Raw genomic sequence first — 58,247 nt, 5'->3', positions numbered from 1 at the left:
TCTTGAGATTGTCAAATCATATTTCCTGATCCTTTTCTGGCAATAAAAGTCCTCCACAAATGGGGCAAAGTGTTCCAAGCATCATTTTAAAATGAACTGGGAATGTTTGAGGTGAACTAGCATTAGTATTGCATAATTTTGTATAATATGTAGAATTTAAAGATTGATTCATTTTAAAATTGTTCTTGCACTATAGCATTGAATTGTTGCCCCTTTGGTAAATTTGGGAACACAAGTATTTAATGGGTAATGCTAGGTTACAGGTTTCACTTGTATGCTTGTAGGGGACACTATTGTACTTGTAAATGCATATTCTTTTGACGTACTAGATTAAAGGTTGTAGACATGCTCTTTGAAATTGGAAATGCTAGTTACAAAGGAAGTAATTATCAAAAGGTGCCGGGGAGACTACTAGTTTCAAACAAAGCCTGGCACCACATTAGTTCTTGAAAGTGGTTGCTTTATTTACCTTTAATAATAAGTTTATGAAACGACTTATTTTGGCTATGGTTAAGAGCACTATAAAGTATTCCCATCGAAACAAGATGTATAATTTACAATTATGTAGTTGGCCTGGAGACTTTTCTCCTTTGTGATGTACAGGTTGTGATCGATGATGCATTTTGGGCTACCAGTTATGGTTTAGCTTTTCACTAAAACTTTTGCTTTGATGCTAAAAATACATGTTTTGGAGTGTCTTTACCAAGAATTCAGTTAGGGGTAATTTCTCCAGAATTCTTGTTCTTTCTAAAGGCCTATGGCTGCCCAGCATATTCCTTGGCCCTTCCGTTTTTGTATCGTACAGGACTGCACCATGCCTCGGGTACATTCAGTTCAGAACTTAGTGCTTTAATTTACCCCTCTGGTAGGGTCCATTTCCACTCATCCCTTAGTTTTACTGTAAGGTTGACCGATTTACAGAATTCTCTCAGTTCACATCTGTTTTCCCTCGTTTCCTATCTTGCTCCAGCCATGGAAGGTTCTCCTCGTAAAATTTTGTAAGGTTCTTGACATTCACAGTTAGGGCTTATACCCCTTCTGCTGTTAAGAAGTTACTTTACCTTTATTATTTTTCCTGCCATTCAAATGCTTTTGCTATATTCATGAATGGGTTGAAGTCTGCTGATGGTGTTTGCTGATGTTGCTTTTCCTGATCACACTTGTGTACCACCTTTTCCCAGAAAGACAAAATACAATACTGGCAGTTTCTCATCAGCTGATTTACGACTTGAATTTTGCTGGGTGCTCGGCAATGTTGGTTTAACCCTTGGACCACGCAATACATACATATATAATTTGACAAAATAATTTAACAAGTTTTTGAAACTTGCACAATCACTTTCCAATTTTTTTTTGCATAATCAACTAGGCAAATGCTCCAACTTTGTCTAAATGATCACAGCGTAACATGAAAAATGAGAATCGAAATTAATTTTAAAATTTAATATTGAAAACTTTGGATTTTCAATTCAAAATAAAAAATAGGAACTATCATAAATTGTTCCTTTAATGTTGTTATTCACTCAGAACAGCATATGATCTTCATTTTCATCAAATTAGAATATAGGTTTTCAGTCTAGTTTACTGTAAAAAAAAAAATCGTCAAGAGGGCATTTGAAAAATGTGGCAAATTTCGACCCCAAAAAATTATAACTCGAAATGTATAAAGTTTATGAAAAATCCATGCTGAAGGGATTGTAGAACAGACAGCTGAGCACACAATGTCAAAATAGTGAGACTGTCAAAAACTGGCATTTTAGAAGCCACTCAGATAATTGAAGTTGAAGTTATCAACAATAAATATAGTTTTAAATTCGTTAATTTAATTGTATGCTTTAATAAACATTGTTTGGCATTCATACTCGAATAAGTGAAAGTTGTAGGTCAATATGTTTTGAAATGAAGTCAAGAAAAATAACCTAAAAACCAATATAGGGATAATTATAATAATTGTAATGATTTAGGGTATACTTTATATAAGTGAAAAAGCCCTAATATGGTCCTTAATTATCAAAACAACCTAAAGATACAAAGAAAATAGAGTTTGAAATCAGAGAAAAAATTTAAAGTCCCAAGTTTTGTGAGTTGTGACTGATTTATTTGTTGATCAATTTCATTCTGTCTTCACGTAGTTAGGGAAACGTATGCATTCTCCAGGATGTAAAGGTTACAGCAAAATCAGATAATAAACAAAGGAGAAAAAACTATAATCTAAAAAAAAATATTTTTGGGACATTGATGAATGTAACATATATTAACATTGGACAATGTATTTATATGATACATAACAAAATAGAGCATATTAACATAGTTATTCATTATTATTTGTGTTATTATGTATTACTCAGCAATGATATAATGGCACCAACTTCATATCCACTTTGTGGACACTTACTACTATTTTTCTTTGAGCGTCGGACAGGTGCTTGCATCTCCTTATTACTGCATAATCCTTCAGTTCCAGTTATTAGAAGCTATTCTCCTTATCAACAAAATGTTCTTATTTTGTAAAAATTTGTCAAAAATCAATTTCTGAAAATATTTTGATGAAAGTTTCACGACACTGAAGCCAATAAGTTTGAGATTTGTTTAACATTTTTAAGTTATTTTTACATAATTTAAATACTTTTTGCTACCAGATCCCCAATATGCGTGGTAATATGCACAGTCTAAGGGTTAAACTCTCCTCCATCTGGCAAAATGAATCTTCATGGTTCACTTGAACTCCCTAATGAATTTAAAGATCCTGCTGCTGAAGAACGATACATGCTTGTTCCATTTCCCAAAGCGAATCCTTTTTTTAAATTTATATCCGGTCATAATGCACTCCATGCCAGATGGCTAGATTATACCAGGATAGGGTTCTGGGAGTTGTTCTTCAAAACCAAGCCAGGCTTGACTTAAGAGCGCTTGGGCCCACAGGCCCACATATCCACAGCCTGGATGGTCGGGCACTTCTCGAAGAAACCTATCTAGTTCTCTTCTTTTAACCCTTAAGCTGCTAAGGGGTCCTGATGACTTTAACACCGTGTGCACAAGAAAAAAATATTCTAAATTTTTTTCGTCTTCTAAAAATGTTAATTTGTGTTCCCTGAGCACGGGGAAAAAAAAAAATTGTAGGGGACATATTTTGGCTGCAATAGGGCGAGGAAATCTGGCAAAATGCAGGCGTTGACAGAGCGTCAGAGGCGGTCCGCCACAGCTGTCAGGCGGGAGTTGCCACAAAGATATCTAATTACTTCAATGTCTGATTTTTTCTTTGTTTTTTTGCAGTAATATTATTCAATAGTGTGTAGTGTGATATATTTATATAATAAAAGGGGTGAATCATCGATATACTCAAAATTATGGTGTGCATATTAGTGATTCAATTATTATGTTCATAAAACAAATAGTTTTATATATATATATATATATATATATATATATATATATATATATATATATATATATATATATATATATATATATATATATATACATACATATATATATATATATATATATATATATATATATATATATATATATATATATATATATATATATATATATATGTGTGTCGTACCTAGTAGCCAGAACGCACTTCTCAGCCTACTATGCAAGGCCCGTTTTGCCTAATAAGCCAAGTTTTCGTGAATTAATTGTTTTTCGACTACCTAACCTACCTAACCTAACTTTTTCGGCTACCTAACCTAACCTAACCTATAAAGATAGGTTAGGTTAGGTTAGGTAGGGTTGGTTAGGTTCGGTCATATATCTACCTTAATTTTAACTCCAATAAAATAAAACTGACCTCATACATAATGAAATGGGTAGCTTTATCATTTCATAAGGAAAAAATTAGGGAAAATATATTAATTCATGAAAACTTGGCTTATTAGGCAAAACGGGCCTTGCATAGTAGGCTGAGAAGTGCGTTCTGGCTACTAGGTACGACATATATATATATATATGTCGTACCTAATAGCCAGAACGCACTTCTCAGCCTACTATACAAGGCCCGATTTGCCTAATAAGCCAAGTTTTCATGAATTAATTGTTTTTCGACTACCTAACCTACCTAACCTAACCTAACCTAACTTTTTCGGCTACCTAACCAAACCTAACCTATAAAGATAGGTTAGGTTAGGTTAGGTAGGGTTGGTTAGGTTCGGTCATATATCTACGTTAATTTTAACTCCAATAAAAAAAAAATGACCTCATACATAATGAAATGGGTAGCTTTATCATTTCATAAGAAAAAAATTAGAAAAAATATATTAATTCAGGAAAACTTGGCTTATTAGGCAAATCGGGCCTTGAATAGTAGGCCAAAAAGTGAGTTCTGGCTACTAGGTACGACATATATATATCTATGTCGTACCTAGTAGCCAGAACGTACTTTTCGGCCTACTATGCAAGGCCCGATTTGCCTAATAAGCCAAGTTTTCCTGCATTAATATATTTTCTCAAATTTTTTTCTAATGAAATGATAAAGCTACCCATTTCATTATGTATGAGGTCAATTTTATTTTATTGGAGTTAAAATTAACGTAGATATATGACCGAACCTAACCTAACCTATCTTTATAGGTTAGGTTAGGTAGCCGAAAATGTTAGGTTAGGTTAGGTAGTCGAAAAAACATTAATTCATGAAAACTTGGTTTATTAGGCAAATCGGGCCTTGCATAGTAGGCTGAGAAGTGCATTCTGGCTACTAGGTACGACATACATACATACATACATACATACATATATATATGTCGTACCTAATAGCCAGAACGCACTTCTCAGCCTACTATTCAAGGCCCGATTTGCCTAATAAGCCAAGTTTTCATGAATTAATGTTTTTTCGTCTACCTAACCTACCTAACCTAACCTAACCTAGCTTTTTTTGGCTACCTAACCTAACCTTACCTATAAATATAGGTTAGGTTAGGTTAGGTAGAGTTGGTTAGGTTCGGTCATATATCTACGTTAATTTTAACTCCAATAAAAAAAAATTGACCTCATACATAGAGAAAAGGGTTGCTTTATCATTTCATAAGAAAAAAATTATAGTAAATATATTAATTCAGGAAAACTTGGCTTATTAGGCAAATCGGGCCTTGAATAGTAGGCTGAGAAGTGAGTTCTGGCTACTAGGTACGACATATATATATATATATATATATATATATATATATATATATATATATATGTCGTACCTAGTAGCCAGAACGCACTTCTCAGCCTACTATGCAAGGCCCGATTTGCCTAATAAGCCAAGTTTTCATGAATTAATGTTTTTTCGACTACCTAACCTACCTAACCTAACCTAACCTAACTTTTTCGGCTACCTAACCTAACCTAACCTTTAAAGATAGGTTAGGTTAGGTTAGGTAGGGTTGGTTAGGTTCGGTCATATATCTACGTTAATTTTAACTCCAATAAAAAAAAATTGACCTCATACATAATGAAATTGGTAGCTTTATCATTTCATAAGAAAAATATTAGAGAAAATATATTAATTCAGGAAAACTTGGCTTATTAGGCAAATCGGGCCTTGCATAGTAGGCCGAGAAGGGCGTTCTGGCTACTAGGTACGACATATATATATATATATATATATATATATATATATAATATATATATATATATATATATATATATATATATATATAATATATATATATATATATATGTCGTACCTAGTAGCCAGAACGCACTTCTCGGCCTACTATGCAAGGCCCAATTTGCCTAATAAGCCAAGTTTTCCTGAATTAATTGTTTTTCGACTACCTAACCTACCTAACCTAACCTAACCTAACTTTTTCGGCTACCTAACCTAACCTAACCTAAACAGATAGGTTAGGTTAGGTTAGGTAGGGTTGGTTAGGTTCGTTCATATATCTACGTTAATTTTAACTCCAATAAAGAAAAATTGACCTCATACATAATGATATGGGTAGCTTTATCATTTCATAAGAAAAAAATAAGAGAAAATATATTAATTCAGGAAAACTTGGCTTATTAGGCTAATTTGGCCTTGCATAGTAGGCTGAGAAGTGCGTTTTGGCTACTAGGTACGACATATATATATATATATATATTATATATATATATATATATATATATATATATATATTATATATATATATATATATATATATATATATATATATATATATATATAATTATATATATATATATATATATATATATATATTATATATATATATATATATATATATATATATATATATATATATGTCGTACCTAGTAGCCAGAACTCACTTCTCAGCCTACTATGCATGGCCCAATTTGCCTAATAAGCCAAGTTTTCCTCAATTAATATATTTTCTCTAAATTTTTTCTTATGGAATCATAAAGCTACCCATTTCATTATATATGAGGTCAATTTTTTTTCATTGGAGTTAAAATTAACGTAGATATATGACCGAACCTAACCAACCCTACCTAACCTAACCTAACCTATCTCTACAGGTTAGGTTGGGTTATGTAGCCGAAAAAGTTAGGTTAGGTTAGGTTAGGTAGGTTAGGTAGTCGAAAAACAATTAATTCATAAAAACTTCGCTTATTAGGCAAATCGGGCCTTGCATAGTAGGCTGAGAAGTGAGTTCTGGCTACTAGGTACGACATATATATATATATATATATATGTCGTACCTAGTAGCCAGAACTCACTTCTCAGCCTACTATTCAAGGCCCGATTTGCCTAATAAGCCAAGTTTTCCTGAATTAATATATTTACTATAATTTTTTTCTTATGAAATGATAAAGCAACCCTTTTCTCTATGTATGAGGTCAATTTTTTTTTATTGGAGTTAAAATTAACGTAGATATATGACCGAACCTAACCAACCCTACCTAACCTAACCTAACCTATATTTATAGGTAAGGTTAGGTTAGGTAGCCAAAAAAAGCTAGGTTAGGTTAGGTTAGGTCGGTTAGGTAGACGAAAAAACATTAATTCATGAAAACTTGGCTTATTAGGCAAATCGGGCCTTGAATAGTAGGCTGAGAAGTGCGTTCTGGCTATTAGGTACGACATATATATATATATAACGTACCTAGTAGCCAGAACGCACTTCTCAGCCTACTATGCAAGGCCCGATTTGCCTAATAAGCCAAGTTTTCCTGAATTAATATATTTTCTCTATTTTTTTTCTTATGAAATGATAAAGCTACCCATTTCATTATGTATGAGGTAATTTTTTTTTATTAGAGTTAAAATTAACGTAGATATATGACCGAACCTAACCAACCCTCCCTAACCTAACCTAACCTATCTTTATAGGTTAGGTTAGGTTAGGTAGCTGAAAAAGTTAGGTTAGGTTAGGTTAGGTAGGTTAGGTAGTCGAAAAAACATTAATTCATGAAAACTTGGCTTATTAGGCAAATCGGGCCTTGCATAGTAGGCTGAGAAGTGCGTTCTGGCTACTAGGTACGACATATATATATATATATATATATATATATATATATATATAAATATATATATATATATATATATATATATATATATATATATATATATATATATATATATTTTTCTTGCATTTGTTGGGAGTATGTTAAACAACCATGGATCTCTGATTGTGCCTATTGCACCTCTGCCCTTCACTGATTCTATTCTGCATTTTCTTACATATCGTTTCACTCTTAGAATGTTGTTATTTTACGTTGTAGATTTGGGACCTGGCCCATGTGTATATTATTTGATACCTCTCTCATCTCCTTTCTAGGCAGTACATTTGGAGAGCTTTGAGATGATCTCAATAGTTTAGGTGCTTTATCGTGTCTATGTATGCTGAATATGTTCTCTGCATTTCCTCTTATTTCAGCAACCTCTCCTGCTCTGAAGAGGGAAATGGAGTATCGACCAGTACTCAAGACGGGACAGCACAAGTGATTTGAATAGTACAATCATTGTGATGGGATCCCTGGATTTGACGGTTCTCATAATCCATCTTATCATATTTCTGGCCGATGCAATATTTGCTTAGTTATGCTCCCTGAACGTTAGGTCTCAGACATAATTATTTCCAGATACTTTATATGCCACTTTTCTACTATGGGGAGATTTGATTGTGTTTTGTTCACTGTACTGTATTTTGTTCAAGGTCCTCATTTTTACCGTACCAGAGTACCTGTAATTGTTCACTGTTAAACATCATGTTATTTTCTGCTGCCCAATCGAAAGCTTTAGTAATACTGTATCTGCTTGTAGTTTTTCAATGTCTTCAGCAGAGGTAATTTTCATGCTGATTTTTGTGTCTGCAAATTATGATACAAAGCTGTAACTTGTATTTTTGTCTATATCTGATATGAGAATAAGGAAAAGCAGTGGTTCAAGAACTGTACCCTGAGATACAGAGCTTTAACTGCACTTGGACTATTTTATTTGGTTGACTGCTACTCTTTGTGTTCTGTTTGGCAGAAAATTGAATATCCACTGTCCTACTTTAACTGTTATTCCCATGGACTTCATTTTGTGTGCTATCACTCCATGGTTACAATTATCAAATGCCTTTTCAAAGTCTGTGTATTCCACATCTGTATTTTGTTTTTCTTCTAATGCCTCAGTGATTTTGACGTAGTGGTCAAATAGCTGTGTGAGGCATGATCTTCCCGTTTTAAATCCATGTTGGCCTGGGTTGTGGAGGTCATTGGTCTCCATGAAACTAGTGATAGTTAGATATAGTTGGTTATTACAGATAACCCGTATACAATTAAATGTAGCCACTTGCTGTCACTGTAATAAGCAGTAGGAAACTGTTCTAGCCTTGCAGCATATGTCATGCCCTGTGCTCTGTTGCCCAGCTTAGTTGTGCAGCTCATAAAATTTAGTTTTGATTTTTAAATCTTTAGTTAGCACTTTCTCCAGATAATTACCTTATCTTAGGTTTTGCTTTCCCAATGTCCCTTAGTCATTTGCCCCTTGGTGAACCAGATACCGTTAATGCTGCTAGTCTTGTACAATTTTACTGTATTACAAGTATTGGTATACTAAATGATGTTTGGGACCTTTTGAATATCCTACAACTAGAAGCCTTTACAAAGAGCAACAAGTTAACAATAAATGTTTAATGATATTTTTTATACTAAATTGTCCTGGGTAACTTACTTTTAAACCAGTGTGTTGAGGTGATTATGTTAACTAGGCTAGAACATTTCCGGGGGCCAGATTTTACAATCAGTTATGCAAATACTGTCCTTACAAACCTGTTACATCTTTTCTTAATCTTTGGTGGCTCTGTTTATATACATTAAACAGTTTGAGCTCTGAAGGATTAGGAAGCTGTTTATAACATTTGATTAGTAAACAGTTTACAAGTATGGAAACTTACTAATGTAAACAAAGCTGCCAAAGACTGAGAAGATGTACAGGTTCGCAAGATGATGCACAACTGCTAGTTGAATCTGGCCCCAGATCCCTTGATGCTTTTACTGATGGTTCAAAATCTGTAGCTGGTGGATTTTTCAATTTTGTTTCTAGCAATATGTTTTTTGTTGAGTGCTTTAAAAGCTTAATTATATTCAATTTGATGTGTTCTTTACAACAATGTTTAGAGTAAAACTATCTTTGTAGTGCTCTACTGCCTCTAATTCTTTTCTCTTATATATTTGTTATTGAAATGCAATATTTATCTAATTTTTAGTAAACAAACAAGTGGAATTATCCTGGCTACCTTGTCATGTGTGTGTGTAGTCGCTGATGAAATGACAAAATATCTGCCAGTCAAACATGTCTCCCACCTCCCTCTCAAAACCTATTTTTATCACAGATTTCTACCCAATCATACATGTGTAACATAATTGCCAGATGGAAAGAAGTGGGAGAGTTTAAATGCGGTGCCATCGAACATGAAACATTCCCTTAGCCTTTGTTTCGTCAAAATTAGGAAACCACCTTAACCGGCTTGTGTATTGGCCATACAGTACCAACTAGACTTGTGTTTATTTAATGGAAAGGAATCCTGCCCTTTACTGTCCCAGCTGTGATGTCCACTTGCTATATTATATTTTAGTTTGATGAATGCTCTTTGCAGGATGATTGAAAACTGTGCTTTCCAGTTATTTCTTTACAAGTGTTGTTGCTTAATACTCTGCATATAGGAGTAAAACCCTTGAAAGAAGAGACCAGGCAAGTTATAACTCCCTATAAAAGGGTAGTTGACTGAGATTACTATTCACAAGAGAATAATTAAACCACAACCTCCAAAAAGATTTTTATAGCAGGAGACTGAATGTTATAACTGTATCAACAATTTCAATGAATCAAAAGCTCTAGGTCTGGATGGAATTCACTCTAAAATTGTAAAGAAATTGGCCAATGAACTTTGTTACTGAAACTCCAATAAGAAATTTTGACCAAGGTCAAGATTTCATTTTAAGATTTCAAGATTTCTGTTTGACTGAGGCAGACATGCAAGAATGTCTCTTGGAGACATTCAAGGGAGACTGAAAATATGCAAATGTCACCCCTTGTCTTCAAGGAAGGCAGTTTGTAGCACAAACAACAGGAGATGATTTTTCATCCATAAGTTAATCTTAACCCATGGAATTAATTAATTGCCTACCTGTTAAAGGTGTAAATGCCAAAGCTAGTAGACTACTGCAGTTCAAAATCCAAATGGAAAAAATCCTCAGGAATAACAGGAGAAACAAGAGCCTTTAATAAGCCACTGGCTTCCTGTCCCTATTGAGCCCACTAGATATAGTATCTCTCAGGTAAATAACTTTTAATGTTCAAATGGTCTCTTATCAATATCTTTAATATTTGATTCCTTAGATTGAACTAACATCAAAATGCTACTGTATATACTGCAGTTATACTTGGTTATTTGGATTACACAAACCACACTTCAAGTCCTGTCTGGGTTGTCAGAGTACACACCACCTTGGTTTCTTGTTATTCAGTACATAACAGTACTGTAGTGAGCATGTCACTTGTGTGATAACAAACCCAACAAGGAGTATACAGTATATGGAGTAAAGCTCCATACGTCTTAACACTTGAAAGTAAGTAATCTTCAAAAGAAGGAGCCAAGATGGGGAGGCTTGTGTACTGTAGCACCATCAAAGTTGCAAGATATTCAAAAGGCGCTAAATTTCCCTAAAGATGCCAATATGAGAACAAAACTGCATAAGGAGAGCGATATCGAGGGGTATCTGATTCACCAAGGATTATTGAACAGACTTGGAAGGGAGGGTTGAAACACCAGGAAGTGAACAGCGAGGAAAATTTTCACGGTCATAATAGAGACGAGCAGAAGACGGGGAGCTGGTGGACGTACAGTATCAGGGTCGCATGGAAACAGTTGTGGAATTAAGAAAGGGGTGAAGAGTGTGGAGGAGAAGTGGATGCAACACACAAGCATAAGTTATGTTGGAGAAAGAGTTAAGGCAACGAACACAACATCTTGCCTCAGGCAAAGAAATCTGATCACAATGTTTTAAATTAAAAATGGCTTCCTCAAATTTGTCGTGTATGCACAAGCAGGAGAAGGCAGGGTGGGCATCATCTAAATTGATGCAGCGAGGCTGGGAAAGAAGAGGACTCTTGTCTTAGAATGACCTGGGACTCCATACAAGGGTCCCAGGGACATCTCACTAGTGCATCGCAAGAGACCATGTCCAAATTTCCAACGCCTATTGGAGAGACGAGGAGAGGGATGTATTCCTGAACGGAGCATCTGGCACCTGCAAGAATAACGAAAGACAGAAAGGACCTACCATCAAAAGTGATTTTGACTACCCAAAAAGGCTGATGACAATGACCACGAGGGGGTTGAGTGAATGTATCAATCTGGAGGATAGAATAGCTTTGGGCCTCGAGAATATATTTAATATCCTCGTAACAGTCTTTTTAGCTTTATCTCCAGTTGCAACATGGTGCAGGAGAATGATTATGCCAATGCTGGCATTTAACCCGGCATTTTGGGAGACCCAAGCTGGGGTCTCACCAATGCAGGACAGCAATGCCAGGAAGGCTGCTGCCTACTGAGAAGGGGTTGCAATTATACATGTGCCAATGGTGGGGTTAAGTGACATGGGTATCAAATGAATCAACCAAGTATTTATGGATGAGCAAATCATCAGGACGTGTACGATCAATATGAGAAATGTCAAAATATTTAGTCCACTTGACAGGACCAAACAAATCTTGGAACATTGATGAGTTGGGAGGAATCATGCACATTTGAGTGTGGGAGGTACAGCACCAAGCTCCCACAGTATGAGGAAGGAGGGAGGGGGGGGGGGGCTTAAAAGGCACCGTCATCACAACAGATGCAGCCACTCCAGACAACGAGGTCACCACTGGAGGGATTGGGGCTGAACCCTGCCATGGAAGTGGGAGTGGAGTAGAGAGCGTCAGTTAGGACAGTGAACAAAAAAGCCTGGTCTGGGCCCAACGTAGCCAGGGCCATGGAGCCTTGTCTTCCTTCACCGGCCGACTCGGGGGGTCTGGTCGTACACCCCATAAGCCTGTGTATGTGAAGTCAGTTTGGTATCCATACAGCATTAATTTCAAAGGTTTGGGTCTTGGAGCCAAGGAATACCACTTACTTGGGCAGCCAAGTACTGGCCAGTTCAGGAAGGGGTGCGTTGTCCCTAGAGGTACTCTTTTTAACATGAAGTCCCACTGCCTTATACATTATTCCACACTGGTGCAAAGACCTTTTTCTCCCTTTCACTTCAGCCTGGACACCCAACCATCCACCAAGGGCAGCCCCTCCAGCAGGAGGTATATTGACATGAACAAGCTCCCTACAGGTGTGTACCTTAGCACGTACAACATCCAGAGAGAGAGGTATAGTCTCTCTATACACAGAGAGACTTCCTAGGTATACGACACCCAGGAAGTCATATATTAACCCCCTCACAACGACAAGGTGACACTTTGGAGGGGGCTAAACACTTGAAAGCTGTCAAAATATTTTGAGATTTCACATGGACAATCTCTTAAAGGAAAATTTTGAGAATGAGGCATTAAAGATTGAAAACAATGGATATACAGTATTTTTAAATATTTAATCAGTTTTAACATTTAAGGTTAAATCATACCCACTCATCCACACCAACTTACATTCCAATAAATACACACACACACACACACACACACACAGATGGAGTTTCACCATGGGTCCTGAGAGAATGTGCATCTGAGCTCAGCACCTGATCTTTCAGGCATCCCTGTGTACAGGAGTCGTAGCAGACGTGTGGAAAAAGACTAACATAGTTCCAATCTACAAGAGTGGCAGCAGGGAAGACCCCCTTCAATTGTAGACCTATATCACTGACAAGTGTAATAGTGAAAATATTGGAAAAAAACAAATAATAAAAACTAAATGGGTGGAACACCTTGAGAGAAATGATATAATATCAGACAGACAGTATGGTTTTCGATCTGGAAGATCCTGTGTATCGAATTTACTCAGTTTCTATGATCCAGCCACAGAGATTTTACAGGAGAGAGATGGTTGGGTTGCCTGCATCTATCTGGACCTAAAAGAGGCTTTTGACAGAGTTCCACTTAAGAGGTTGATCTGGAAACTGGAAAATATTGGAGGGGTGACAGGTAAGCTTCTAACATGGATGAAAAATTTTCTGACTGATAGAAAAATGAGGGCAGTAATCGAAGGTAATGTATCTGACTGGAGAAATGTCACAAGTGGAGTACCACAGGGCTCGGTTCTTGCACCCGTGATGTTCATTGTCTACATAAATGATCTACCAGTTGGAATACAGAATTATATGAACATGTTTGCTGATGATGCTAAGATAATAGGAAGGATAAGAAACTTAGATGATTGTCATGCCCTTCAAGAAGACCTGGACAAAATAAATATATGGAGCACCACTTGACAAATGGAATTTAATGTGAATAAATGCCATGTTATGGAATGTGGAATAGGAGAACATAGATCCCACACAACCTATAAATTATGTGAGAAATCTTTAATAATTCTGATAAAGAAAGAGATCTAGGGGTGGTTCTAGATAGAAAACTATTACCTGAGGACTACATAAAGAATGTTGTGCGAGGAGCCTATGCCACGCTTTCTAACTTCAGAATTGTTTTTAAATACATGGATGGCAAAATACTAAAGAAATTGTTCATGACTTTTGTTAGGCCAAAGCTAGAATATGCAGTGGTTGTAGTGTGCCCATATCTTAAGAAGCACATCAACAAACTGGAAAAGGTGCAAAGACATGCTACTAAGTGGCTCCCAGAACTGAAGGGCAGGAGCTACGAGGAGAGGTTAGAGGCCTTAAATATACCAAAACTAGAAGACAGAAGAAAAAGAGGTGATATGATCACTATGTAAAAAATAGTAACAGGAATTGATAAAATCGATAGGGGAGATTTCCCGAGACGTGGAACTTCAAGAACAAGAGGTCATATATTTAAACTAACTAAACAAAGATGCCGAAGAAATATAAAAAAATTCACTTTTGCAAACAGAGTGGTAGATGGTTGGAACAAGTTAAGTGAGAAGGTGGTGGAGGCCAAAACCGTCAGTAGTTTCAAAACGTTATATGACAAAGAGTGCTGGGTTGACGGGACACCACGAGCGTAGCTCTCATCCTGTAACTACACTTAGGTAATTACACACACACACACACACACACACACACACACACACACACACACACACACACACACACAATGAAAGGTGCAGACATTTGCAAAAAGAGAGATTCGTCCCAAAGCTGCGAGGGATGAGGGACAAAGAGAGACTGAAGGAACTAAACCTGACAACATTAGAAAGGAGGAGGGAGAGGGGTGACATGATACAGATGTATAAAATACTTAGAGGGATTGACAGGGTGGAAACAGAGTAAATGTTTACAATGAATATCAACAAAACAAGTTGGCACAGATGGAAGCTTGAGACACAGATGTATCATAGAAATGTTAGAAATTTTTGTTTAGCATAAGGGTAGTGAGTAAATAGAATGACCTAAAGGAGCAGGTTGTAGAAGCAAATTCTATTCATGACTTTAAAAGCAGGTATGATAGGGAAATGGGCTAGGAGTCACTGCATTAGACAACCAACAGCTAGAAAAGCGGGGCCGAATGGCTAGAGCTTGATCCTGCAGGCACAAATAGGCGAGTACACACACAAAGAACTGCCTTTAGACATTTGTTTATGGAATCATTCAGAACATTGTATATAACATACGTCATATCAAGCCTGGAGTATGTGGTTCATCAAGCACAAGATGAATTTGGAGAAGGTTCAAAGGCAAGCCACCAGACTAGTCCCTAAATTATGAGGTATGAGTTAAAAGGAAAGGTTGCATGAATTTAACCTCACATCACTGGAAAACCAAAGCATAAGGGGGTGACATAATTATCACATAAACTCTCAGGGGAACTGACAGGGTAGATTAAGACAGACTATTTAACACAGGTGCACTGACACATAGGGACAGGTGGAAACTGAGTACCCAAATGAGCCACAGAGATATTAGAAACAAGTTTTTCAGTGTCAGAGTAGTTAACAGATGGAATGCACTAGGCAGTGATGTGATGCAGGCAGACTCCATACACAGTTTCAAATGTAGATATACTAGAGCTCAACTGGCTCAGAAACCTGTATGTTGGAAATAACCAACAGTTTCATACATCCTTTGTATTTTTATACAACCTTTGTATTAACCACAAGTAGTTACTAAAATCACTAACTTGTAGATTTAATCATCATCATGATTTATAATAACCACATTACCAGATTCTTCCTAGTCAGAGTGATGACGCGAGGAACGACAGGTAGAAACATGAATTCTTTCCACATTTAGTTGGATTTATAACAGTTCAATTTATTAATTCCTTTACTAAAAATAGTTATTTACTTATAAGTTTATTTTCGTAGCATACTACTGCTTACTGGAACTCCTTTATTTAGTCGATATTAAACATTCTAGAGGAAATTATTTAATGTAAACGATTTCACTTTAATTTCCTCGATTAGCTGCGTGACTTTAATAAACCCAATTTATGTTACGCGAAGTTATATTTTAACACGGAAGAACTAAATGTGACATCAATACTCGTCACCATCTCCTCTTAGTTAATTCCGATATATATTAATCCATATACGCTCAAGATGTCTATCGAGAGCCGCACATGCGCAATCGGGAAGAGGAAGAAGACGCTAGAATGTCGCCATCCACCACGCGACTCAGACGCCATTAGCAATGAGCACAGAGATCTACATTTCGATCTTGCTAACAGTTTGTATTTTGCTTCCACAACTAGCAGAGCGGTGCCACGTTACTTGACACATCACGGCAGTGTCCTAGGAACTAATAATTACTCCAACCCACAAATAACGTCTTATCATGGCAGCTGAGGACAAGGGATCTGGAATCGTTCCTACATCAATGGACACTCGTCCTGGCAACTAATAATTTTCTAAACTATAATATTGTGCATATGTTTATATTTAGACTAGTTGTCATTAGGCTGTGTGATTAACAACAAAATCCAGTACTGTACGTTGAATCTCCAAATTTATTCCGCCTTTTGTTGGAATATAAATTGCATAGTTATTTACTCAAGATTTCTGCAGTAATAATTACATTCTGTAGGAAGATATTTCATAATTCAAGATGTACTTTTAGTTACCAATTAGTGGAATTCTACAGTGTAATTGCCTTCCAGCTCCGGGTCCATGACAACCGAGGTATTAGGCTCCTCTACCTCCACGTGCAACAATTTGCTTGAGGCAACACGTCGTCGGTGGATCGTGACAACAAATTAGGCCTTTCTAGTATTTACAGCTAAGCTGACTTGATTTCTAGTAGTGTAGTATTAAATACACTAATATTTTGTTACATGAATGATTTCCTCTTAAATCACCATTTACCTGCCATTTAGGAAATCATATTATTTACCAACAATTTCCTATTTGATTTATATATGAACTATGATATAAATTTATGCATATACATTTCTTTCTGACGAATGAACCAGCATCGGATTATAGGTGCTAGAACTTAATTGTATCTTAGCACTTGAACCCCCCATTTTTTTGCAAGTTAATTTGACTCCCTTTACATAAGAAATACAGTTTCACTAAGATCCATAGGACACTAGTTCTTGGTATCAGTTTAATCCATTGTCTCATTTTGTTTTCCACTTTTTCTCAAAAAGTGGTGGTCCTTCACAGCGCTCAAATTATTCATTTTAATTACAAATTATTGGAGTCAAATTTTCCCACACTGTACACCAGTTGACAGATGAGAGGTGGGACCAAAGAGCTGAGGTTCAACCCTCACAAACACAATTAAGTGAGTGTACAAACATTTATTTGACAAATAGAGAAGAACTTAAAATAAACCTTATACTAAATATCACACTATGTGAAACCAAATAGACATGTATGCTTCACTTAGTCCATGACACTTTAGGGATATCAAAGTGTTCTGTGAGGGAGTCCAAGTGACGATTGAAGTCTTCTACCTTTTCTTTGTGAGTCTTGCTTGCCTTTTTCAAAATCCGATCAGCTTCCTATAAAGAAATTGTTTTTTAAGTAATATACTGCTTTAAAATATAGTGTCACAAATATGACAGTAAAAATAAAACTTAGACGTTATAGACATGCCAATGTAAGTTTAAAAAGCACGAGAGCATCTATTCTAACTTTAAATAGCCTGGCCTAATACAAACAGACAAGTGAACATCCACTAAAAATACATTTGTATGGAAATATTTACAACCACTAGTGCATGCATTGCTCACACCAAATAACATAATTAAATATATCTAATAAGATAGAAGAACCTATGCCTTGTGACCACTTCTCCCCTTTAATGTCTAACCGTTGTCAGCTTGAGGGGGCTTGGTGGGTGGCTACCAGAGTGTAATCCTCGATAGGATGGCAATTTATCTGTCCTTTTAGAGCTTTGAGCTCCTGCAGCCTTCTTTGTTAATTTTGTCTTTTTCTCTTCCTCATGTTTCTTTCTTCTCTCTCCACTTCTACTTTCTGGATGAAGCTTCCTGATGACTCGGTTCCAATCTCGAATATTCTTCCATTTATTGACTGCTTGTGTTCTGATGGAGGGTGTTGCAGAATCTATTCTCAGATGGCTTCCTTGCCCACATTGAGGACTCCATTCAAGCCACACTTTCCCCTATGTCGCATAAAGACCACAGGGCTTCTAGCATGTTCCCCGAGGACTACCAGAGCCACTCACTGCCCTTGGAGGGTGGCAGAGTAGAGTGAGAAGTGTGATGGGGCATGTATAACTGTGGATGCCTCGCAGCAGATTATGCCTCTAGTACTTCTCTGATGAGGCACACACCACCTCACCCAGTGTTACAGAATAGACTCACTAGCTGCCCTCAAAGCAACTGCCAAACAAACTAGAGAGGCTAGGCTACCCCAAAATCACTTGACCTCACGTCTCTTTTGGTAACACTGTCAACACTGTAGACTGTAGACTGCAATTGTAGACCAGGGACCGTTGCTGGTTCCTGGTCTACAACTTGGCCTGCGTACGGAACTGAGACTACCTGAAAGAATGTTGCCTCGACGACCACCTCCGTCCTTATTATTAGCCTAGTCCCCCCTCACTCTTGTCAACTCGTACGTATATAATCTCTCAGCAGTGTTCTAATACAGTGGCACCTCGACTTACGATAAATTTGAGTAACAATGTAAATTTGATCGAAAAATGTGACTCGACTTATGATATTTGTTGGTACACATTTGGGTCGACCGAGCTTGTGGTTCCTGGTCACGCAGGCTGACCTGCCTTAGTTTACTAGAGCTGCCCGCTTAGTGATGATCACTCCAATAAGAAATTTAGTTTTTGTGGTGATTTTTTTGTTTTGAACATAAAACTGATTATTATATATTATGCCATGGGTCCCTAGAAAGTCAGTGGTAAGGTTCAACATATGAAAAGACAAGTAAGAATGACCATAGAGGAAAAACAAGAGGTCATATGTAAACATGAAAATGGTACTAGAGTTGTTGAACTAGCTAGGCAGTACAATAAATCTTCAGAGGCGGCGGCGGCAGCATTAGAGGTTGTCCTTTCCTCATTAATTAAGAAAATGTGTGCAGTATGGGAAGGACAGCAAAGTTTTGCTGAAAAGAATCATCCAGATAAAGCTGTAACAGCCCGTTGCATTGACCTTTTTAATGACAATGTGATGCATCACTACAGACAAGTGTTGGAAAGAAGGGTGTGACGATAATCTCTTTCAAGAGAGATTGAGCCTGCTCTTCCCTACACAATTTACGTCATTCAAGTACAAGATACTATATTGAAGATACGTCCACCAGTATCGCCAAACGTTTTTCCCAGGAAGCAAAGCGTACCTTGCACCACCAGACACACTGGCTCCCGCCCGCCGTCAAACCAGCAAACTACCCATTCTCCGCCTGCCTGTTCCTGATTGGCTGGTGTGTCGCCGCACCTGCACACACGCCACTACCCGAGTCGACGTCTGGGCCAGCAGCACGCAGTACTCCTCAGAATATCCCTGTGCTCCTTGGAGTTGACATCTCTCTATAGTAGACAAAGCTCTGGCTGTCGTGTACTAAGGGAGGTGGCAGCTTGAAGCCAGTATTCTCAGCACCTGATTTGATTTATATTACTATCACTATTACCTGCACTTTATTGTCTTAGAGTAAATTTTTACTGCCATTAATTATTCATGTTGTTTTGTTTGTTGACTTGTTATGAATTTTACGTAAGCCAAGAGATTGTCTTTATTCATATCTTGTTTTCTAGAGTAATTAAAATTTCATTTTTATACTTTGTGTTTTGTGTGTCTTTCCATTACCTTACCACAGACAAAAGGGCAAACGATCTTCTTTTTTTTTTTTGTTATGTGACGAGGCCCTGCCCCTAGCTATTGAAACAGCCGAACACCAAAGCTTTACCTTCACAAGGGAAAAACAATCTTCAATGGAACGATTTCTAGTGAGAAAATCAAGCAGAGAGCCAGAAGCAGGTCCTAGTGGTATGCAGGCAAAACGTGCCAGAGCGTGTACCCCAGAGAAGTCCTCACTGCCTGATGTTATAATGGAAGGGGACTCCTCTTCCAAACAGTAACACCTCTCCTCCCCCCCTTCTCACCATCTTCCATACGCATCATGAGTCCCCCATAAAGGTAAGATAAACATATGTACTGTATTGTAGTTAGAGAAAAAAATTGTATTCAGTATAAAATGTATTTGTAAGTTAATATTTTGGAGGGTGGGGGAACGGATTAATTCAATTCCCTTTATTTCTTATGGGAAAATTGCTTCGACTTACGATATTTCGACTTATGATCCGTCTCTGGGAACGGATTACCATCGTAAATCGAGCCCCCACTGTATTTCCAATTTGGCTCAGTATTCAGTAAATGCTATGCACATTAGTGGCTTTAGGCACAGTATATACTTGCTCTATCTAGAAATCCAACGTTCTTCTTGTAACTCATTTTATATGTACAGTATGTACTTTCCATAAATACACAGTGCATATAATTATTATTGTTAAATGCCTTGATTTACTTAACCTGTGTATGAGGTAGCATGGCGGGTAGTATAAGGTACACAGTATAAAATAATTAAATTTACTAAACCAAAATGAATAAACATATGTAAAGCATTGACAACACTAGCCTCGTACACTAATTATTATGAATATGCCACTCTTGGCTTCAATTAATTCAGTCTACATTACTATGGAGTATCCCTGTATACACCACTATAACACATAATCGTTAATCTTTATGGAAATCACGAGGCCTTGAATCTAAGTTATGTTGTTGTTGATTTAGGGGTGATGATGATCGAAGGATCGGATGCGCCAAGCGTACCTTTAACCCTTAACATGCTAGAAGTATAATATCCTTTGTTCCCCACAGGCGCATGTAATTTTGAAAAAAACAACAAAAAAAAAAAAACTTGCTAATCTGTTAATTTGTGTTCACTGATCATGGGAAAAATAATACAAAAATCGTAAGTGGCATATATTCCCTGCTATAGGGCAGGAAAGTCTGGCAAAAAACAGGCGCTGACTCAGCGTGCGTCCCAGGCGGTCTGTTGCTCGCCAGCTGTCAGGCCGGAGTTCCCACAAAGAGATAATTACCTAATTATTTCAATGTCTCTGATTGATTTTTCATAGTTTTTTTGCTGTAATATTATTCAATAGTGTGTAGTTTGATATATTTATATAATAAAATGAGTGAATCATCGCTGTACTCAAAAATATGGTGTGCATATTGTTGTTTCAAGTATGTTCATCAATCAGTGAACAAATACTTTGTCGGTTATTACACTATATACACAGGTTATATATAAGTATCTGCATGTTTTGTTCACCATAACGAACCACTAAGTTGCTATTATGAGTCAAAAAGTAACGAGGAGTGACCGCCGTGTACCAGCCAGCCACTCACGCCCTCCCTCAAGTCACCTGACTCACCCACATTCTCCTCCCACAATACTGTTTTTGTTTTTATTCACTATATACAGACGCTATATATAAGTATCTACATTCGTGTTCACCATAACGAGCCACTAAGTTGGTATGCTGAGTGGCAGTGGCAGTGGCAGGCAGTGGCAGCCCGCCACTGGCTGCCACTCCCTCCCTCCCTCACCTCACCTGACTTGCCACCATTCTCCACCCACCATACTGTTTTTCCTTTTAAATACAGACGTTATATATAAGTATTTACATGTTTTGTTCACCATAACTGTACATCTAAGCTTGTATGGTGAGTAAAGGCACAAAGACGTAGGACCTCACACAGTCAGCTGATGGCTGCCGCCCTCAAGACCAGACGCACTAATATTTCTCCTCCAACAATACTGTTTGTGGTGTTATTACGCTATATACACACATTATATATAAATATCTACCTGTTTTATTCACCATACTTGTACAAGTAAACTGGTATGGTGCCCAAAGACCATCGTGGTAACCAGTAAACAACACCGTCATCTGCACGGTGGCGTCGTGCAGACGACGCCACCGCTCTCATCAAAATGGCGGCTCCCAACCTACTCCTCTTGCTGTTTATACCCTCTATACACACGTTATATATAAGTATCTACATTTGTGTTCACCATAGCGAACCACTAAGCTGGTATGGTGAGTGCAGTCAATAAAAGGTGGCCACACACAGTCAGAAGACATCGCCACCACCCTCCCTCCCACAGCATTACTCCTTCCCTCCATGGCGCACAGCGATAAATATCACCACAATCCTGCTATTATCAGAACCCTGGTCAGTTTTATCAGTCAGAGGTCTTCTGTAATAATATCATCGCTACATAATAGCATGAACAAGTATATTATGGCATTTTTAGGCGATGCTGTGGTCACAAGCTGAACAGCAGTGCTGTTAGCTCATGCTGTGTGCATCAGGCTTGGTAGCTCACTCAATACTGAGGCCCCTAACACCCGGGAGTTTGGCCCACAGTTTTTTTTAAAATGGCGTCTGTTTACAAGAGCCCTGATGAAGGTGTGGTGAACCCCGTGTATCCGCAGGCAGTTTAAATGTTGTGTAGTACTCCAACACGTCATATGACGTGATGCACACTTTTTCGGTAAGTTACTCAACACGTCATATGCGCAGTTTAAGGGTTAAGGGTAAATTGCAAACATTATAGCTAAATGAATAACGCATGTTGGCTGAAACAAATGCACCGTGTGAGAAATAAACACTGATGCACAGATGATTGGGGAGTCTCAAGAGTCTCTCAGGGAGGCAAGCACCGGCCCCACCCCATACAGAGAACACTGGGTTATCTTGAGGTTATCTCAAGATGATTTTGGGGCTTAGCATCCCCGTGGCCCGGTCCTTGACCAGGCCACCTTTTTGTTACACACCCCCAGGAAGCAGCCCATAGAAGCTGTCTAACCCCAAGGTACCTAATTTACTGCTAGGTAACAGGGGGCATCAGGGTGAAAGAAACTTTTTGCCCATTTGTCTCCGCCTCCACTCGGGGATCGAACCCAGAACCTCAGGACTACGAATCCGAAGTGCTGTCCACTCAGCTGTCAGGCGCCTTTTAACCCTTAAGCTGTTAAGGAGTCCTGAGGAGATTTACACCGCTGTGTGCAATAAAAAAAAATTCTAAAAAATTACTTTGTCTTTAAAAAATGTTAATTTGTGTTCCCTGAGCACAGGAAAAATAACAAATAGAAATTGTAGGCGACATATTTTGGACACAATAGACAGAGGAAGTCTGGCAAAATGTGGATGTTGACAGAGCGGTCGTCAGAGCCGGTCAGCGTCACCCAAGCTGACAGGTGAGTTGCCACAAAGATATTATCACCTAATTATTTCAATGTCTTTGATTAATTTTTTCTTAAGTTATTTTTTGCAGTAATATTATTCAGTAGTGTGTAGTGTGATATATTTATATAATAAAAGGGGTGAATCATCGCTATACACAAAAGTATGGTGTGCATATTAGCGATTCTTTTATTATGTTCATAAAACAATAAACAAATACTTTTGCTGTTATTACACTCTATATACAGGTTATATATAAGTATCTGCATGTTTTGTTCACCATAACAAACCACTAAGTTGGTATTGTGAGTCGAAAAGCAATGAGGAGTGACTGCCACACACCAGCCAGCCACTTGTTGCCACTCCCTCAACAATGCCTCACTCGCCCACTTTCTCCTCCCACCATCCTGTTTTATACTTTATTCACAATATACAGACGTTATATATAAGTATCTACATGTTTTGTTCAACACAAGTGTACAACTAAGCTGATATAGCTAGTTCAGGCATGAAGAGTTGACGCTACACACAGTCAGCTGGCGGCTCCCTCACACATTCAAGGTCACACGCACTAAACTTTCTCCCCCAACAATACTGTTTGCAGTGTTATTACACTATATACACATATTATATATAAGTATCTACATGTTGTATGCACTGTAATTGTACACCTAAGCTTGCAGAGTGCCCAAAGAGCATAGTGGCCACCTTCTACACAGCCAGACAAGTCATGCAGACGACGCCATCTCCGTCACCCAAATGGCGCCTCCCAAAATAATCCTTTTGCTGTTATAATTAATGTGTGTATTAGTGTAATAAGTATCTATATTTGTGTTCACCATAGAGAACCACTGAGCTGGTATGGTGAATGCAGACAATAACAGGTGGGCACACAGTAAACTATGCTGTCTCCCTCCGTCCCTCAGCATCACTCCTCTCACAGCGCTAATTATCACAATCCTGGTCATTTTTATCACAGTCAGGGGTCCTCTGTAATATTGTCATCGCTAAATACTAGCAGTTATATATTTATTTTTACATATTTCGGCGGTGCTGTGGTCACAAGCTGAACAGCAATGCTGTTCGCTCATGCTGCGTGCGCCAGCCTTGGTTGCTCCAACAATACTGTGGCTCTCACACCGGAGAATATTGCCCACGATTTAAAAAAAAAAATTGCGTCTGTTTACAAGAGCCCTGAGGAAGCTAATGTGAACCCCGTGTAGCCGTGGGCCATTTGAATCGTGCCTGGCACCCTATGGTGTATATATACACCATGCGCACCTTGGGACATGTTACTCATGGCGTATATATACGCCATGCGCAGTTTAAGGGTTAAGGTCAGGCGGTAGCAAAGCAAAAACTCAGCCCCCTACTAAAACACAAAAAATCTTCCAGTGCCCTCTGGCACAGCAGAAGCCACCACATTTGAGGGCACTCCAGGAGTCCGACAAGATCCGCTAATTCCCGGCACCTCTCAACCAAACCGGCGCCGGACAGCATCACCCTGCCCAAAGAACCAGCCAGAAAATTTTCCAAATCTATCAATTTTCCTGTGATCCCCAGGCAATATGTGAGCCAAGCGTTGTAACAATCCAGACTGTTGAATAGGAATACCAGATGGCAGTATCAAAAACCTAAGGGTAAAATCTTGAAACGGAATGTGATCCTCCAGACGTCAGCTCGTCATCATGGTTGAACCAGGAGTCTGAATCTGAATTACTACCTTAAATTCTTTAAGAAACAGTCAGCACAATTTATAATTGTCACTGCTACAACACCAATTTGAATATTGTCATAATATCGGTAAACCACACACATTAGCATTAATCAATCAGAGTGCATCCTAATACCAATACAAATAATAATGAATCCTACTAGTTCCCTAAGGAATGTCTAACCTCAAGGGAAATTGGGATGGATTTTTACTAAGCTAAGACAGCTGACTGCCAGCTGAGGCATAGAGTTTCTCGTTGCTCTGGCCGTCACTATGTTTCAGCTTCTGTCTCCGTCGACGTCACTCCCTCACTGGATGAATTATAATGTCATAAGCACCCACCTACCTTCTAGTAATAGGCTAGCTCGGTGAACCTTAATTAACTTCTCCACCCAAGATACCTTCCAATGAGATTCCTCTGCACTGGGCTCCCTCGTTAGGGGTCAAGGGTGAATGAGATCCAGGAATCCCTAGGACCGTCTCGTTAGCTGAGCTGTCTCTGGACGGGCTGCCGCTGTGGCCAACTTGACTCTGTGCAGCTTTGCGGCAGTGCTTCACCACTGCTAGACTGACACCACGAGAGAGAGCCTTCATTACCACTGTCACTGGGCACTGGTTGATATTTCAGCTCTTGCACTGTCCTTACTCTCACCACAGTTTTTCAGTTCAACAGGTAACTTTCACTTTCTGGTTACCTGGTTGATACCTGGTTGATGGGGTTCTGGGAGTTCTTCTACTCCCCAAGCCCGGCCCGAGGCCAGGCTTGACTTGTGAGAGTTTGGTCCACTAGGCTGTTGCTTGGAGCGGCATGCAGGCCCACATATCCATCACAGCCCGGTTGGTCATGCACTCTTTGGAGGAAACAATCTAGTTTCCTCTTGAAGATGTCCACGGTTGTTCCAGCAATATTTCTTATGCTCGCTGGGAGGGTGTTGAACAACCATGACCTCTGATGTTTATACAGTTCTCTCTGATTGTGCCTATGGCACCCCTGCTCTTCTCTGGTTCTATTTTGCATTTTCTTCCATATCGTTCACTCCAGTACGTTGTTATTTTACTGTGTAGATTTGGTACTTGGCCCTCCAGTATCTTCCACGTGTATATTATTTGATATCTCTCTCGTCTTCTTTCTAGCGAGTTCATTTGGAGGGCTTCGAGACGATCCCAATAATTTAGGTGCTTTATCACATCTATGTGTGCTGTATATGTTCTCTGTATTCCCTCTATTTCAGTGACCTTCACTGACCTTCGGTGCAAAATCGTCACTGGTTGCCTCTTCCGCTGGGTTATGATGCTCAACATCACTAGTCACAATGCCTTGACTTTATGTCATAATGTGCTCAGCCGCCTGCACGTTAGCACTAGGTACAAAATGTCATTGGTCACCGATCCCTTCATCGAGATTGGGACTGATTTGACGACAGGAGGTTGACTATAACAATCATTACCTTCTTGTGCTTATGGATGTTGTCTTCTTGGGTCACTACGCGAGGCTGTGGAGCAAATCACTGAATCCTCCTGCACATGTTGCAATTGCACAGCCTTCTCTGACTTAATTTCCTCTTCCACTGAGGTCATTGCCCTCTTCTCATGTAAGCAGAGAAAATGGTACAGACTCTGTTTCATTTATCTTCCCCCACATACCTTGTGGTAACCTTGTGTAGCTTTCTGGGATCAACAGCCCCACAGCCAGGTCTTCTGGAGACCAGGCCTCCCCATTAGTCGTCTGGTCAACCAGGCTGTTTGACACGGCTGCACACAGCCTGATGTATGAATCACAGCCTGGTTGATCAGGTATTCCTTCGAGGTGTTTGTCGAGTTCTCTCTTGTACACTGTGAGAGGCCGGCCAGTTTGCTCCTTATGTATAGCGGGAGATTGTTGGAAAGTCTCGGGGCCCCTGATGTTGATAGAGTTCTCCCTTAGCGTACCTATTGCACCTCTGCTTTTCAATGGGGGGGTATTTTGCACATGCCTACTGGTCTCTTGTGATGTTATTTCTGTGTTAGATTTGGAACCAGTCCTTCTAATATCTTCCACGTGTAGATTATTATGTATCTCTCTCACCTGTGCTTTAGGGAATACAGATTTAGAATGCTTAGTCGGTCCCAATAAATAAGAAATCCACTTATAGAGTGGATTCTAGCAGTAAAGGATCTATATACGCTTTATAGGTCATCAATTTCTCCGGCTTTGGAATGGGGCTGTTAGAGTGCAACAATATTCCACCCTAGAGAGCTCTAGTGTCTTAAATAGTACCATCATTGGTATGGCATCCCGTGTTTGGAAGGTCCTTGTTATCCAGCCTGTCATTTTTCTTGCAGTCGTGACAGCTACTGTATGGTGTTCTGTAAAGGTAAGGTCTTCTGACATGATTACTACTAGATCCTTTACATTGCTTTTTCATCCTATACTGTGATTTGATTCCATTTTATATGGTTTCCATTTTTTTAATTTTTATCTCTTCCTGATCTTAACCACTGTGATGCGCCGAGTTTATTGTGAAATTCCCCCTGTGCACATGAAATCAAGTTCCCCCCAAATTTTTTTTCTTCGTAAAATGATAAATTCCCTTCCCTGAACATGTTTATGGAAATATAAATACCAAATTCCACTTACTTTGGCTGTGGGGATGTGGACAAGAAGTGCTGTGATGTCATCAGGGGCTGGTCGCCCGTGCGTGACATGCCCAGACACAGTCGCGCGGCCCATTCAAGCACCGGGTGTTGCCACAAATATATTTTCAATTATTTGTTCTATGTATTTCTAATGCAGTTTTATTTGTTTTTTTTTATCATATATGATGCATATTTGTGTCCTCTACAATATGTATACAGTAGAACGTTCGTAATGTTCCATGAAACTGATACATGTGTCAGTAATGTGTCCACAATAAATGTTTATTGTCACAATATTACTTGTTAAAAATTCACTAAAATTACAATATGTACAGTTTCACACACAATTTACACAGTAACACACTGTATTACACACTCAGTACTTCGGAAGTGAGTAATAATCAACGAAGTAGTCCATGGTACACAGCGCGACTTCGCTCTCGTTGCACCAGGTACAGATAGATTTTCGCTTCCTGTTTCTTCGTTCTGTATGCTTGCAAATAACGCACTCACGTACACCCTTGACTTTGGTACCTGTAGGTGGTATGTAGCCAAGCTTATAAAGTGCAAAGTAGTCTTGAAAAGATTATAGGAAAAGATCAATTTGTAAGGTGTCTTGAAAAGATCGCTTTGTAAGATCCCACACAGGAAGAGATTCTGGCATTCTGAAAGAGATTCAGCCAGCCTCAAAGAGTGTAAGTCAGTCAAGAAGAGATTCAGCTATTCTTGAAAATATCTATGGAAAACACCACCATGGAAGCTGGTAACACTGTTCATCTATGCTACTTGTATCAGATGCATCATCACTGATTGCAGAAAATGATTCATCTATGTATCATCTATATAAATTGGAGATAGCATAGGTGGGCAAGGGTGGCGCTCAGAGCTACAACTGGATACGCTCGCTGTATCGTCCTCATAAGTGCTGTATCACTTGCATTCGACCTTCGTGTTAGGTCCTTATTGTGTCTAGCTTCACTAATAGTATGACCCTTATGTTCTTCAAACAATAAGGTTTGAATTTCACCGACAGAGCGCGATCTTTCAACACTGCATCGGACAGGTGTTTGGGAACCAGGGGACTCGTGCGCCACCCATGGTTGCTCACTCAGTACTAACCCAGCCAGCAGCCCTAGGGCATTCTGGGAATTTTTTCCAAGATGGCTGCCTCTCACTGGAGGCACTAAGAGTCCATTTCGTACACAACCAACCTCTCACACATTTAGAATGTGTACGAAAAAATCAGAGTGTTTTCTCGGTTGGCGCAGTTTCCCACCGACCAAAAATACTCGGTTGGCGCAATTCAGTGGTTAAACACCTGTTGGACTCATTACCATAGCCTGTGCTTCTCTTGGGTGATTTTAACTGTCGGCATGCCCTTTGGGAAGATGATCTGACAAATACCAGAGGCTGTTTTCTCAAACCTTTCATCCTCTCTTCGTTGTTATATCTCCTGAATTTTGGTGAAACTAGTCATATTGACTTGCACACTTTCCTATCTTGATCTTTCTGTGCTCCTCTTCTACTTGTACAGACCTGACATGGAGGGTCCTTGATGACCTCCACAACAGTGACCATTTCCCCATCCTCGTAACCTTGTTTTCTTTCAGCCCTCTTCTTTCATTTCTTTGGTGGTAGTTTGAAAAGGCTGACTGGAGTCTATTCAATCTATACGAAACACTTTCTGACCTGCCTTTCCCTCAGGCCCTCCGCCTTTTCATGACACACTATTTGACATTGGCCTTCGCTCTATTCTTTTCCTTGCTATTCCTCTTTGGGCATGTTCCCTGGTTGAATTTGGGCAGTGCTTGGGCTGTATGCTGCAAGCTAGCACTCTGGAAAAGACACTGATGCTAACAAACCCCGGATTCATTTATTTTGTTTCAGAAAGCTAAGCTTCTGAACAATAGGACCATCTGTACGGCTAAGTGTGAGACTTGCAAAGCTTCTGGTGCCACCATTACGGCTGACACCCCTCTCACTCAGACGGAAGAAAATTCATAAAATTGTGGGTAAATATGTTCCAGACATCTCACCTGCCCTTCACCTCCATTGTTCTGTTGTGGCAGGTCCGGTGTGGGTCGCAAATGAACTGGGTTCATACTTTTCAACAGGTAGTGCCAGTACTCATCTTCCTTGTACTTTTCTTACTTGTAAACCCCTTCTTGAATCCTGTCCCTTAGACTTTAGCACCCATCTACAGCACCCCTATAATGATCTTTTCTCTTTTTCTGAGCTCTTAATCTGCTCTAACCCTCTGCATGCTATGGTGGTTATCTAGAGATGATTTCAAGGCTTAGTGTCCCCGTGGCCCGGTCCTTGACCTGGCCTTCCTTTTGTTACACATCCCCAGGAAGCAGCCCGTAGTAATTGTCTAAACTTCCAGGTACCTGTTTACTGCTAGGTGAACAGGCACATCAGGGTGAAAGAAACTGCCCATTTATTTCTGCCTCCGCCAGGGATTGAACCCGGAATCTTAGGACTATGAATCCCGAGCACTGTCCACTTAGCCATCAGGCCTGAGTAGTGGAGTCAGACTGCATTCATTGCGAGACACTCCGTAATCTTCCCAGAGCATTTTACAGTACTGTACAGTGCAACCTCGTTTCAGTGAATCTCCGGCTAGGTTGCACACTTTTCAGGTCAGCTTTATTCACCCTTTTTGACGAACTCTGGTTCACTGAAGCGGGGGATGTGCGGATTTGTTTACGATATTGGGACAGAGTTCACAGACTGGTGGAGAGCTTTCCCATTACTTGTATATCACAAGTTACTATTAATAATTCCTTCATAAGACATGTTGGATCACACAAGTGGACCAAATTAACCAAACACCAGCCAGAGTGGTCCATACAACAAGTGATGACTGAGTTTCCATGATTTTTGTTCACTGATTTATGGCACCCCTACTTTTGTAAATTAATTTAAAGGCTGAAGCATGAGAAGGTAGCTACATGTGGTGAAATCTTCTTATAGACCTTTTCTGTGATGAAACAACATGAGTGAGGGTGGACAGATATAGGGAGTACTGTACTGTAAACCTCAGTTGGTTTTCCTTCATCTGAGACGTCATAGTTCAGTGATCCATGATTTTGAAAGTTTCAGATTAATAAATCATTTCTAAAACAGGTGTTTTAATAGCTTTTTATTATCCTAACTAGCTGTACCCGGGCCACTCGTTGCTGTGGCTCAGCAATGCACGTGCATTGCTGAGTCACAATGAGCCACAACGCACAATGCATGTGCGTTACTGGCTTTGTGCTCTGGAGAGGCCACTCCAGACTGACAACCAGAGCACAACTCCATAATCTCCTGAGAGTGATAGAAGCCTACTACTACTAATTCATGTCAGTTTGCAGGAGGTGACTTTTAAGTCTGGTTGACCTGACCACCAACCAGGAGGCCCAGTAAGAGACGGGGCTGCGAGGACATCAATCATCACATCTGCTTCAAGGTATCAAGACTATTTATTTCTGTCTAGCAGAGAAAAAATGTCTCATTAAAGAACAGCTCAAAAGTAATACAATATTTAATCTTACCATTTTTCTCCGTCGTTCCATAAATCTATGCTCAGCTTGAGTCATTGTGCGTGTTGAAGATGTGGGCTCACTGGGAGTCTCTGTCTCTCGCCGAATGCTTGCCTCCATCTGCTTTTCAATATCCTTCTTCTTTTTCTTTTTCTTTCTGAAATATAAATAATTTATCAGTGTGACAACACTTGGTGATAAAAAATTTATTGAAGTGCTTATCAGGTGAGGGGTAGACCAAGTTTTAATAATCCCATCTGACCCAATTTGAGTGCAATTTTATTCATGGTATGTTTTAAAGTGTCATATACAATGTTCTTAAGATTTCAGGACTGAGATGGGAAGACATATTTGCTAAAATCAGTAAAGGTTTTGAATTTTTTTGGGGAGTCAAACTAGAACTCATCATTACCACTACATTTCATATTTACCCAATGTCAAAAACAATTATAGAAACATGCAGTTTCTAGTTTCACAAAATGTTCATACTGTAAATGTGAAACAACTAAATACAGTAACCCTTCTAATCATTTAAATTGCAGATTATCAGTCATTTGCTATTAACCCAATGGCTATTAGGCTACAGTGGGCGGCATGGTCACGATTTGTGTTTATGTTCTCTACTGCGTGTTGAACAGGTTTGCTGCTCACTGCTAATGTACAAGTTTATGGGGCCATTTCTTGATTCAGCACTTTTATTGCATTTTATCTAAATTGTGATTCCTTCTCATCCTTAACCCATAACCCTTTAACCCTTAAAGTGCGCATCACGTCATATGACGTGTTGGAGTACTACGCAAGATTTAAACGGCCTGTGGATACACGGGGTTCACCACACCTTCATCAGGGTTCTTGTAAACAAACGCCATTTTTTAAGAAAATCGTGGACCAAACTCCCGGGTGTTAAGGGCCTCAGTATTGAGTGAGCAACCAAGCCTGACACACGCAGCATGAGCTAACAGCACTGCTGTTCAGCTTGTGACCATAGTATCGCCTAAAAATGCCATAATATACTTGTTCATGCTATTATGTAGCGATGATGATATTACAGCCCATGGAACGAGTGATGCAAATGCGAAAGAGTTTAAGGCAAGCAGGGGATGGTTTGAGAAATTTAGAAATAGGAGCGGCATTCATAATGTTCTGAGTGTTGTGAGCTGGTGGAGGAACACAGAAGAACTGACTACTGAAGAACTTTACAAGGAGCAGCAACAAGAGACTGCTGAGGAAATTTTTTCAAGGGAGGAGGAGACAGTACAGAATGTCCCTTCTCATTAATTAAGAATATGTGTGCAGCATGGGAAGAATTGCAAACTTTTGCTGAAATGACTCGCCCAAATGACGATGCAGTAGGCCGTTGCCTTAACCTTTTTAATGACACTGTGATACCTCACTACAGACAAAAATTAAAACATATGGAAAAACAAAAATCTATGGAAAGGTGAGTGAGACAAACAAGCAGTGAATCACAACCAGGTCCTAATGGTATGCAGGCAAAACATAGAAGAGAGTGTACCCCAGAGAAGTCATCACTGCCTGATGTTATAATGGAAGGGCACTTCCCTTCCAAACAGTAACACCTCTCCTCCCCCCTCCTCACCATTTTCCATACGCATCAAGAGTCCTCCATAAAGGTAAGATAAACATATGTACTGTATTGTAGTTAGAGAAAAAAATTGTATTCAGTATAAAATGTATTTTTATGTTAATATTTTTGGGGGTGTGGAACGGATTAATCCAATTCCCTTTATTTCTCATGGGAAAAATCGCTTCGACTTACGATATGTCTCTGGGAACGGATTACCATCGTAAATCGAGGCCCCACTGTACATACTTTTTAATGAGTTCGTGAGCCAACTGCTTTATCCACTGAATGTCTCAAATTGATTTTTTTTGTATATAGAGTATATACAGCTTTGTATATACAGTACATACAGTTTTGTATATACAGTATATATAGTTTTGTATATACAAAAGTTCTTACATTCTTGTAAAGCCACTACCAAATTTTTTCCCTGGAATACGACTTGCCAAATCGTTTAACAACCAGGTACCCATTCACTGTTGGGTGAATAGAGGCTACAGTTAAGGATTGACACCCAGTCAATTCTCCTTGGCCAGGATACGAACCCAGGCCAAAGTGCTCACAAAGCGCCGAGCTAGTGTTTTACCACTACGCCACAGGGACTGCTTGCAGATAAAGATGTTTTCAAGCAGCCACCTTCACAACTCCCTCCAATATAATCTTATTTAACAAATATTGATAATCGCCCAGAAATTTCAGTAAGCGTGATTGCTAAGTGTGGAGCTTAAGTTCCATCCCTAAAACAAACTGATGTAACACCAGTGACAATAACACAATACATGAATAATAATAAATAGGCTTGAAATTTACACTACAAATGCAAACCAAGAGCATTCTCTTACCTAACTAAAGTATTGTCAGTCCACCAGATACAGGCAGATTGCCCAAAATGCTGCAAGTGGCTTTGCCAGAATTAAACCATTTAATCACCAATATTTATAACAACTAAATCCATTGTAATGTCATGTAAATAAATAGTGTGGACACAGGCCCAAAGGCTACTGCATAATTATATTTTCAAAACCATATACTGTACATCGATCATTAGACTAGGCTGTATTAGGCAAGGACAGTTTGGGCTAGTAAACTCGAGGCAGGTCAAGTGTTCTACCACTTACTAGTAGAAAATAGGGACCTGGGAGTTAGGCATCTATTGTAGGTTATATCCTGTCAAGCTTATTAGTCTTAATAGGCTTCCTGTTCCTGACAACAGGAAAAGAAACTTGCAAGTTGACCTGAGACGTGGTTTGCGCCTGGTTTGAGGCTCGTCTTATAACTTAATTACAACGGAGAGCCGCCACTGAAGGAAAGACAGGTTCCGATAACACTATGATAATCAAGACAGTTACAGTTAACTTACTTTTTAATCCCTGAATCTTCGACACCCTTAATTTTCAGAGAACCTTTAGCGCAGAAGTACTCGTCCGCGGACATCTTGTTTGTTTACACACCGCCTGAGGCAGGGTTGCCACATCTGAATTGCTGAAAGTAGCGAGCTGAAGGACTAAGAGTAGCGAATTTGTAATAAAAGAAGCCAAATATTTTTTTAGTGATTAATGCGGGTTTCAAAGCAATATATGTTATTTATTGATTGATTTATTTATAAACAAGAAGGTGCAGTACATTGGATTCATTAGAGTACAGAGGTTTACATTCTTGTAAAGCCACTAGCATGCATAGCGTTTCGGGCACCGCTCGAAACTTTAAGATATACAATTTATACAATACAATTTTATACAATACAATACAACAATACAATTTTATTTAGGTAAGGTACATACATACAATAAATATTTACAAGGATTGTTTAACTTATAGGTATAGCTAGTACATACAATGCCTAAAGCCACTATTACGCAAAGCGTTTCGGGCATATACTTTTAAGAAGGTAATTTCTAGCAAAATTAAAAAAAAAAGGTTTACAGGTACATTGCAAGAAAGTATAAAAATACATTGTAAGAAAGTACAGAAAAGAACATTGTATAAGAAATTAGACAGGAAAAAAGTTGGTACATAAAACACTTTAGCGCTCTCCACCAACAGGACCAAAACTTGCTCCGAGTGGAATTGTTCCAAACCATAATGGAAACAGACCCAAGTATAGGATGGGTTAGCCCAAGTATCGCGTTTTCAAAAGGGTCGCCCGTGTTGGAAAAGACGAACGTTGAAAGAATATTGTTGAAAACATCTTGATAACTGATTAAACCAAAATTATTTATTAGTCAGAAGAAAGACAGAAACGCGATCTATATGTAAAACCTCTACCAGACAAATATTTTAAGTAAAACCGAAGATATTTGTAGTTGTATAAAAGTGGCAGTTTTCATCGCTCGTCGAGCTCGAAAACCGCAGCATTCATCTCAGAACCATACCTATTTCACGCAGATTCCTTAATAAACATAAGAGTTTTATATGTCACAAGAAAGACAGATATATAAGCTTCGTTCTAAATACCTTAACATGAGCATATTTAAATTTAAAGCGAAGATACGTGTACTTTTATAATAGCCGAGCTCCGACTCCCGGTCCATAGAATTACCCAAATCGGCCCAAAACTACACAAATCCTCCTAGCATTACGTAAGTAATGAAGAAATATGGTATATTTACTTACTATAATGTTGGTGCTACACGTAGAACATGATCAAACCTATTTTTACTCTGAAATAATCTAATTACATAACGAAATGAGACGTAAATATGTGAGAGGTGACGCCATAGGAAGTCGACGGTCCAAGCGACAATTGTGTGGAGCGACTTATCCAAGATATATGGTCGCCTGGAGAGTGTTTCCTGCCATATCAGCCTCCTGTACAAGATCCAGTCGTCGCATTTCATGGCTCAAATTGTCGCAAATTTAATTGGTGATATTAAGAAGTAGAATGTGTATTTATATAATATCTTTCATAAACAGCCATTAAATCTTTAATATTTATTAAACAAAACGTGTCTGGAAGTTAAATCAACTCCACAGGACAAAAAATTTGTTATATAGAAATAGCCTAAGCTACTCTATCCCTTTGAGATGTATTTATTGCTTATCTCAATAAACATACTTGAACTTGTTATATAGATACTAGCGTTATTCGTTGGTATGCGTTCGCAATTTTAACTGCTCATGTCCTTTTCGTTCATTGAACACCGAACCCTAGGGGACTGGTCAAGTCGTATACTGCAATTTCGGATACCGGGCTAGAAACAACTTCGTTCACTGAGAAGTTTGTACATACAAACCATTCCGTTCGTATATGCGCTGGTTTGTGTTCGCTGTTGTTCTCGTCTGAATAAATACATGGCATTTGTTCATATAATTAGCGCTTCTATTATTAGAATTATTTATCCATTATTAGAATAACAAGGTGCAAACCATATCCCCTTACAGTTGAAATCTATTTATTTATATACAAGAAGGTACATTGGGTTGCGAGAGTACATAACATTTATTAAGAGGTACATTGTAGCAAGATTTGAGATTAAAGGATTTAAGACTAACACGTTTAGAAACAAGGCGCCCCCGAAGGAGGCTATTATTTGTTATGCACCCCATACTCAACCAGTAAGTAGTGGAGCAAAACATAGATTACATGGTCATAAAGTCTTAATCAGACCAATTCAATTCAATTTCTTTCTTTATTATGCACCCCATACCCATCCCGTGGGCGGTGGTGTAAAGGATTACAGAGGCACATAATCGGTTCAGGAACTGAACCGTCTAGTTCGTTTAGCTAAGCAAATATCAATATGTGACGCTAGTTACAAAATTATTAATATTTTATATACATGTACACACTCTCATACATACATGTACATATATATATATACGTATACATATATACATACACATACATATCTAATCACCTACACAAATACACACATCAATAATCTTTGTGTCACAAGTGATCAACAAGAGGCTCACAACAGTCACTATACAAGGCACTTTACATCTGTGGTGAGTCACACAGTTACTAGTCTTGCTGCACACCCACCCAACTGGGCGGCAGTTTTACAGTCATGTGCATGCATTACCTACAGTAAGCAAATTTTGGATACTTCGCTAAGATTTCGAGCAGCACATCATTATGAATGAAGTACTTACACATTTCTTGGACACTGTTGATGGTGTTATCTCTAAATTCCGCGATTTTTCACATTCCATTATATAATGACGCAAAGGATGCGAATAGTTCTGCTGACAGAGTTTACATTTAGTCAAATCTACATCAGCAGATGTTACAAACTCCCAGAGGTACTTGTAGCCGAGCCTAAGCCTAGCAGTGGTAACATCTAGAAGTCTACTAACATTATTGGATGACCCATAGACGTGCGGTTCTTCCTGCATAATAGAATGATGATAGATAGAGTAACTGGTTTGAACTTCACTTTGCCTCAAGTCTCCGAAATTTAGTTGATGTTCCTGGAATATTGCTGCCCTCAGGCTGCTCAAAGGCAGTCCAAGTTTGTAATCAATTCCCTCTTTACGAGCAAAAGTCTTGGGCAACTCATCAGTTCTCAGTGGCTATTTTTACATTATCATTTACAACTAACTTAAGTTAAATAACAACCAGTAAACAGACTGCTGTTTTCTAATTCTAGTTCAGGCACTTCCTGGGATAAAACGCGAACATTCCTTGGGGAACTGTGAGGTGCTTATCTGTTTTTCCTCGTAACGGTCCCAAAGCTTCCACAAATGTTCCTGTTTCTCTTTATTGCCCTTGCGGCGACTGGACTTTAGCTTTTGATCAGAAACCAGTTGGTATTGCAAGGTTACCAGGGACGCCTCACGGTATAGTAAGGGGATTAAAATATATAAAGCCAAGTTGTCCCTCACTGCCCTTTGATTCAGACGCTAGTGCCATCCTTCTACGTCATTGTTATCTTGAGGTTATCTTGAGATGATTTCGGGGCTTTTAGTGTCCCCGCGGCCCGGTCCTCGACCAGGCCTCCACCCCCAGGAAGCAGCCCGTGACAGCTGACTAACACCCAGGTACCTATTTTACTGCTAGGTAACAGGGGCATAGGGTGAAAGAAACTCTGCGCATTGTTTCTCGCCGGCGCCTGGGATCGAACCCAGGACCACAGGATCACAAGTCCAGCGTGCTGTCTGCTCGGCCGACCGGATCCCCCAGTCCTCACCAGTCGTCTAAATGCACACCAGTTCCCCAATTCCCACACACTGTTGCGCAGCCACGTATTTTTTTATGTAATGAGTTAATTGTGTCGTTAAGGGTGGACTGCTAGCCGACTTTTCTAATTCAGCAAACGCCTTACAATTATGTAGTACATACGTACCACATAAGTACGTGTGTGTTACACACGTACACACACACACACACACACCTTGTCAAGCACAGGACGAAGCTTGAAAAAGTTTAGTGGTATGCCAATAGACTAGTCCCAGGACTAAGAGGCATGAGTTACGAGGACAGGCTGCGAGAAATGCACCTCATGACACTGGAAGACAGAAGAGTAAGGGGAGACATGATCACTACCTACAAAATTCTCAGAGCAATTGATAGGGTACATAAAGATAAACTGTTTAACACGGGTGGTAGGCGAACAAGGGGACACAGGTGGAAACTTAGTACCCAAATGAGCCACTGGGATGTTAGAAAGAACTTTTTCAGTGTCAGAGTAGTTAATAGATGGAATGCATTAGGCAGTGATGTGGTGGAGGCTGACTCCATACACAGTTTCAAATGCAGATATGATAGAGCCCAGTAGGCTCAGGAATCTGTACATCAGTTGATTGCCAGTTGAGAGGTGGGACCAAAGAGCCAGAGCTCAACCCCCCGCAACCACAACTAGGTGAGTATACACACAAACACACACACGTACACACGTACACACACACACACAGACACAAACATACACACACTAATGCCTTTATTCACCTTGCAGTAAATAGGAACCTGAAAGTCAGGAAGCTGCTAAAGGCTGCATCTTGGGGATGTGTGTGTGTGTTAGATAAAAATATATGTTGTTTAGATATGATGGAGGAAAAGAGGCCGAGAGTCGGTACATTAGACAACCGACGCTTAGAAAGGCGGGGTCCAAGAGCTAACAGCTAAATCTTGGAAATAATAAATTAAAATATTTAATACACCCACATACATGTTTCACATTATTTTGGCTGAGGGCACACTGAGGGCTGATGGCCCCGTCGACGGGGCAGGAAGTCGGCGGTTGATCAAAGGCCTCCCACATCCTCCACATACCTGAAGATTATTCCGGCTTAATTTTAAACGGAAGTAATGTCTTGGCATTTACGGCTTCAGCGGGTGGGTGGGTCCGTGGGTTTATTACACTATGAGTGAAAACAATCGCCTATTCTCTATTATTGCCGCTTGTAGAGCTAGAAGCTGTTGCCTCTTGTGTGCGTTGCACAAGGGGATTAATATCTGGATTAATATCTTTCAATATTTCCAGTATTTTTTAAGGTATCGCTTAAATACCGAAGATACTGCTATTGGACACCGCTTAATTGACAATGTCTCAACAACGCAGGCTAAAGATGTGCGTGGCTCCTGCTATTGCAATGCTGCTCATTTGTTTTTCAATGATGGGCCTTAGTTGCCCGCTCTCTAACTTACCGTTCTAAATACCCCTTCTCCATCTTCCGCAAACATTTCCCCTCATGCATCTCCCCCCTTTCCTCCTGTCCCCCCTGTCCATCTTTGTCCCCCTGTCCATCTTTGTCCCCTGTCCCGCACTTTGTCCCCTTGCCCACATTTTCTGTCCTCTGTCCCAGATCCCTTTCCCCCTCTCTGTCCCCTGTCCCCCTCTGTCCCCCTGTCCCCCCTTTCCATCTCTCTGTCCCCCTGTCCCTCTCTATCCCATTGTCCCTCTCTCTGTCCCCCCTGTCTCTCTCTGTCCCCCTGTTCTTCTCTGTCCTCCTGTTCCTCTCTCTGTCCCCCTGTCACTCTCTGTCCCCCTGTTCCTCTATGTCCCCCTGTCCATCTCTCTGTCCCCTGTACCTCTGTCCCCCTGCCCACTCTTTCTGTCCGCTGTCCATCATCTGTCCCCCCTCCATTTCCTCCAGTCCCCCTATCCATCTCTGTCCCCTTGTCCCTGTCTCTCTTCCCCTGTCCCTATCTCTGCCCCCTGTCCCTCTCTCTGTCACCCTTTCTGTCCCCCTGTCCGCCCTTTCTGTCCCTCTGTTCCTGTCCTTCTCTGTCTGTCCCTGTCCCTCCCTCTGTCCCCCTGCCCACTCTTTCAATCCCCTGTCTCTCCTCTGTCCCCTCTCTCTTGGTCTCCTGCCCCCCTCTCCTCCCTCTGTCCCCCGGTCCCCCTATCTGACCCTGTCCCTCTGTCTCTGTCCCTGTGTTCCTGTCCCTCTGTCTCTGTCCATGTCCCCCTCTCTGTCCCTGTCTCCCTCCCTGTCCCACTGCTTCCCCTCTGTTCCCCCGTCCCTCCTCTGGCCCTGTCCGTCTGTCCCTGTCCCTCTGTCTCTGCCTTTCCTCGTTTCTGACATTCTCTGTGTCAGCCTATCTCTCTGTCTCTTTCCTCGCTGTATCTGTCATTCTCTCACTGACTTTGCATATCCTTATCTATACGTCTCTGTGTCTAACATTCTCTCCCTGACTCTGTCTATATCTATTTCTCTGTCTCGATCTTCATCTCTTTCTCTCTCTCTCCTTCTCTCTCTCTCTCTCTCTCTCTCTCTCTCTCTCTCTCTCTCTCTCTCTCTCTCTCTCTCTCTCTCTCTCTCTCTCTCTCTCTCTCTTTCTCCTTACATACATACATACATACTTATTATATATATATAATTATATATATATATATATATATATATATATATATATATATATATATATATATATATATGTATGAGTGTGTGTGTACATGTGTATACAACATTAATAATTTTGTAACTAGCGTCTGTAATGTAACTAGCGTTTGTAATGTAACTTGTTATTTGCTTAGCTAAACGAACTAGAGGGTTCAGTTCCTGAACCGATTATGTGCCTCTGTAATCCTTTACACCACGGCCCACGGGATGGGTATTGGGTGCATAATAAAGAAAGAAATAGAAGAAATTGAAATTGCATAATACGGTTATTGACATTCAATAATAGTAAGATAAAGCAATGAGGACCAAATGGGAGACCAGTGATCAGATGAATATTACAGACTCAAGGGTAGCCTTCTCTTCTTGTATATAAATGAAAAAATAAATTTGTTTGTTTAATTCTAATGCTTGTAGGCGAGAACATTTGTGAACGCCAGCTAGCGCACAAGTACATGAGCGCCCAAAATACTTTTACACAAAAGACATGTACAGACAGGCGTGTGGCTTCTGACTTCTTTTTTATTGATTAATATTAAATATTAGGCGCTTACCTATAATAGCTATCATTTTATACAAGTATAACTCTCACATAATAAATATAAAAGGAGTTTATCTAAAAACTGACAGAAGTGTTGTGTTTTGTGCGTTGTATCGTGTTTGTGGGCATTCGGGTGTGTGTGTTTACGCTGGCGGGCGGCGTCCTTACCAACTCTGGATTATGTCTATTACATCACTAAACTTCACTTAATAACTATATGCCTGTTAAATAGAAGATTTTAATTGTTAATAGCATTATATTGTCGTTTTAATGTGGAACACGTACACATATGCGAAACATCGAAAGCTGGTGTCCGAAGTGGTAAAAATATTAGTGTGCGATGTTGTCAATGTAAGGAGTGTCTTGTATCCGAACCCTACACAACCATGCACAACTCAAAGTCCAACAAGTCACACCCCCAGAGTAATGCAATCGGAACCTGACAAGTTGTGTAACCGGAGCCCGACCAGTTGTCTAACTGCAAGCCTAACATGAACGAACCAAACAAACAACCTCTGGATCACAACCATGCACGAACGGAAGCCCGACCATGCACAACCCAAAACTCAGGTGACACCCCCAGAGCACGACCAGTTACTTAACCGGAGCCCGACCAGTTATTTAACCGGAGCCCGACCAGTTGTGTAACCTGAGCCCCACTAGTTGTGTAACCGGAGCCCGACCAGTTGTGTAACCTTAAGCCTAGCAAGTATACATCTCATCCAACCCCCACAAAGCTAAACAGTCCCAGCTGAACACAACCAAACTCCATTCCTAGCTCGACCAAACAAAAATCTGCTTAGCCCTACCAAATATCCTCGACTTGCCCTGGACACCAACTATTGACCCATAGCAAACAATTGAACTATATACAAAAGAAGGAAACCCGGATTTCTAGCAAACATATAAACAGAGCCTTAGCAAACAAACCTGGAGCACTAGTGCACAAACAACCTCTGGATCACAACCATGCACGGACGGAAGCCCGACCATGCACAACCCATAGCCCAAGGGACACCCCCGGAGCCCGACCAGTTATTTAACCGGAGCCCGACCAGTTATTTAACCGGAGCCCGACCAGTTGTGTAACCGGAGCCCGACCAGTTATTTAACCGGAGCCCGACCAGTTATTAACCGGAGCCCGACCAGTTGTGTAACCTGAGCCCCACCAGTTGTGTAACCGGACCCCGACCAGTTGTGTAACCTTAAGCCTAGCAAGTATACATCTCATCCAACCCCCACCATTAAGCTAAACAGTCCCAGAGCACAACCAAACTCCATTCCTAGCTCGACCAAACAAAAATCTGCTTAGAGCTACCTAAAACCCTCCACTTGCCCTGGACACCAACTATGGAGCCATATCAAACAATTGAACTATATACAAAAAAGAAACCCGAATTTCTAGGAAACATATAAACAGAGCCCTAGCAAACAAACCTGAAGCACTAGTACACAAACAACCACTGAAGCACAACCATGTACGAACCGGAGCACAACCATGTACGAACCGGAGCACAACCATGTACGAACCGGAGCACAACCATGTACGAACCGGAGCACAACCATGTACGAACCGGAGCACAACCATGTACGAACCGGAGCACAACCATGTACGAACCGGAGCACAACCATGTGCAACCCAAAGCCCAACAAGTCACACCCCTGGAGTTATGTAATCGGAACCCGACAAGTTATGAAACCGGAGCCCGACCAGTTGTCTAACCACAAGCCTAGCATGAACGAACCAAACAAACAACCTCTGGATCACAACCATGCACGAACGGAAGCCCGACCATGCACAACCCATAGCCCAAGTGACACCCCCGGAGCCCGACCAGTTATTTAACCGGAGCCCGACCAGTTATTTAACCGGAGCCCGACCAGTTGTGTAACCGAAGCTTGACCAGTTGTGTAACCAGACCCCGACCAGTTGTGTAACCGTAAGCCTAGCACGTATACATCTCATCCAACCCCCATAAAGCTAAACAGTCCCAGAGCACAACCAAACTCCATTCCTAGCTCGACCAAACAAAAATCTGCTTAGAGCTACCTAAAACCCTCCACTTGTCCTAGAAACACACTATGGAGCCATATCAAACAATTGAACTATACACAAAAAAAGAAACCCCAATTTCTCGCAAACAAACATAAAGCCCTTGCAAAGAAACAGAGCCCTAGCAAACAAACCTGGAGCACTAGTACACAAACAACCACTGGAGCACAACCATGTACGAACAGGAGCACAACCATGTACGAACTGGAGCACAACCATGCACAACTCAAAGCCCAACAAGTCACACCCCCGGAGTAATGCAATCGGAACCCGACAAGTTGTGTAACCGGAGCCCAACCAGTTGTCTAACTGCAAGCCTAACATGAACGAACCAAACATACAGCCTCTGGATCACAACCATGCACGAACGGAAGCCCGACCATGCACAACCCAAAACTCAGGTGACACCCCCGGAGCCCGACCAGTTACTTAACCGGAGCCCGACCAGTTATTTAACCGGAGCCCCACCAGTTGTGTAACCGGACCCCGACCAGTTGTGTAACCTTAAGCCTAGCAAGTATACATCTCATCCAACCCCCACCATTAAGCTAAACAGTCCCAGAGCACAACCAAACTCCATTCCTAGCTCGACCAAACAAAAATCTGCTTAGAGCTACCTAAAACCCTCCACTTGCCCTGGACACCAACTATGGAGCCATATCAAACAATTGAACTATATACAAAAAAGAAACTCAAATTTCTAGGAAACATATAAACAGAGCCCTAGCAAACAAACCTGAAGCACTAGTACACAAACAACCACTGAAGCACAACCATGTACGAACCGGAGCACAACCATGTACGAACCGGAGCACAACCATGCACAACGCAAAGCCCAACAAGTCACACCCCTGGAGTTATGTAATCGGAACCTGACCAGTTGTGTATCCAGAGCCCGACCAGTTGTGAATCCAGAGCCCTGGAATACATCTGGAAAGGATCATCAGGTCAAATAGGGGGACCTTTGACAAGCCGCGGGCTTACTGCCCTCATCGAGGCCACTAGTGTTAGTGGCCCTCAGGTAAATTCAGTTCCCGGAGGGGTGTCCCCGCTCCTTCCTGTTGGGAAGTTGTTCCTCTATTGCAGTATCATACTATCATGCAAGAGGAGCCACACATCTATGGTTCATCCAGTAATATCAGCGGACTAGCTTCTAGATGTTACTATACTGCTCGGCTTAGACTCGGTTACAAGTATCTCTGGGAATTCTCATTATCTGCTGATGTAGATCTGACCAAATGTAAACTGTATCAAGATTGTAACTTGCTTACCTTCAGTCCCTGAGCCCATTATGTGCCTCTGTAACCCTTTCTACTACCACCCACAAGATGGGTATGGGGTGCATAATAAATAAACTAAACTAAACTATTGCAGTATTTGTACATTGAACTGTCGCTTGTCAGTAAATTTAGTTGTTAACTATTAACTTCATGAAATAATATTACCTTATACGCGAGAATAATTCTGAATACACAGCGAGAAAATTGATGAATGAGGCTTTGGGTCAGGCGGCGGCGTAGGGGAGCCTGACCTGAGGACAGGCAACTGTAAATGCTTCACCCTCCACATACTTCAAGTGAAAATTATTGCCAACAGAACCTAAATACCGAACCTACTATACGCCTAATTAATTATAGAATATAAAATTAATTTATACACGATAAAAACTTTTTAATACATAGTACATGAAAGTCGATAATAAATGCGTCTTGGGATGTGGGGGAGACGACCGCCGCGTTAACGAGCCTAGCCTGACGACGGGGTAGTTTAACACTGGGAAGTGTATTCTACATAATATTCTACCCATATAATGTTGGCAAATCATGATCCTCAAAAATCTTCCACAATATCCGAGAGACGACAGACTATTTAGCATTAGTGGAATACAAACATTTGAATACTACACAACCCGGATGAAAAAAAATAGGGAAACAATGACCCTCCTTACCTTGAGGTTACCTTGAGGTGCTTCCGGGGCTTAGTGTCCCCGCGGCCCGGTCGTCGACCAGGCCTCCTGGTTGCTGGACTGATCAACCAGGCTGTTAGACGCGGCTGCTCGCAGCCTGACGTATGAGTCACAGCCTGGTTGATCAGCTATCCGTCGGAGACATTACAAAACTCAATGCTATAATAGCGAACAAATGTATAATGCATTAAGCATTGTAGGTGGAGGTAGACTATATATTTGCAAAAAAAAAAAAAAAAAAATGATCAGCCTTACCTACACTGGACCGACGATGCTCACGCCACGGCTGCTTCCTGACGACTGACCGGGTCGGCGTCGATGACCCCGTAGCGACCAACCGACCCAGAGACTCCCTGCCTAAAATTATTTGAACAACGTATTGAAATTCCTAGCGTATAGCGCCAGGAATGTGTAAATTAATATTTATATGTATTATAGGCCTTTCTAAAGTAATTTATAGATCTGAATATCATATATTGTCTAACAAACGAATTATTTAAGTTAAGATTTTAATTATGCCAGATACAATTAAGTCTCATCGCACACAAAACGATTCGTCGGCGGATTTTTTTTATTTATATATAAAAAAGGAGTTTTTAAATTCTTGTAAAGCCACTATAGCATGCATAGCGTTTCGGGTAGGTCCTTAATCCTAATGTTTATCCCGGAGTATGACCCGCCAAATCGTTTAACAACCTATTCTCTGTCGGGTGAACAGTTAAGGATTGCAGTCCGGTCAGTCCTTCCCGGCCAGGATCAAAGGGCTGGCGAAGAGCCGGGCACGTGCTTTACCACTGCGCCACAGAGACTGCTCCGTGGCGTAGTGGAATTTTGAATTTTGAAACCTGACTAACATAGCTCAACCCAACCTAACGTAACCCACATCAAACCAATCTAATCCAACCGAGCCCAATGAAGCCTAACTTTAATAACATAGCCTAATACAGCCTAGCATAACAATACATCCAGATTTAAAACAGAAAATGAGTTTAGTCGAATCGCCTCGTGTCCGCGTGTAATCAGAACCCGACCAGTTGTGTACCTATACTGACCTAGCAAACAAACACCTGCAGACGAGGAGTCACAATAACGTGGCTGAAATATGTTGACCAAACCACACACTAGAAAGTGAAGGGACGACGACGTTTCGGTCCGTTCTGGACCATTCTCAAGTCGATTGTGAGAATGTACAATTGACTCGAGAATGGTCCAGGACGGACCGAAACGTCGTCGTCCCTTCACTTTCTAGTGTGTGGTTTGGTCAACAAATACCTCACATAACCAGACAAACACCCTCCTAACTCTATCAAGCACACTGAGAGCCGTACCAAAGTAGGGAGGGTCCACAGACGAGAACGTGGTTGTAAGTATAGGTCCACAGACATGGGAACCAGTGCCCATCATCTGGGTTGGAGGGCAACAGTGCATTACTTTGCTAAGAGAGTATAATGCTGCTAACACAGCCCTGCCTTCAATATGCAAACTTTTCAGGATTATTTAATTAGCTAAGATTTACCTGAATTTACAATAGGCTGACTGAGTATACTAAGATTCAGGTTTACAGAGCCTGTGTCCTGAGCAATCTCCTTTATGGCAGTGAGTCTTGGACACTCCGCGCCCGTCAGGAAAGACAGCTGAATGCCTACCACATGCGCTGCCTTCGACACATCTTGGACATCACCTGGCAGGACAAGGTGACAAACAACATCTTGGGGAGAGCAAGAATCAACAGCATGTACACAATGCTGAAACAGAGACGAATGCGCTGGCTCGGGCACGTTGTGTGAATGGGCGACGGCAGGATCCCCAAGGATCTCCTGTACGGAGAGCTGATGCAGGGAAAGCGTCCAACAGGCAAGCCCCAGCTGCGGTACAAAGACGTATGCAAGAGGGACCTGAAAGCCATGGACGTAGATAAGATATATATATATATATATATATATATATATATATATATATATATATATATATATATATATATATATATATATATATATATATATATATATATATATATATATATATATATATATAACTGAAAACTCACACCCCAGAAGTGACTCGAACCCATACTCCCAGGAGCAACGCAACTGGTATGTACAAGACGCCTTAATCCACTTGACTATATATATATAACGATTTGGCGGGTCATACTCCGGGATAATATATATATATATATATATATATATATATATATATATATATATATATATATATATATATATATATATATATATATATATATATATATATATATATATATATATATATATATATATATATAAACAATCCTTGTAAATATTTATTGTATGTATGTACCTTACCTAAATAAAATTGTATTGTATTGTATTGTATTGTATTGTATATATATATATATATATATATATATATATTATTAAATATGGCCGAAAAAGTAAGATTAATAATTCTAATTCTAAGTCGTCACATCAACAATGGGATCGACCTCAAGTACAGGTTCTAAATTAAGCAACTGACATATGTGGAGAGCTAGTGTCAAAATTTATATGTCGTCCTGCACACCGCCCCCCATCCAGTGGGCAGCGGTGGATAGGTTACAATCACTCAGTTACTACCTACAGTTAGCAAACTGGGGATATTTGGCTAAAATTTCTGGTAGCAGATCATTTTGAATGAAATATTTACACATCGCTGGAACATTGGTTATAGAATTTGTAACGGTTCTATTGTTACGTAAAGTATGGTGACAAATAAACACAGACACTAAGATACTATATATATATTTGGTCGAATATACAGAAGTACACAGGTGATACTTTGGTGTGAGTTGAGCGCACTGAGCGTCGGTACAGTATCTCGCAAGTGTCTGCTCTAGACCACACTTGAAAGTAGACTCTGGTTAATGTTTGCTATCCTGCTGCTTATATGCCCGGGCAACTCCTCACCGTATTGCCCGGGCAACGCCTCACCTCATTCATCTCCAAAGGTTGACAGGAATATTAACAATGCATTTGGAGCGAGTATATTATTGGATAATCTACTCGCTACAGAACTCCCCCTCCCAGGGGATGAAAGGAAAAATACTTGATCAAGGAACTTAGCTGGTCAGTGAATTGTACGCCCTGCTCGCGTTACATAACCATCAAAGTTAACTTCCTCCTCTTCGCTGATGTCATCTAACTGGGGTCGTAGGGTGGGAGGTCGCACAGGATCGTCCGTCGTCGTAGGATCAGGTTGTGGTGCGGCTGGTAACTGGGGTCGAAAAGTGAACTGCGTAGTCGGCGGATGTGTCTCTGGATTTAGCAGTGTCGCAGACGTTGAGACGAAGCCTGGAGCAGAGCAGAGAGCTGAGTGAGGCCGGAGTCGTGGAGCTCTATGTGGGAGAGCGTGGCGGCTCGATTGAGATTTGTGAGTGTCTAAACTCGGGGAGCGAGAGCGTGGCGGCTCGATGCGGTCGTAGTCTGCTGTCTGCTCTGTGTCGAAGCTGTAGCGTCTTGGGTTGATTAGGACTGTACACGCCGAGTACTACATTGTTGACTGTGGAAATTGTAGTTTGGTACCAAAAGATGTAGGCAGTGTGTGGACAAGCTCGGTGTAGCAGGAGAGAAGAATGTGCATAATTGTAGCGTCCTTGGGTCGCTGGTGGAGCATTTAGATCCGGGGCGGATGGGCTCGGGCACCAGGACATTAGGAGGTAATGTAGGCACGTAGTTAGGACAACGAGGTAATCACTGCTAGAGCTGAATTGTCCTGGAGGCGACGAAGAGTCGGAAACGCAAGCTGTAAGTCCTGTACTGCGCAAAGTGATTGAGTCGGCAGAGTATCAGAATGCAGTGAACGTGTAGATGAATCTGACGAAAGAGCAGCTTTCGTGGGCGCCCCTGTAGAACAAGCAGTGCCCTGGCAGCGACGGAGAGTCGGCAGGACAGGCTGTAGATCACACATTATGTAGTTACTGATGAAGCTGCCAGATGAGTGAGTAGTGATCGTGGAGCAGCAAGCCGTAGTAGATGAAAATGCAGAGACGATCGCGATGAAAATCATAGCTATGGCAAGGGTGTTGGCAACGTTCCATGACAGGTGGCTGCGGTCCACAGCAAGCAGCAACTGTGGAGGTCCAGTGAGAGTCCATGTTGTAGTCCATCGTCGAAACTCTCCGGGGTCACCAATGTAACGGTTCTATTGTTACGTAAAGTATGGTGACAAATAAACACAGACACTAAGATACTATATATATATTTGGTCGAATATACAGAAGTACACAGGTGATACTTTGGTGTGAGTTGAGCGCACTGAGCGTCGGTACAGTATCTCGCAAGTGTCTGTTCTAGACCACACTTGAAAGTAGACTCTGGTTAATGTTTGCTATCCTGCTGCTTATATGCCCGGGCAACTCCTCAACGTATTGCCCGGGCAACGCCTCACCTCATTCATCTCCAAAGGTTGACAGGAATATTAACAATGCATTTGGAGCGAGTATATTATTGGATAATCTACTCGCTACAAATTGTCTCTAAATTCACGTATCTTTTCGCACTCCATCACATAGTGACGGAGGGTGTGCGAATAATTTTGTTGACACAATTTACATTTGGTCAGGTCTACACCAGCAGATAATGAGAATTCCCAGAGATACTTGTAACCGAGTCTAAGCCGAGCGAAGAGACATGGGAGATTTTACATAAGTACAGTACATGGTAGTTTAAGTAGCGAACGCATATCAACGAATAACAAGTATATATTTAACAAAACTATTGTCCTATGAAGTCAGATTCAGATTCAGATTCAGATGTTTATTCAGGTAAGGTATATACATACAAGTGATGTTACATTAATGGATTGATATATAGATAGAGCTAGTACATACAATGCCTAAAGCCACTATTACGCAATGCGTTTCGGGCAAGAAAAAACATTAATATCTAGAACTTAATACTAATTGAGCATAAAGAATAAAAGATGTTGAGAACAAATACAAATAAAGATAAAAAAAAAAGGGGGAACATGACTGAAAAAGCAGCACAAATACAATAGGTTGACAAACAGTGTTGATTAAAAAAAAGAAAAAAAAAAAGAAAATAACAGACATGGATTGACAATAGAGGAGTGAGGTAGATTACAGGGAATTTATTAGGTAGTGTTTAGTTTTTATCTTAAACTGGTTGAGAGAGGTACAGTCTTTAACATGGTTGGGAAGGTCATTCCACATTCTGGGCCCCTTGATTTGCAGAGCATTTCTAGTTTGATTAAGACGTACTCTAGGAATATCAAAACTGTATTTATTTCTGGTGTGGTGCTCATGGGTTCTGTTACAACCTTCTATGAAGCTTTTAAGATCAGGATTGGCATTATAGTTTAGCGTTTTATATATGTATAATACACATGAGAGAATGTGCAGTGACTTAATATCTAACATATTAAGAGATTTGAGTAGGGGTACCGAGTGATGTCTGGGGCCAGAGTTGGATATTGTTCTAATAGCGGCTTTGTGTTGGGTAATTAGAGGACGTAAGTGATTTTGGGTAGTAGAACCCCAAGCACAAATACCATAGTTGAGATAAGGATAGATAAGGGAGTAATAGAGAGTCACCAGAGCAGGGCGTGGTACATAATATCTGATCTTAGAAAGAATGCCCACAGTTTTTGAAACTTTTTTTGATATATTTAGAATGTGTCCCTGGAAATTCAGCTTGTGGTCAATGAAAATGCCAAGGAATTTGCCATCTAATTTGTTACAAATTTGGGTATTGTTTATTTTGAGATTTATAAGACTAGAGGATTTATTGCCAAACAGAATATAGAAGGTTTTGTCAATGTTAAGGGTGAGTTTGTTGGCAGTTAGCCAAAGATGGACTTTATTTAGCTCAGTATTTACTGTGGCATTTAGAGCAAGAGGGTCAGGACTGGAGTAAATGAAGGTTGTGTCGTCAGCAAATAGAATTGGTTTGAGGTGTTGGGAGGCATTTAAGGCATTTAAGTCGATTTAACTTCCAAAACAAAATTTTTTTAATAAATGTTAAATGTTTTCTGGCTAGTTATGTTAGATTTTATTAAAAATACGTATTCTACTTGTTAACATTATTATTTAAATTTGTGATAATTTGTGCAGAGAAGTGCGACAACTGGCTATGCCAACAAACACTTTCCAAACAACGATATTTCTTGGATAAGTCGCTCCACAACATTGACGCTTGGACCGTCGACTTCCTTTGATGCCACTTATTTACTTATTTCATAATGAAATTATATTAGTTTGGAGTAAATATATGTTTTCTCATGTTCTGCATTCAGCACCCACATTATAGTGAGTAAATATACCATATTACTTCATTACTTAAATAATACTAAGAGGGTTTGAGTAGCTTTGGGTCTTTAGTGGACAGACTCTCCAATAGACGGGGCGAGAGTCGCCTCATCTCTCTCGCCCGGGCGGGAGTCGAAACTTAATTTAAAATTGATATATCTTTGTCCTCCAACATGATATATTTCATTTGGTGCAATCATAATAATGTTCATATCTGGGTCTTTCTGGAGGCATATAAGATTTTAGGTTTTATTAGCGTATCTTTGTTAAGTATACAATATATCGGCAAGTGCGTAGGCGTCTGCACTCCATGCCCGACAAGCTACTGAACGCCACTATAAAAACATATGTATCTTCACTTGAGCTATAAATTTGTCTATTGTAATGTATTTAAAATGAAGCTCATATTTCTATCTTGCTTAAGACATATAAAACATTTGTGTTTATTAACGAATTTACGTGAAATAAACATTGATCTGAGAGAGAGTTGCTCTGTCGTTCAGTCTGTACGGGGTCGGAGCTCCGTAATTTTTAAAATACATGAATCTTCATTAGAACTTTAAATATGTGTATGGTAAGGTGTTTAAAGTGAAGCTTATATCTCTGCCTTTCTTGGGACATATATGTTTATTAACGAATTCACGTGAAATAAACATTGTTCTGAGAGAGAGTTGCTCCGTCGATCGATCTGTCCGGAGTCGGAGCTCGGCTATTATAAAAGTACACGTATCTTCGCTTTAAATTTAAATATGCTCATGGTAAGGTATTTAGAACGAAGCTTATATATCTGTCTTTCTTGTGACATATAAAACTCTTACGTTTATTAAGGAATCTGCGTGAAATAGGTATGGTTCTGAGATGAATGCTGCGGTTTTCGAGCTCGACGAGCGATGAAAACTGCCACTTTTATACAACTACAAATATCTTCGGTTTTACTTAAAATATTTGTCTGGTAGAGGTTTTACATATAGATCGCGTTTCTGTCTTTCTTCTGACTAATAAATAATTTTGGTTTAATCAGTTATCAAGATGTTTTCAACAATATTCTTTCAGCGTTCGTCTTTTCCAACACGGGCGACCCTTTTGAAAACGCGATACTTGGGCTAACCCATCCTATACTTGGGTCTGTTTCCATTATGGTTCGGCAGGTTCGGAACAGAATCACCGTTTCGGGCAATCGAGCGGCAACACGTTAAAGTGTATACTCTTTTCACTGTACTGACCTTAATTTTCGATGTACATATTTCATTTCTGTACCAATGTGTTCGCAATAGAATGTTCTAGAAGAACATATGTATAAAATGTCACCAAAGCACGAGTTAAACTACCACCAAATAAAGAAACTACGTCGATCACTAGCCGTGAGGTACTCGCTTCGGCAGTACATATACTAAAATTGGAACTAGCCGTGAGCTCCAAACAGCGACGAGATGTTTTCATTCTTTTCAGGGTTGTCAACTTCACACTTGTCTTACAGCGTTAAATTTGGTATCTCTGAGATCGCAATAAAATTTCCTACACGGACATATGCATATAAATGTAGAATCATGATCGCGGCCCACCCGCAAGAGTGTGGGAAGTGGGCGAAGTGTTACCAGTTGCTGCACATCGGCGAAACCAGTATTGAAAAGTGAATATTCTTTTCAATGTCCTGACCTTAATTTTCTATGTACGTATTTCATTTTTATACCATTGTGTTCGCAAATGAATGTTCTAGAAGATAATATGTATAAAATTTCACACAAGGATGTGTTAGACCGGCACCAAATAAAGAAACTTCGTCCATTACGCTCGTCGTGTCAACGATACAATAGTTTTACCACGAAGATAAAAGACAATGCCGTTCTCCCAAATAGGTTACGAGGCTATTAGAGAAAACGAAATATTATGGCAAACATGTTCATACTATCCCCAAGTCGATCGGATAAGAATTGAATTTTATTTATTTATTTATTTATTTATATACAAGAAGGTACATTGGGTTAGAGAGAATACATAGCATAGTATTTACAGTCTTGTAAAGTTACTAGTACGCGCAGCGTTTCGGGTTATAGAAATATTTGTTCGTCAGACATAAAAATATGTCTCCTGCAGATTTTCAATTGACCCCCGGCGGACACAATGTTGTGTACGCCGGGGAGGAAAGTTTTATATTAATTAAAATAAATTTAAGGGCAATCCACAGGTACATTTTAGCATAATTTGAGGATTTTTGCAAGATATAATGCAGCAAACCATGTGTAAAAGTGCTACCAGTTTTTTTAAGGAACTGGGTTCTAGGCTCATTGAAACAACAAGGGACCCTAGAGCTGCCAGCTTTCTTTTCCAGCACCTCAGCGTGGTGATACAGAGGGGAAATGCGCACTGCATCCAGGGTTCCTGCCTGCCATCTGAGGAGCTGGAGGAACTCGACAACCTATGATAATCATCTTTGTAACCTATATGTAACTCCTTTTTTGTAACAAAGTTCAAATAAAGCAAATATATATGTGTACATACAAAAGAATGGGGGTGGTAGAAGATAATATTAGTGTTCAGTGGGAAATCACAAGGTCTCCTCTGAATACTTTTTATTTTCTTCTCCGAGGCTATGGGTCCCCACATTAGCACCAGAGGTGGTACCCTCACAAATTTGTATATGTGTATATATATATATATATATATATATATATATATATATATATATATATATATATATATATATATATATATATTTTATTAAATATGACCGAAAAGGTAAGATTAATAATTCTAACACGAATTTTCTCAATCTTAGGAGAGGAGTGTTGAGGAGTGTTGAGGTACAAGAGGAGTGTTGTTAACGCATACGTCGACCGTGCTCTCAGCCACAGCTCAGAATGGAAGCAAGTCGACGAAGAACTCTGTAGGGTAAGGCAGGTTCTAGTCAATAACGGCTTCTCCAATGGTTTCATCGAAGACATCATAAGAAGGAAAGTGAAAAGCCATGCAACCTCCGAAGAGACAACTAACACAACACCTATACCCCCTATTAGACTATTTTACAGGAACTTCTTTTCCACAGCTCATAAAACAGAGGAAAGGGTCCTGAAAGATATTGTTAATAGAAACGTTATCCCTACAGACAAAAATCAGAGGATACAACTGACGATTTACTATAAAACCAGAAAAACGGCCAGCCTACTCATGAGAAACTCTCCAGACACGAAACAGAACGCTTTAAAAGAGACTAACGTCGTCTATGCCTTCAAATGCCCACTTGGGGACTGTAAGCTCCAAAAAACCCAGTATATAGGCAAGACAACAACATCTCTTTCTAGGCGTTTAACGATGCATAAACAACAGGGCTCCATTAAGGAACATATAATCTCTTCCCATAACCAAACCATCGCCAGAGAAATCCTAGTAAACAACACAGAAATCATCGATAGATACAGCGATAGCAGGCGGCTTGACGTTTGCGAGGCACTACACATCAAGAAGTCAACACCAGCAATCAACAGCCAATTATTGCACAACTATATTCTACCCACCTCAAGACTCCGCTCCAATATAGAAGCATCAAGAAATATGGACCAATAGGCTTTCTACAAACACTTCTATTCAATATCCATTGTTTCGTGTTCTGTCTTGTGTTGATACTTTTAATACCCTATTAATATCCTCTAATGCCACATCATCCTTCCCACCTCACTCAAATGTAATGCCACATCACCCTTCCCACCTCACTCAAATGTAGATATAAAATCAGGGAAACGCAAGTTCTAATCAGTTGTGTATTTGTGAAGTCTTTGAAAATGTAATAAGTTTTACGAAACGCGCCCGTGTCGCGTCAGACTAGAAATAAAAATGAATTTTGGAGAAGTGATTTTTGATTTACCTCCAACAGTGAAGCATAATGTACGAAAGATTGAGAAAATTCGTGTTAGAATTATTAATCTTACCTTTTCGGTCATATTTAATAAAATATGTCTACAGGAAAGACTGCTACCAAAATATACTAATATATATATATATATATATATATATATATATATATATATATATATATATATATATATATATATATATATATATATATATATATATATATATATATTAGTCGGAACACGAATTATTGCATATTTTCTCTTCTTGCTTCTATGTTGGTTCGGGGTCTTGAAGTGGATAGAATATAGTTATGTGTTAATTGGCTGTTGATTGCTGGTGTTGACTTTTTTGATGAGTAGGGCCTCATCGCCTAGAAAGAGATTTTTTCTCTTTCTAGGCGATTAACACTGCACAAACAATAGGGCTACATCAAAAGAACATATATGATCTCCACACACAACTCAGACCATCACCAGAGAAATCTTAACAAGCAATACAGAAATCATCGATAGATACAGCGATAGCAGGGGGTTCAACATCAATGAGGCCCTACACATGAAAAAGTCAACACCAGCAATCGACGGCCAATTAACACGCAACTATATTCTACCCACTTCAAGACCCCGTACCAACATAGAAACAAGAAGAGAAAATACGCAAATATATATATTTTACTGTATTTATACAGCCTATCTACATTAGGATTTTAAAAAAGTGAGACAGATGACATCTTTTATTGCTAATTTCATTTCATTTATTGCTAATTTTCATTTCACAGCACTATCTTCTCTTTATACCAGTTAATCAGATATGCATACAGTACTTATAAAGCATCAATATAATACAGGTACAGTACTATAAAATTGCCAGCACCTAGAAAATCCCACTTAGGGAACCCCCTGTAGCAATTATATTATTAAAAGTAATAGTTGCTCCAATATTCTCAGACGTGTTATTGCAGGCAATTAGATGTGCCTCTTAATTCCATATAACCTGCCTGACCCCAGATACAAAGAATTATTATAACTTATTCCCAAGAATTCCACATTGCAAAACGTTCAACACTAATCCTATGTGAACTAGTTACTGTACAGCTGATATTTCTCCCCAAGGGTTCTGGGAATCACTTAGGACAACTGAAAAGTAACCTGCTATATCATGGTCAACTTGGCAAGTCAGGTAAAGCATGAAATATATGCCGTTAAGAACAAAGCATCGTCATTACGGGCTCACCATAGCCCGTGCTACTTGGAACTTTCTGTTCTGAGTAGCTGAATCTAAAACAACAATAAACATGAGCATCATCAGTCTAACTCCAGTACTGGGTCAGTAACAAACACACTGTATATACGTTGGATCTTCTTCAGTACCATCGATATTCACCAGCAACAAAGACACTAAACGAATCTAGTTCCTACTCTCAAAAGACACTACAGCCATGCCACAGGGCTCTGTACTTGGACCCATCCTGTTTCTGATACATGTAAACGATCTCCCTAAGGGTATAGACTCATTCTTCTTAATGTTTCAGTTCTCACCTTCTCAATACCTGACAATACCTTCTCACCTGACACAGGTATAGGTGGAGACCAAGACACCCGACGGTGTATGCGTGTTTATCTGTGTGGTATCACGACATTACACTTGTCTGTGAATGGGAGTTTCACATACACCACACCTTTAGTTACTGTGTGACATAATTATTGTGCATGATTATTGCCTCTCCCATTGACAGTGCCACTGTTGATTTATTGTGCATGATCATTACCCGAGTATCCGGTTGGAACTCCTGTGATCCCTTTGCATACCGGCAGTTAGGTTTGCCGTGTTAATGATTGCCTGTCAATTGTGTTAAGTTAGGTGCATCTCCACGAGTGGATCAGAATTGATTAGTCAGACGTCAAGAGTCTCGCTAATGTAACCATAGCCTTTCTGATGCCAATCTAAAGTAAATCAAGCACCCTTTGTTTTGGTGGTTAAGTTTGTAAATAAACTACTGTTAAGCTTTATGCGGTGTTTCCGTTGAACCAATTCTGAATACTGCCAACTATTTACTCAAGCCTTCAGCTCCAGATGTCTTCAACACAGAGTTGCCTACTATTCACAAATCAATAAATGTGATGAGGGACCCTAGGAGTCCCTTAAAGTGTTTCAAGCATTGAGGAGATTCCAACGTCCAACGTGGATCAGGACCAGGTGAGGCTAGTCTGAGAAAAGACCCTCAAGGATTCTAACTCAACCTTACTCCCAGGCCCGGTAATTGAGTGCAGAAATATAAAGGACGAGATTCAAGGACAGGTTTATGAAGGAAAGATTGAGAAAGATGAGAACCAGAGCAAACAGAAGAAAAGTGGGAACCCAGTTTCGTTGCGACCTGCAACACGTCTGTTACACATAAGTACGAAGGTAAAGGACCGGCGAGACATCGGGAACGAACTTACCCGCTATCTTGCGAATACGCTTCCAGATCTGCGGCAGAGGAGTTTCGGAAGTAATGGTGGAAACATAAGACTTCCAACATTCACGCTTAGCCGCACAGATGGCCCTACAGGCCACCGCACTCGCCTTCCGAAACAAAGGAAAAGAATCAGCTGTCTGCCGGCGGCAATATCTCTTCCAGGCTGCACACTTACAGCGGACAGCCCGAGCACAGTCCATATTCCACTAGGGAATGCACTTCTGTGGTCCTCGAGAGGAAGAGCGAGGAATAGAGCAGAGGGCAGCGTTGAAGATGGTGTCATGAAAAAGGAGGAGGGCATGAGGGAGAGGCAGAATGGAGAGGTCAGAGAGAGCAGCACGGTCTTCCAGTCTGCCTTAGAAAACTGCCACCTAGGGAAGGAGAGGGGAGTGTGAAAAGAGAAAAAGGTAACATGAATGAGGAAATGGTCACTGCCATGGAGGTCATCAAGAACTCTCCATGTGAAATCCAAGTAAAAAGACGACGAGCAGAGAGAAAGATCAAGACAGGAAAGGGTGCGAGTCCAAGAGTCCAAATGAGTGGGCTCACCAGAATTCAGAAGAGACAGGGAGGAAGAGAGGATGAACGGTTCGAGAAGGCGACCCCGGGTGTTTGTCAG

General features: G+C 40.1%; 1 protein-coding gene across 1 annotated transcript; it reads right to left on the bottom strand.

Annotated features, from left to right (window-relative positions):
- Positions 1 to 17,293: 17,293 nt before the first annotated feature.
- Positions 17,294 to 34,175, bottom strand: LOC123745418 (protein FAM32A). The gene is made up of 3 exons (XM_045725973.2): positions 34,054 to 34,175; positions 31,121 to 31,265; positions 17,294 to 17,512 (listed from the first exon to the last, which is right to left on the bottom strand). Exons 1-3 carry the CDS (start codon positions 34,125 to 34,127, stop codon positions 17,390 to 17,392), a joined length of 342 nt encoding a protein of 113 aa, XP_045581929.1. The 5' UTR covers positions 34,128 to 34,175; the 3' UTR covers positions 17,294 to 17,389.
- Positions 34,176 to 58,247: the final 24,072 nt, after the last annotated feature.

This window comes from Procambarus clarkii, chromosome 44, assembly GCF_040958095.1.
Source record: "Procambarus clarkii isolate CNS0578487 chromosome 44, FALCON_Pclarkii_2.0, whole genome shotgun sequence".
Taxonomy (NCBI): Eukaryota; Metazoa; Arthropoda; class Malacostraca; order Decapoda; family Cambaridae; genus Procambarus; species Procambarus clarkii.
The sequence above is the reverse complement of the archived record's forward strand: the minus strand, read 5'-3'. Positions and strand labels throughout refer to the sequence as shown.

Bases quoted from the DNA above. Each gene is read 5' to 3' on its own strand.
- LOC123745418 (XM_045725973.2), bottom strand. From the start codon at position 34,127: ATGTCCGCGGACGAGTACTTCTGCGCTAAAGGTTCTCTGAAAATTAAG. The intron at 31,266-34,053 runs GTAAGTTAACTG...TTTATATTTCAG, and splicing joins GAAGATTCAGGGATTAAAAA to AAAGAAAAAGAAAAAGAAGA. The intron at 17,513-31,120 runs GTAAGATTAAAT...ATTTCTTTATAG, and splicing joins TGGAACGACGGAGAAAAATG to GAAGCTGATCGGATTTTGAA.